The 72,089-nt window shown below is 41.1% G+C and overlaps 4 protein-coding genes across 6 annotated transcripts in view; 2 read left to right on the plus strand and 2 right to left on the minus strand.

Annotated features, from left to right (window-relative positions):
- Nucleotides 1–8,880: 8,880 nt before the first annotated feature.
- LOC145408601 (uncharacterized) lies at nucleotides 8,881–20,410 on the minus strand. Of its 2 annotated transcripts, none has more exons than XM_080279287.1 (4): nucleotides 20,356–20,410; nucleotides 14,281–14,335; nucleotides 12,570–12,680; nucleotides 8,881–10,263 (listed from the first exon to the last, which is right to left on the minus strand). In XM_080279287.1, the coding sequence occupies exons 2-4, from the start codon at nucleotides 14,327–14,329 to the stop codon at nucleotides 10,073–10,075; spliced, it is 351 nt and encodes a 116-aa protein (XP_080135413.1). In that variant the 5' UTR covers nucleotides 14,330–14,335; nucleotides 20,356–20,410; the 3' UTR covers nucleotides 8,881–10,072. The 2 variants fall into 2 exon arrangements, with proteins under 2 accessions (XP_080135413.1, XP_080135414.1); XM_080279288.1 differs by lacking the exon at nucleotides 20,356–20,410 and adding an exon at nucleotides 15,083–15,138.
- Nucleotides 20,411–24,231: 3,821 nt separating this feature from the next.
- Nucleotides 24,232–40,261, minus strand: LOC145408661 (uncharacterized). The gene is made up of 4 exons (XM_080279342.1): nucleotides 40,219–40,261; nucleotides 27,187–27,241; nucleotides 25,408–25,515; nucleotides 24,232–24,894 (listed from the first exon to the last, which is right to left on the minus strand). Exons 2-4 carry the CDS (start codon nucleotides 27,233–27,235, stop codon nucleotides 24,704–24,706), a joined length of 348 nt encoding a protein of 115 aa, XP_080135468.1. The 5' UTR covers nucleotides 27,236–27,241; nucleotides 40,219–40,261; the 3' UTR covers nucleotides 24,232–24,703.
- Nucleotides 40,262–46,414: 6,153 nt separating this feature from the next.
- On the plus strand, nucleotides 46,415–59,787 carry LOC145408849 (uncharacterized). Its single transcript, XM_080279490.1, has 4 exons — nucleotides 46,415–46,529; nucleotides 52,659–52,713; nucleotides 55,298–55,405; nucleotides 57,309–59,787. Exons 2-4 carry the CDS (start codon nucleotides 52,665–52,667, stop codon nucleotides 57,497–57,499), a joined length of 348 nt encoding a protein of 115 aa, XP_080135616.1. The 5' UTR covers nucleotides 46,415–46,529; nucleotides 52,659–52,664; the 3' UTR covers nucleotides 57,500–59,787.
- A 4,244-nt stretch (nucleotides 59,788–64,031) lies between these two features.
- LOC145408664 (uncharacterized) overlaps nucleotides 64,032–72,089 on the plus strand; it is a 9,700-nt gene continuing 1,642 nt past the window's right edge. Inside the window, exons 1-4 of one of the 2 annotated variants that reach the window (XM_080279344.1) lie at nucleotides 64,032–64,444; nucleotides 69,357–69,411; nucleotides 71,314–71,445; nucleotides 72,082–72,089. The exon at nucleotides 72,082–72,089 is cut by the window's right edge and continues 1,642 nt beyond it. In XM_080279344.1, coding sequence (XP_080135470.1) covers nucleotides 69,363–69,411; nucleotides 71,314–71,445; nucleotides 72,082–72,089 — 189 coding nt within the window. In that variant the 5' untranslated portion in view covers nucleotides 64,032–64,444; nucleotides 69,357–69,362. Of the gene's footprint in view, nucleotides 64,445–67,754; nucleotides 67,783–69,356; nucleotides 69,412–71,313; nucleotides 71,446–72,081 lie in introns of those variants that run through there. The other variant, XM_080279345.1, reaches the window with a different exon arrangement.

Here is a 72,089-nt window from a genome sequence, read left to right on the forward strand (position 1 = left end):
AAAATAAAGTAATCTGAAAATCTCAAGAAGAATAAAAAAAAGAGGCATCGGACTGAAAAGGTTAAACTATTAATTAATATGTGGCATACAGGTCCCAAATTTCTGGCAGTCAATTATGGAACGCCTGGTATTATTCCGTATGATCAGCCTGCATCCCACGTTCCAGAGTGCTGTTAGCAAAGACGTGGAGGCCAAAGACGCTCTATATTGCTGACGTGCTTCAGAAATTATATCCCCAAGTTGGCTTAAACGCATAACCATTGGATTCGTATTTCTAGGTCCCGTATTCCAGGCGACATAGGAGGCTTCGTAGCACTTCTTCCATAGCGATTAGCACTCCTATAGCACTTCTTATTAGCACTTCTTCCATAGCGATTTATTTAACATCTTCCACCTTGCCATCCCATTTTTATGATATAAGAGGATTTAATATCGACATAAATTGTATCTTTGACCTGTATGAGGGTAATGAGTTGTAATGTACAGAAAAATTGCTCAGAAACAGATGTTTACGAAATTTCCAAAGCCACTGAAATTACGATCTATAATGGCTTTGACCATTTCCTAACGCCTCTTTCTCAGCGATTTATTTTTCACATCATGCCGTAATAATCCTCTTGTATGTTACTGAAGCAAACTAGGCAGATATTAAGCAGCCAATACACATCATATCAGGGAAAGAAAAATGTAAGATGGAAAATAAATCGCTGAGGAAGAGGTACAACAATCTCCTGTGTCAACGAGAATGCTGCCACAACTACGTATTTTTTGGTCAATTTTTTGCTAATACTTGACTATCTCAAATATTTTATGGGAGGCTTTTCTAAGGCGCTTCCCATACTGAACTCGTAAATAAATGAATGAGTAAATAAATAAATAACGTTTGGACATGGTAATAATAAAGCAATGAAGTACGTCATGTGATTCTACCATTTACTTTATTATCCAGATTTTTATTACCCCATGAGGAGAGTAGGGGTCCTGCGCTAGGCTACCCGGTTCACACATTTGAGGCGACAGAGACCAGCTGCTTTCCCATCTCCTTTTGAGTCCAATAAAACTTTCTGCTCTCTTGCTGATACTCTGATTTCAGTTTTAACCCTAACTTGGTCCAGATTTTTTGCCCTTCTGTAGCTTATTTCACATAGTTCAAAGGTAGAGTAAGTCAATGCTACAGCTCTGCATCTTTCCCACAGCAGTTCTCTGTGACTAGCACCATATCCCAGCATTAATCTGTTGTTACAGGTCGGTATTCAAGGTATAGAGGTGGTAATAATAGGCCAAGTTAGAGACAGCATAGACGATTTGATTTAGCTTAAGAGAAATATCTTGTAAGGAAGAGGGCTAAAGTAAGGAATATGCTGCCTCGCCAGTTCGCAGTCTCCATTAAGATCAATAAAAAAAAGGATGGTCATAAGGGGGACGGGGGTACTCAGGAATTATGTTAACAATAAACACTAATCACTCCTGGGATGAATTTTTTATGGGTCACATCTGATTAGGGCTCCTTGACCCACTAAAACGTAAGTTGTTAATGTTCTCAGTGCAGTTGTTAATTACCGAATTCATGGGGCCTGAACTAAAGGTGTTAATGCACCATAGTGAGGTTTATTAGTATGGGGAACGCCTATAATAATGATACAAAGAAACAGTTTTATAGTTTTAGAAATCAACACTACATCCCAAGTCGCGATAAAATTGATAGACGTAACAGTTACAGTAATATTCACCTCCTTGTGCAAACACACACACACACACACACACACACACACACACACACACACACACACACACACACACACACACACACACACACACACACACACACACACACACACACACACACACACACACACCACCAACACCAAATCTCTGTCTATTCATTTATTCATTTGCTAGTCAACCGACCCGTGTCTATTGATCTTACAGGTGCATGAATACAACAATACACATAAATTCATACACACGAATACATACAACTACGCTTTCTACACACACACACGCACACATTTACCTACAACACTTGCCTGGAAGGTACACGTGCGAGAAAAAGTGTGTGGCAATGAAAAAAAAAAAAAAAAAAAAACGGAGAAAAAAGGCCAAGTGTGAAAAATAAAATATGAGGGAGTGAAATAGTGTTAAGGGTACGGACATGAGTGTGAGAGAAGCCGGGAAAGTGAGTAGGAAGGTGCGAGTAAGAGTGAGTGTGTGTGTGAGTAAGACAGAGTGTGTGTGGGTGAATGAGGGAGTGTGGGTGAATGAGGGAGTGTGAGTGAATGAGTGCAAGAGGATGAGTGAGGATGAGATGTGAGATTGAGTGATTAAGAGTGAAACTAAGTGTGGGCTACTGAAATCGAATGAGTGTGTGGGTGAGTGAAAGTAAGAACGAAAGTGTGAACGCCTTAGTGAGTGAGAGTGAGTGCGACAGTAAGTGTGAATTAATAAAAGTGTAAATGAAACTGTGTGTGTGTGTGTGTGTGTGTGTGTGTGTGTGTGTGTGTGTGTGAGAGAGAGAGAGAGAGAGAGACCACGCAGATCTTAGGGTCCTTCCAAGGTGGTCCAGCCTTAACACTAATACGGAACACCTGTAATTATTAGACGTGATCAGCCCGCGTCTAGCATTATAGACAGAAAAAGCTCAGACGTGTTCTATCATCATCACATGCCATTATTATCGTCAAATAGTCATCCTCATCATCGCTCTCTCAGTTTTAATTCCTCGAGTATATTAATGCTATCTGCAAATTTTCTTTCTTTTCTTTCTTTCTTTCTTTCTTTCTCTCTCTCTCTCTCTCTCTCTTTTTTTTTTATAACGTTAGGAAGGACCTCTATCAGTAATGGTATTGGAATTCCTTGGCTCATTTGCAGGTGAATCTAGCAGTGACCTACAGGCTCAAGTGGTCCCCCTCCTCCTGCAGCTCACCATCGTCCTTTTGGGGGACAGGGAGGGGGCTGAGGGATGTTTGAATAACCGGGCAGTGTAGCAGCTTGGCTATATCCTCGTCACCACATGAAGGCGTTCCTCTCCAGCACTACCTCTATTAGCAAAAGGGGTTAATGTAGCCTATATTTACTCATGCAGTTCGAGAAGCCCTTCCCAAGATACATATACTCGTCTGAATGTAGAAAGAATAACATATAATAGACGACATATGATTAAAACGCTTAATTTGTTACCGATGCAGTTTCTTTTCTTCCCCTGCACATACAGTATAAATCCTTGTATCCATTATATTTATTGAAACCTATGGACAACGAATCTGATAACTGTCCCCTCCCCCCGAAAAAAATTGTTGCCCATCAGTAACTGTGCATACGTCTGTTCTCAGCTCAGCGGTGGTGATGAAGGCCGTTTTGTTAATGGTGATGGTGGTGGTGGCCTGTCTGGATGCTGGTAAGTTGCGTGTTAATGTATGTTCCTCCTACTATGAGAAATGGTTAAGTTTGTTCTCCTCACTGATCCTCTGGGAGTCGGTAAGTGTTAATAACGATAAGCCTTCTTCTTTCCCTGTTACATTACATGATTAAAAAGAGATGAAAGTCACAGAACGTTGTCTTCTTTGATCTTATGGCAGAATAGTTCAACGTTAAACCGCAAGGTGAAAATTAATGCAAAGTTCCTATTTTTGGTAATACTTTCTGAAGCAAGTAAGATAAAGCGAGTTAGGCCTTTTGTATTGTTGCTGACAGCACTCTGATGTGGGATGCAGGCTGACCGTACCTAATAACCACAGGCATTCCAAAAAAAAGACATTAATATACTAAAGGTTTACATTCCACTTTGCGATTTGAAGTTTAAGTATATGACCCTTGAACTTACCGTGGTTTTCTGTCTTAATGATGTATGTTCAGTCAATGAGCATGAATCTTAGAGTAATTCCATGGCTATTGCGTGATCACTGTCAAATTATCTTATTATATTTTAAACGGAAGCGATTAAATGGGGGAGGAAATCACTGAACCTCCCCTCCTTAGACCTTATACCCATAGTGAGTATTTGCCTTAATGACTCGTGCAGCTGATACGCATTAATCTATTTTAACTAAACTAAAGTAACTCAGTTTCGGCTATGAGGTAAAAACAGAAAGTATAATAACTACGAATTATAGTAGTTTTTCCAGTAACTTCATAGACCAGAATAAAACAGCAAAAATAAATGATATCACATTAAGTTCTTGTTTTGTCGCTGTTGAGTTCTAAATATCAAAAACTTTTCCTTTAAACTTATACTTTAGATTAAGGGAAATTGATATACTAGCTTTAAAGACACCAATGGAGCTTTAATATATAATTTTTCTGCAAGTAACTCCGGGCTTGATATTAAATGAACGTAAAATTAAAATGAGATAAAACGAGAAATTTGTTAGCATTACTCTTTCTGCATATACAGGGGAGGCCTTAGTATGCTTAGAGTGCAGCGATGTTCTGAAGCCGTGCGAAGCAGATGATGCCAAGGAGATGGAATGTACAGGCTCTTGTTCGAGTTCATCCATTGAAGGTAACTGTGTATATCTTAAGTTTCCTCCCTTCTTTCTGCGAATACTTGATTTTAAAAATATCTTTCATCAGGGAATCGATGGTTTCACGTTGGACGTTGTTGTTCGATTTTTTTTTTTTTTTTTTTTTTTTTTTGAAGAACAAATCTGAACGGATAGGTTATTTCACATGTACAGAGTTTCTTTTGCTGTGCTAAGTTGATAAAAAAACAAAAAAGAAGGCATACATATTTATGGAAAGTTACTGGCGCTTAAAACTCTTCTTCAACTGGCTAAAAATAAAAATGAGGGAAAGCTTCAGATACCCTTAATCCGATGGCGTCTGATACTGATTTCTTCATCTTACCTTCAGATGAAATTAGGTAATCTGGGAAGGATGGCTTGTCGGTAAGAGGTTAATGGAGGCCACATCTATCGCTTTCAGTTCGAAAAAATACACACACGACAGTAAATTTCTGACCAGGGATGAGCCACCCACAACATTACTTTCATTTGCCACATTCAATGACTGGTTGAAATAGATCTCTTCATATCTCCAACATCGACCTCCTTTCAGCTAAAACAGTATTAAATGTTTTCTTCACTCTTCCTTTGTTCTTTTGTTTAGAATTATTTGGCAGTACTGCTTTTCTCTAACTTGACCCAGAACTTCGCCCTTTGGCGGTTTATTCCTCTTAGCTCTGTGACAAAGAGATAAAGGTACCGCTCTACATGCTTTCAATAGCTCTTCTTAGTGACTGCTAATGTAATCTAGTGTCAGTCTTCTAACAACTCAAGTAATTAAAATGGAGAGATGGGAGTTTTAGGCCAAATTAAAGTAAAACGAATATAGTTCAGGCTCCAGGAGAAAAACCAATTTGGTGTTTTCAAGGCATTGCTGTTTATAAATGGCAAAAGTAAATATATTAATAGTGAGGCTATGGAGGAATGTACTGGAGTTGCCCTTAAATTCTCTTGACACTAGTGGTAATCTTGGCTGTGCATTGTTCCTTGATTTCACTGTGCTGATCGCCTCTCTTTATATTACACCTTGTCTTGTTTCCTGGTGTGGGATTCTCGGACATATTTATGATTTATACCCTGCCGTAACTTAAGATGTAATTTTGCAGGAAGAACTAGACAGGGAAAGATATATATATATATATATATATATATATATATATATATATATATATATATATATATATATATTTTGGTTTATCCTTCTCTGATCCTTCCTGAGAAAACAAGATATACTCGTAGTTAGGAAAGGGAATTGATCGTAAATTTTTTTTTTGAATTTCACTCCTGAACATACCCAACCAACCCTACTGTAATAATGAAAGTCGGAACAGATGATGATGATGATTATTATTGGTATTACAATGATGAAAAATTGGAACAGATGATGATGATGATGATGATGATGATGATGATAATGATAATGATGAACTTGACCAATAATGATTTTTGATTTGCCAAAACTTTGCACTCTTGCAGCACTGAAGGACGGCTTCTTGTTCAGGATGTGCAGCCCGGTAGCAATGCCAAACGGTTGCACGACGGGAGAGCAGCAGGGAGTGAAGATTGAGACTTGCTTCTGCAGGAGTGACAGCTGCAATGGAGGACTCACCATCTCGCCTCCCTCTGTCCTCCTGATCCTTCTTCTCTCGGCAGTGTTTGGTCTCTTTGCATAAGCTACTCCAGTGTCAAAGATGGAGCCAAAAACAAGATGGAAGGATCAAAACAACATGGAAGGATCACCCACTCGTCTCACTCTGTCCTCCTTCTAGCTCTACTTGTCTTGTCAGTGTATGGTTTCCTCGCATAAGCCAATAAGTGTTATAGAAGCCCAAAATAACATGGAAGGATCACCCTCTCACCTCCCTCTGCTCCTCTCTTGACCCTATTTCTCTCGGCAGTGTTCGGCTTTCTCGCATAAGCCACTGCGGGGTTATAGAGGAAGCCAGGCAGGAGGTGGAAAAATGATCTGGAGGAGTTTGGGATCGTAGTATAAGTGGCGTTGTAGAGTCCGTAGCACCGTTTTCATAGCGATTTAGTTTGCATACTACACCTTAACATTCCCTTGTATGTCACTCTTATCTTTCTAATATCGATATAGTTTACATCAATAAAAGGAGACTAAGGTGTGATTAATTCTAAATGACATTGTAGGTTTGGTAGCATCTTTTTCATGGCGATTTATTTTGCATACTGTACCACAATAATCTCTTGTACGTTGCTCATATACTTGTAATATCGATATAATTTGCATCAATAACATACACGAGGTTACTGAGGGGTAATGTGCAGAATAAATAGCCAAGGAACAGGTATTACGAAGTCCCCAGCGCCACTTTGAAGACCACCATAATGTTATGCTACCTAACATCAAATCTGATATCCTGCTTCAGCAAATCTGTGTCCAGTGTCAGTACTGTACGTTGTCCTATACTGTAACTCAGGAATAAATGCAAATATTTCGCTAATTTCCCATAATATTCAGGAATAATATTACGGGTAATAAATGATCGCAAAATGTCGACAGGGAATATTAGCTTTGAGTAAACTTAGAATTCTGCCACTTACTGCACAGTATACACGGAATTCTAGCTTGGAATAAACTTGGATTTCTATTGCTTAAGAATATACGCATATAGTCAAGCCTTAAATGAATCGCACATCCATCACACAGCACGGTGTAAACATCACTGGTGTCAGATGACCAATTTATTTCCCTTACGATCAAATAAGTTAATGTGTTTCTTGCACCCTAAAACTTTATTGACATCTACTGCTATCAAAACAGTGGATTTAATCACTTCCAACACAATCCATTTCCGAGTAGTGCTTGTTTGATTATTTTTATTTTTTAAGAGCTGTAGGCTTCTTGATGAAAAACTGCATTTGATAAAAACATTGCTCTCTTCAACAACCTGAATCGTTCACATTACCTAAACTTGAACCTTAGATATTTGAACTTGATTTTGAAGAGTTCATGGAGCTAGAAATAGTGGAGAATACCTGCAATAAAAGCCTTTGGAACTTACCTCATCTGCTTCTTTCATCCTAGTAAATATTCTCCATAATACAGTAACTATTAATACTTCGGTAGGTAGGGTAACTAGATTAAGAAAATGAATGACAGAAATATCAAAGAAGAATTGGCTTTCTCAAGGAAAGGAAATGAAAACAATAAATTAGTACACCAAAAATAAAAACACTGGTGGAGAATGTGTTAGTAAGTGGAGTGAGATACTGAGGACCAAGCGTGACGTCACTGCACGGACTGGGTTTATTTTGATTCTCTGACCAAGGCTATCAAAATACACCTCGGCCTTGCTGGCTGACTAGGTGTATATGGACCTAGGTACTGGCAGGGTCTCGAAGCTGTTGTACTGTCATATGTATTGTTAGTTCAACATTTTGCCATGTTTCTGTACATATCATCCTAATATTTCCTGGACGGTGTATAAATGACACACTTACTGTATTTCTTTTCATGATGTAAGCGCAAGACACTTATGCAACATCCATTTTCTTTTCTAAGCTCTCTGATTATCTTCTCCCAAGCAAAAAGCAATGGCAGTAAGTGGTGCTATTATCTGGACAGATTCGTGAGTGTGTGTGTGTGTGTGTGTGTCCGGTCACAAAATGTTTGTGGTCAACGGGCAGCGGTGTTGTGTGTTGACTGTGCGTAGACAGGAAAATTTATGTTATGCTCTGACAGTCAGATATTTTCCATTGCGTCATGCATATATTAATTACTTTAATGCATTGTAATGATAGTTATGAGAAAAGACTATTCACTGTTCTTGACGTCCATTTTCAAACAGCTGCCACGACACTGTGAGTGGTGAGTTTCATTTCGTCTGCATAGGGGCTGAGTTATTGGATCCGGAAACCACTTTTTGCAAAACCCTAATCAGTGATGAGAAAACCTAACCCATTATGATGAATGATTTGGAAATTACGTTGCCCTTGTAGGAGAGATGCGCTCCATTTAGTGCCCCTCTAGTTGTTTGTTTGTTTGTTTTTCTGTTTGCAATATTACTCAAAAACTAAAAGAGATTTGGACCAAATTTGGTGGGTATGTAGCCCATGTCCCAGGGAACAATCGATTAACTTTGGGGGTCGATCCGGATCTTTTTACAGATTCTGGATCAAGAAAACATTTTTTTGTGAACCCTTAATCAGTGGTGAGAAACCTAACCCATTATGAAGAGTGGTTTGGAAATTACGTTGCCCTTGTCGGACAGATGCGCTCCACTGAGTACCTCTAGTTTATTTCCGGGCTTTTGGGGCAACTTTACTTTGCTAACGATCAGCCTTTTACTTGTAATGTAGTGAAAGATCTCTCGAGATGTTCCAAGACAAGAGGCAAAGAAATTAAGGGAAGACCGTATATCTTTCAGAGTTTTTATTAGTTGTCTCTGAATATCAACTATTTCCTCCTGACAATTCCTACTTGTTCAGTATTACTTATGCTAAATCTACAACTCAGAGTTAATTAAGTGAGAAACCCTTGTGTAGCCTGAAGAAGTTTGTACAAGCTTTATATATATCTCTAGCACTAGTCATTAAAACTTCTATAACCTGTTACATTTTTACTCAGAGAATACTTGTAATACGAGAGTCACATAAACTCGACAAGGAATCAAAAGCTCCTCACTAGGCTCCGAAACACATAGAATAAATTATATTTTTGTTTCTGCATTAGTCTCTTTAGATACATTTTTAATCCTGTGCTCAAGCTCGCTAATTTATACTTTACCACACAGGCTCAGGTCTTCCAAAATTCCTTTTCAAGCGGGCGTTTCACAGGTTAATCAGGATAGGTTAATTTAAAAGTCGGCCTGATAGGAAGTGGGGTTTTTCAACATTTGAATTAGTGGCAATCCTAGGTAGTTAAAATCAATGGGAGTCTGGGGGGCAAAGCACCCTAGTTAGGCTGTTAGGTTAAGTTGACGATAGTAAACGAGATGCCATGAGCGTCCAGGCAGGTTCCTTAAATACCCTAGAATAGGTAAAATTTCTTTGTTTTATTTACTTATTGTAGTCGAAAATCAACGAACAGTTACCTGTGTTGCATACTGTACTAAAATTACTTTTCTCTTGAGAATGTGAAAATATAAGAAGACAGGTGGAATTGCCGGGTCCGTGTGGTAAAGTCTTACTTTCTCTGTTATCTCCTTCAGAGACTTTGGGAACTGAAAGGAGATAGCAACTCACTCTCTCGACTTCCGTACAGAACATAATGATCCACATCAAAACAAATTTAAGACATCCACATAAGGTCTCACTGATCATTTTATATTTTACCATGACTGTTCCTGTCCTATGCATGCCTCTCACCCTCTCAGATGCTAAGACCTCTGTGATTCAAACTCTTTCACACTATCCTTTCACCCATATCGCTGCCTCAGCTTCCCATCCTCATCACTCATTCTTTCCATATAGTCATATCAATTACCACACCCTGGTCAACCCTTTCCATCATACATATTTACTTCCACACCTTTGTTACCACACTAACAAGAATAGGTCTACTGGTGCTGAGTGTGTTGGTGTGGTGGGGAGGCAGGTGGCGCCAGTGCTTAGTTGAGGAGGCCGCGAGCTACAGCCAGCAGGATGGTCAGGACGAACACGGAGGGTGGCAAGATGCTGGGGCCGCTGTTGCACAGGTCGGTGTTACAGACACAGTAATAGCCTTTTTTCCCCGCAATTGTGCCTGACTTGCATGTGTCTTTCGACTTCAGTGGGATGCAGAATCTGAGGGACTTTTCATCTGCAAATGGCATGGAAAGATAAATGACACGAATTAAAGTAGTGGAAACTAACAACTACAAAGAAAAAAGATACTGACGTGAAATTATCATCATACTTGTATTTAGTAATGATCTCAGAAAGACAGATTTATGGACTATCAAGGTATGAAACAGTAGGGCTGTGTACTGTATCATAATGTATAATTACTGGAATACTTTATTATATTGATGTACATAATATGAACTGATATTATTTTTAAAATGTGCAAATGATACATGTACTCTAATGGCTATTTTCATGGTGCAGGTAATTTTTATGCATTGCCTTTTATTTTTCTCTTCCTCAATTGTCAGATTATCTCATTCCCAAGAAAAACGAAGCGCCAACAGGTGTTGTTAATACTTGGACAGATTTGTGTGTGTGTGTGTGTGTGTGTGTGTGTGTGTGTGTGTGTGTGTGTGTGTGTGTGTGTTCAGAAGGTACTGTACTTATCATCACACAACTGCTATTGGACTTCTAATTAATGTTTCAAATTCAATGGAACCTTTGGTTATTTTGTGCTTATAATGGGTGAACAGATTATAGGTAACTACAAAGAGGTGGACACAAAAGTACATATAAGAAGGACAGCTTTTCCGGATATTTACAATGCATGAACAGTAAGAAAAGGGCGACCGTGTTATTGTGGTTGTTTAACACTGTCCCGCCTGACCAAGCAGACCCGTCGACTGCAGATAAGCAACTGCTCCGAGGTAGTTGTTCCATAGGCTCCCTGTACCACTGATGTTGTGCCTGTGTCGTGGTATGGCATGTGTGTGCAGTGCTTGATTATATGTATCATGTTGTGTGGGCTTATTACACAAGGGGGCTGGTGTCTGTGATGCCCCAGTCCATATCTAAACTGATAACTTGAGAGTGCTGGGTGATGCCCTGATCTAAGCCTAGCTAGATGAACTCGGTCAGCTTTGCATACGGACAACTCTGATGGGCGGACATTAGGTGGGAGGCATTAAGTACATCATAGTGTTCTGAGCGAGGTGTTGCATTGTCCTATGCGTGGAGTGAGTATGCAGGTGCTTCTTCATTTTGACCTGAAGAATGTCTGAAGATGGTATGTTGTTGAGGATTGTATGGTATATTTGTGATGTGATGGTTTTATGTGCCTTGTTTTACTGTGTGGCTCTGTCACAGAATGACAGGGGTATTGTGTGTTGGCACAGGCTGTTCGGTAGAATTTATGTGCTTCTCATAAAACATTCTCTAAAAGGGCGGATCTTAGTTTCCGTGTGAGCCGTGGTAGTAGTACTGAAGCAGCCAGTGAGGATACATAGAGTGTTGTTCTGTACGTTCAGCAAGGTGTAGTAGTGGGTGTTAAATAGGATGGAAACCCATGCTGGGAAAGCATAGGATATCACTTACGGTATCTGATATATCCTCTATAACGTGTCAAGTGGGGTTGGTGGAGGATTAGTGCCCCTCCCCGTAAAACAATTAACTCTAAGCCCTTGGCCACCCCGTGTGGGATACATGGCGTCTGGCAATGGATGGATGGATGGAAAATAGAGGAAGCGTTTCTTTCTGTTGTCCAAGTCTGTCCTCGTAAGTGCCCTAGTGCGTTTAGCCTGGGGGACGCAGTGACATTTTATGTCCAGTATGTGTCCAGTGTCATATATTCTATAAGGAAGAAGCTGAAAGTGAACAGAAGAGTTGTCCAAAATTAGTACAAAAGATAAAGTTGGGGAGTTGATGAGGAGGGTCGACTTGAACTGGAAGAGAGAAGTGGTGATGAGTTGGGACAGATTGTCTTAAGAGTCGTATTTGTGTGCTCCTCCCTGGATGACCACTGGCAACTGAAATCTGACAATAGACATATATACTGAGATACATACTTGCGCCTAGTACTGTAATAAATGTAAACAAAGATGTGATGTATATTGCACTCATTTCACTGTTCAGTCAAAGGAAGTATTATTGTCAATGAGCTGGGATGCACTATGGTTACTATGTGCAGACACGGACATTTGGATCACACTCTGACACAACAAGATACACGGACATTTGGATCACACTCTGACACAACAAGATATTGACCATCACACACTTCATTTATTTATTACGATAATAAGCCAGGATTCTGGGACCTGGAATGGTGAGTGAACGGAAGTATGGCTCATTCAACTGGACAGTCTCTGGTATTTCATTCTATAAATTTGTCTCTGGCTTTCTGGACCCTACCTCACCCCACCTTGAGGTAGAAAAGGAGATCTGGATGATGATCATGATGACGATTATTGTTATTAATCATAATCTTCAGAGAATACTCACGGTCGTTGGTGTCCACTTTCACACAGCTACCAGAACAGTTCGAGTCTTGGGTGTCCTCCAGTTCGCATATTGGCTCCAGTGCTGGGCAAGTCTTGCACTTCAGGGCCTCTCCTGGTACACAAAAAAAGATTGGGCAACGACTGGAATTATATCAAGGGCTGTTTGAACTTTCTTTTTATGCTAATTTATTTATTTAGAGTGGTATCTCACTTATAGAAATGCTGAAGAATGCCAGGTAAACTCTGCAACTCTTTTATCGTGTGTTAAATATTCTGCGTGTCCCTGTTTATTTTTGAGAATAAAGCTAGTAACTGACTCTGGCAATATTTAAACTATGCAGTAATTACACCAAGCATGAAAATCGGCACAAGAGAAAACTTATGCTGAAAGGAAAAACTACACAAGTAAATATAAATGCAGATAATGGAGAAATCTATTAAGTATTCAGCATTCCGTATTATCAAGCCTACAATAAGCTGGTAACTGGCTCAGGTGGAATATGAATAATTCAGTTTACTTTATTTGTGCTTTCTTTCTCATCTATTACACTAAAAGATCGTAATTGTAAAGGTAGTGACTGTATCCTCAGCTGCTGCTCCCTCACTTCCACCTCCCTCCCTATCGTAAACCAATGACTTTCTCTTCCCTTTCTCCCTAATGATCTACATATCTCACTGTATCTTGCATTCTCATGTATTCTACACCCCTTTCTTCCCTTCCCTCTCCTCACTCTTTCTCATTCCAGCTGCTCGTATTTATACATCTTATTCTTGCATTAATAATACATATACCTCAAATTTTGCTTCTCGTCCTCCCTCAAGCTGTCTCACTCCTCCCTCTGTACTCTGTTCGTTTCACTCCTTTATAATTCCTTTCTCACACTCCCTACTTCGTCTCTCACTGCTTCACGCCTCTTATTCGCTCTTCACTCCCTTCTTCCCTCCCATCACTTCCCTCCTCCATACCCCATTTGTAGTACTGTTATGGCATTAAAAGATTCTCCATCATATCTTTCTTATCTGTTTATATATGTTTACAGTACCATAATGGTCTCTTGCATAAATATACTTATTAGTCAAGTGTATCTGTATGTACACACACACACACACACACACACACACACACACACACACACACACACACACACACATCACATGAAAACTTAAGGTGCAACATAAAAAATCTCTAAGGATGTGTTAATGCCTCTTTTAGTCGTACGAAAAGCGGCTCCATGTCACACCTCCTCCTGCTTCATTTCTTCATACTTCCTTGTCCCTTCCTGCTCACTGATCCTAGTTCTCTCTAAGGGATCTAACTAAGTGATGTTATGAGATCAAATTTTTGGTGCTAAGGGACCTACTAACTGAGGCTAAACGAACTATCAGTCGATACTAAGTGACCTACAACGCAATGAGACTTTCTAATCAGTGTGAACACATCAGAAGGACCCGTGAGCATAAGTATAGAAGGACTTTCTTACATGGCTGGTAAGTACGGAGACATTACCCTACGTGGTGTGTAAATGCTGAGAGTCTTCCTGATATGGTGAATATGTACTCAGACTTACCTATATGGCGGATAAGTACTGAGAGAATCACCTACATATCTGATTAACACTGAGAGACTTGCCTACATGGAGTGAAACTACGAACAGACTGGCCTATTTGGTGGATGGGTACTGAAAGACTTTCCTACATGGTGGGTAACTTACCAGCATGCAGAGACACCATGAGAATCAACACTGCCACAGCAACTTTCATCTTGACCTGTTGATGAGAGTTGATGTTACGGTGAGTGGTACCCATTTTGTAATATACCCCTATCCCCTCTATCATCATCCCACCCTTCTCAATATTGCACTCCCTCTCAACACCCCATTCCCTCTCAACACCCCACTCCCTCTCAACACCCCACTGCCTTTCAACACCCCACTCTTCCCAGCTGGCTTTTCTTACTTACCCAGCGAGTTTTATTTTGTTACCAGTACTAAGGCACGTCCCAGCGAAACTGCCCAGTAACCAAGCACACACAACGTTATTTATTTATTCTTTATATATATATTTTACTGGAATTTATATATTTTTACTGAGACTATGTATTTACGGGAACAATACCCAGTTCTGTATTTCCCTAGTGACAAGTATGGAAGTTGGTAGGGCTTCAGTGGTTTAGTGTGTTGTATTGCAGTGGGGCCAAGTATGAAGTGCTGGTTAAGTGCTTAAGTGATTTTGTGTTGTTAATGTGTGTGTGTTTCTGTGTTTGCCTTTGTGTCGGCATATTCTGTAGCTTGTTTTGGGGAGAAAATGACCATGCTATGGCTCTACACTCTTGCCATCGCACTACTTTGTGACTTGCATCATAAACTTGTGTTAATCTCTTGTTACAGCTCAGTATTCAAGATGGAAAGTTAGTAATTTTAGGCTAAGTTAGAGTAAAAGTAGCATAGTACCCCTTGTCCAAAGCCGAACTCTATCATTTTCATTCATAATAATTAGTGTTTGAATAGTCCCAACCTTCTTTGCTCCTCACCCATCCCCTGTCACCACCACCATAGTCGGTTTGTTTTCATCTGACAGAGATCCTTAACGCCTTTTAGCTTAGTTATTGGCCAGATGTGGGGGGGGGGGGTAGATTTGACTAGTATCAAAGGAGACTTATTTCTACCTCATAACTAAGGTTAATCGAATTTCATGCAACAGTAAATAAGTATTCAAACTGTAGGAGCGGACCAGTTCCAACAGATGAAACCAAACTGACTGTACTACCTCCACACGCTCATGTTCATAGATGCTGTATCCTAGAGGCCAAGCTTCCTCTGCTCATGCTTACTTGGCACACAAAACAGGCTTGTGGTATGGGCCAAGTCTATTGATAAGCAGTGCTCTGGATCCCCCATCCTCCCCTCACTACTCCCAGAAAATCATAGCTTGAGGACTCTGTATTTCAGTAATCAGGCCATTTTCGAGTCGGTAGCTTTACGCATTCAGTAGCTGTGTGGTAATGGTAACCATTTTCAAGGACATCGATCTTCAACCCCTCCCACACACACACGCACACACTCCATTGCCCATCACATATTATTATTATTCCATATCTCAGTAACTGTCACAATTGTGTGTGTTATTTAGCATATATTTTAGGACCATAATAAAAGCTAAGTCAGATGATTTACATTCTAGGTCTCACATTTCCCCCGGCATCCCCTCCTCCCATTTCGTGACAGTGTGAAGAACTGTATCTCAGTAACAGGTCCATTTCAGGTTGCATAACTTTACACATAGAGAAAATCAGGGCAATGGCAAAGCCCTAGTCTGCTGATTTGAGGACTCTACTTTAGATCCTCATTCCCAATCCCCCCAGCACCCCATTAAAATTCTTTCCCTATAGTCCGACATGACATATTTTCTGGCACTTTATGATAAGGCACCTTTGCATATAATCACCTCTCAACCATTTATGATTCTTCACCAACTGACAGTTAGGCATTACATCAAACTGCTCATCGAAGAAGATAAAATGGCTGAAAGTTATCCCTCTTTTCCAGTACCTCATTATCCGGTGCCAATATGAATCAGTTCTCTACGTCAAACCAAATGCGTTAGAACAATACCAGCTCTCTCCCCCCTTTCCACCCCTAGGGCACCACAGTTTGCACAGCCATGAACAAAAATTCACGTACACTTCACTTCCGACAGTGGCAATGGAAATATTTGTAATAACATTAAACAAACAACAAAACAATATAAGGACGTACAGTATATTCTCTGTCATTTGCGGAGAAATGAAAAATGTGGCAGCAAGACACAGTGCCCCCAGAGAAGTGTCGGAAAACTTTCGCCTATTGCTGAACATACCGTATCTCAGTACCCAGGCCAGTTGTGGTTGTGCTACATGCATACTGTACATACTTGGCCTTTAGTGAGGGTTTAGCCTAGTGATATTCATGATTCTACGTCCCTCAGTCCCCCTCTCCAGTTCTATTACCTCTGGTTTATCACATTTTTTGTGGACACTGTAGCAGTGATATGCAGTTGGCATATGGCAAAGGGAAGCTGTTGATTTTCAAGGATCAACCCCTCCCCCTTCGTCCCTCCCTGCACTTCACCACAGCTTGTCGATGCCAGTTCAGTAGAACGTCATGGTTCCCAGGTTTTGCTATCATCCTGCATTCATCTTCCTCTACCCACATGCACGCACACACGTACGCACACGTGCGCACTCACGAATGTACGCACGCATGTACACTCCCGCACACACAGTCTCTGGCCACTTTTGCTGCCTGAGAAACTGGAGCACCTTAGCTCATAAAATTTTACGTATACAACATGCCTACGATAACAGTACAGCCTATTTATATATAAGACTCAGTGTGGTGAGCTTTCATAATGGAAAGCCGCTGGGTAATACAACGGAGTTCAGCAAATGGGGAACGAATTAAGACTACTTGGATCACTGCTTAAACCTGCTTGTGCAAAACGTACAGAGAGAAAAGTAAGCAAAAAAAGTAAAATTGGAAGCCTTAAATGCTGCCTCACATAAATTTTAGTAATGATTTAATTAAGTAGCAGCTACATCTTCATGAAAACTCCGGAAATTTTAAAAGAGGCATGATACCAGTAGTCTACCAACATCAGAAAGTCTGAGGTCAGCAAAGTATTCTGAAAGTATTATAATAGGAGAATGGATTAGGCGGTGAGAAAAATGGTTGACTCTCTAGGAAGACAGATGCAACAAGGGTGCCAAAGAAAGCTGGTAAGTCATATTCATACGTTCAGAGAAGACACTTGGCACCGGTCACTGGTGGTGTGGGATGGCTGGGAGATGATGCTAGTGCCAGATATAAAGTCTTGTGTTGAGTATAGTGGCTTGTAAAGGCGGGCATTGTAGAGAGAGGAACAAAGCATCACTGATAACTGCAGTGCTTCGTGTGACACACCAGAACATGACAACAGATTCTATTACGAGAGAACAAGGACATCGAGGCAGAGGACTACAAAAAAAGTGAAGTTAAAATTTAGTACAGATATCCTTGAACAGACGCTTTGAATGAAAGTGAAAAGAAAAAAAATTAATATCGCATATAACTATAAAAATGTAACTGAAGAATGGTGTTTCAGTATAGCAATGGTCACCAAACCAACCAACTGAATGTCAAGTTCACAAGGACATGTCAAATGTCGAGGTCACACGTAAGGTAAACTTAAACGGTTTCAATCCGATTTAGATCAAACTTTGTGGGACGGTTCAGGATAGAGTAAGGATGAAGAGATTCGATTTTGAGAACAACTTGTCAAAGGTAAAGGTCACAGGGTAAGGCGAAATGTTTGATTGTATAACTCAAGCAGTCTTTATTCGATCTGAACCAAACTTGATTTTGCATCAGCCAGCACAAAGAGCTTTTATTTTGAGGACAATAGATACAAGATCAGAGTCGCAGAATAAGGTCAACTCACTTAGTTTTGATGCGATTTGGACCGAAATTGGTGGAACTGTTAGGGGTCAGGGAAGAGTAAAGTAATTCGATTTTGAGAGCAATCTGTCGAAGGTCAAGGTTACAGGCCAAAGTCAAATGCTCGGCCCCTAGACCAACAGGTGGGCGAGGATATTGCACTCTCTGAACGCTCCTTTTCCCTCCCTTTCTAGTTTCCACATTTAACTATTTGTGATACGTGGCACTTTGTCATATTTTTTTTTTATATATCAAAATAAGCAATTCTCCCACCATGTCTGCTGTTAATTCTATTCATGGCGACTCGACGAATCTGAGGCACAAGATCGTCCTGGCCTCACACCGTACTGGTCATCAGAAATAGTTTTGCTTATTTTATAGATAGGATAACAATTTACGTTTAATATTGCCCAAGCATCTTCACAACAATGCTGTTTAATATGAATGGTTTATAATATGAAGTTCTACTTTTTTTTTTTTTTATGGTTAATAGGCATAGTAGTTTCCATTTTTCCTTGTTATGGTAACTTTCCATGTTTTACTGAACTATAGCGAAACGTAATTGCTCGGTAAGGCCTTTACCATCCAGCCATACAGAGCATCTTGTCCAATTGATTTTCTATTCTCAAGAATTAACATCATATGTGGTTGTTTGACTGTTTCTTGGATTTTTATGACTCGGTCCATTGCAATGCCGAGATCCACTGCTCTGTTGACAAATTATAGTTGCTTTGTTTCCGCCTGAGGGAACTGAGCAAGTCCTTCATCTGACATCATACAAAGTCATGGTTGCATGAAATTCGATGAGACTTAGGAGGCTGGAATAATTCTCCTTTTTACTAGACGGATCAACCTTCAAGCTGGACAACATGGCCATCAGCTTAGTTTGAAGGGGTTAGGAATCTTTGACAGATTAGAGTAAACAGGTTGTAGTTATTCTCGTTTATCTATATACATGCATTAAGGCTGACCCTGCCTTACTTTTCATAACGATACCACCTTCAAACTTGTCTTCTTTTCTTGTATTTTTTGGTATATTGATTTGTTGTCATTTTATATCTCTGGTAAGCTTCGTCACTCACATGTCTTCTTTATCTATTGCAAAATTTCCCTCTCGCGTCCTTAGCTACCCTGCTTCTCCCATTGAGTCACTCCTTCCTTTTTCTGCATAAATTTCACTATAACTTGTTTATTTTCGTCTGAGGCAACTGGTCCGCTGTCAAAGATTAAATACTAAGTCGCGGTTACGTGAAATTCCGTGAGGCCTATTTATGAAGTAGGGGTGAGAATCATTGGTTAGTAATCAAATTCATCCTCCATTTTTCTCAAAACCTGACCATGTACTGAGCAGAAGCGGGATAATGGTCTCTGTCAGATGAAAAATAAAAAATTATTATGATGGTATGGGTGCTGGAGGGAGATGTCTTCTTGTGGTGGCTTCATTTCCACTTTAACATACTTCAACTCTCTTTTCCCCGAGAGAAGGATGGAGGACTGTAGGGCGTGGGCAGACAAAACCTGTTGTCCACTGGATTTACGTTTCAAATGAGCATACGGCCACAGCAACAGCGACAACAACAAAAACAATAACAACAACAACAGCAACAACTATCAGTATGAAAATACTGATTCCTTGTTTATAAATACTTCAAATGACATCACGCTTCTTTTGTTGCTATGCCCTGTGGCCTGAAACTTTCCTTTTACTGTAGACTACGTCGTAAGCGCGTGCGCGTGCGTGCTTGCTTGCTTGCGTGCGTACGTGCGTGCGTGCGTGTGTGTGTGTGTGTGTGTGTGTGTGTGTGTGTGTAAAGACTTGTTACTGGCATGCAGATATAGAGCTCATTGTCTGAGATAAACAGCAGAACTTGATCCTCACACAAAATGCCACACTGTGCATGCGTGCATGTTTATGTCTAGAGAAGGTTTTAAAAGTTTCCTAGAGTACAGACACACTATATGATTAGATTTTGGCTTCGATCTGGCGATTCTATTTAGACGGTAAAGGATGATTAAATAACGCTTCATAGAGAAGGCCTCAAGCCATGAATATGTACGGTAACTAAAGTAAAAAAAAAAGTACAACATGCACATACGTAGATAAACACGCTAGAAATGATATGATACACGAGTAACAAGAATGATATAAGAAATTTCAGCAGCCATGGAAATTCACAAGTATATGAATATAAAAAGAACACTTTGAATTTTTGTTATTTAATATTTTACTGTCAATCCACTTATCACTTCACTGTCATATTGACCAGTAAATTTTTGCTTCAGTACCTTAATGACAAACCACTTTGCACTGTAATTTTGTGATGGTAATTCACGTACTTGATGAGAGGGCTTCAAGGGTGGCTAACTGTGAGGAGAGGCACCTGGCAACTGATGCGCTGCTTGGCAAGTACGCACCACTCCGAACCTCCTCTTACTCACCATCCCCTCCCCTGGTACCCTCCTGGGCCTCCTCCCACTACACGCACTTCCCTCCCCACCTCTCATACCTACCATTCCCACCCCTGACAACCACCTTCCTAGCCCTACTAGGCAACATCCCAACCCCGAGCACCCTTCTGCCTTCACACGCAGTCCCCTCCCCGCTCATACGCACCATCCCCACGTATATACTCATTACAAACACCAGCTTCACCCGTGACTTCCCCCTCCCCATCCCTCACATCCCACATCGCTCCTGAGCACTCTTGTCTCACCATCTGGGTTTTGTCAGCCATTTTCTCTTGAGTCGGATCCCATTTTCTACCGTTACATAATACATATCCCTCACCTCCTCCTTTTCTTCGCCTTTCTCTTTCACCTCTTCATGTTCGTTGGCCATAGACTGATTCTTTACGCTCTCTACTCACTCTTGTTTATTTGTCTCTTAGGATCTCCGTCTGTACCTCACCCACACCCATCCGAACTGCCTCAGTCAAGGTTAACTTTTGTCTCTCTTTTCCCTCCTCCCTCTGACCTTTCCTCCCTTCCTGTCATCATGATGTTATAGACGACCAGCACCATAGGAATGAACTGATTATATATTTTTTCTTTCTTTGGACCTTGAGTGAAAGCACAGTGCGTGTGGGTTAGGGTGGTGTTCCATGGCCGGAAATTAGTATACTTGCTTACGTGATTGTAGGCAGGTGTGTGTGTGTGTGTGTGTGTGTGTGTGTGTGTGTGTTTCTGACTGATATCACAAATAAAGAGTGCATAAACGTTCTGGTCCGCACCTGACCGCAAGCAATGTACTTGATGTAACTTAAACAGGCAGTCAGTTATCAAAAATTACAATTTTGTTTTTAATGCGGGAGCACATTTAAGAGCGGCCCCGTTCGTCTGTCTCTCACAAACGATTTTTGGAAACGAGGTGCTGGACTCACGCCATTTCTAGCGACTTTTGCGAAGCCACATCACACTACACAACGCCACACGTCTTACTACCCTCTCACACCACACCACACAAAATTACTCTCCCACGCTACACCGCACGTCTTTCCATTCTCTCACACCACGCCATACACAATTATTCTCCCTCACTACACCACACTACACCACACCACACCACACTACACCATGCCACATCACTTTTCTTACCACCCTCTCACACAACGCCACACAAAATAACTCTCCCACATCGCACCGCAACACATCCCGCCACACTATACGTCTTTCCACCCTCTCATAACAAGCCATACAACCTCTCCCACACCCACACCACACCACACCATACCACACCACACCCACCACACCACACCACATGTCTCTCTATCCTCTCATACCACGCCACACAAAATTACTCTCCCACACCACACCACCACACCACACGCCTTATCACTCTCACATTATGCCACACATAATTACTCTCCCACACCACACCACACCACACCGAAAGCATTAACCGAAGATTTTGGGTCAGCCAAGAATGAAGAATTCGATTTTTAGAGAAATCGGTCAAAGGTCAAGGTCACTTGGACCAACTGGTGTTGCACTCCCTGGGTGCACTTTCTTGTACTTATAATGAAAGCCCCATGATATTTCGAGGTACATAAATAAAAGGAAGAGCGTGTATTTATTACAGAATTATTATTAGTTGTCTACTAATATTAACTACTTCCTCCAAACAGTTCCTGTTTGTACAGTATATATGCCTCCTGCTACATCTTGCACCCTAATTTAATTAAGTAGAAAAAAGATGTTGCTTGAAGGCATTTGTATAGTTTACATACTTTTAGTGTTAGTCGGTAAAACTTCTACAACCTATTATATTTTTAATTAGAGAATGTCTGTAATAACTTTGTCTCATAAATACACTCGGGAAGGGGTTAAAGGCAGTCCTACTGAACTCCGGAACACAGAACAAACGATATATTCTTTTAAAAGTAGTTTTGTTATAAATAGATTCATTTTAATCTTTTACAATTATTCAGTGTGAACCCTTTCGGAAAACAGACATCTAGAAACAGGAGCAAGCAACCTCTGTTACTGTCATTGCGTAGGTTGCCGTATATATTGATTTCCCTAAACTACTTCTGTTCAATACACACCTCTCGGTCTTAGATGCTCCTGCACATCATATTTCCAACTCCTCTCCTCTGCTTTTAGCTCTCACTCTCTATGCTTCCCGTCCTCATCACCCATTCTCTCCATAAGGCTGAATCATTTTTACACATGCTGGTCAGTCCTTTGCATCTTACTACATCTGTCTGTATAAGGTAGCCCTAGCAAAGTATTCAATAAGGATGGTGGGAGTTAGCGTCGAGGTGGTGATATGTGGAAGTGAATGGTATGTAGGAAGACTGCCGGGCCTCCGGAAACGGGTATGCCCAGAGTCGGACACATAAAGAAGAAAGAAAAAAAATCACATTCATCGTATTGTCTTCCTGTTAAACCATCTCACCCCGCAACCACAGGCACTTCATATCCAAACACTCCCACTCTTAAGGATCATCACCAGACCCACTGTACCTTCATTCAATAAGGGTGGTGGGTGTTAGCGCCTATATGGTGACAAGTGGAGGGGAATGGAACGTAGGAGAACTGCTGGGCCTCCAGGAAAAGGTATGCCCAGAGTCGGGAAAAAAAAAAAAAAAAAAAAAAACACTGATCTCTCCTCCCACATGGATCTCAGTACCTATGAAATAGTTGTTTGTTCCTCCAACTGCCTCTCTCTCTCTCTCTCTCTCTCTCTCTCTCTCTCTCTCTCTCTCTCTCGTGACGTTTTAACAGTTTATATATTATTAATAAACACACTACTAATAATCAAGATAAACTGTGGTAGTAACATTAATATGAAAAAAAAAAAGTATATGATATATTTTAGTCAATATGTCACAGCTGTCGTGGTGTTGACCTTGGTAAATGTAGCCTAAACGTTTCTTATACATTTTCATATTTACCTGTCAAGAAAGAAATATTTTGACTGGCAGAATTTCTTTACTTGAATAATATACTCTGGTGCAAGGATCATTGAAGTACGTAGGAGCGCCCTTACTAATGGAAGGATTAATTAGCCTTCACCATCCTGGCCCTTTCAAAGATTCTGGCCGCAAAGCTTCTGTGTTCTGTTTTGTCTTTGCAGGTAATATGACATTTTTTTTTTATACAGCGGCTTGTTGCGGTGGGGATGGGTAATGCTAGGCTCTGATTGGCACTGATGATGACACTCTTACACAACTCTAAGATGAATAGTCCAGGAAGAAAAGCTGGCAGGGTTTGTTCATATTGAAGCCGGAACCGAACAAATTCAGACGCAGACTGTCCGATTGTGTAGGTCAGGATAAAACTTGTATCACACCTAGTTTCACGGACCATGGTCTGCACAAACTGTTTCTTATTGCCACTGAGAAACGGAATGGCCAGAAAGTGAACCAGTCAAATAAACTTTTCTTTGTCCATTTTTCAATCCCGTCCTACATGCGTTCTGGCCTCTGTGGTTGCACCCCCAGCAGAGTTTATGTATAGGATCGTATTCTTTGAAGCTTAAGTGTCTTTCTGGCCCTTTTTTTTTTTTGCATTTTATATTGGCTCGTATTATTACCTTAACCTTCTGAATCCTGGTGAAGTCCAATTTGGTGGCATTCTTGTTGTTACCACACGATTTTGTTCAAGTTTGGAAAAGCTTCTCGCACTCAAAAGGTTTGCTAAGGATAAATCTAATCCATTGTGCTTGAAAAGCCCATCCCATGTTGATTAAAATTTCAGGATATGGCAAGAATTAAATGAAAAAAGACATCCCCGGGCTCGTTGGGTAAATATTCTCTTGCTTTCTGCATTAAAATAGATGGCATTAATAACACGACAAAGGGTGTTCAGTGTCATATGCGGAAATAACATGGCATGGGATACAGTACGAAGCCTCCTAAGCTATCGAGAATACGGGAGTTCAATTGATGGTGTGGTAGAGAGAGGGTGTGGTTCAGTCTGCCTTATAACCATTCCGCCTCACCCACTCCATTCACATTCGGCACTAAATCTATGAAAAAAAGTGAAAACAGAGAACAATCTCCTCACAGTATACCCAGGAAAATGACCAGAAAATACCAGTAGAGAAGAAGCGTTAGACAAGGAGACACAAATTTCACAACAGCCATTCACGGCACGGTAATAGGAGTGTTACTGAATTTTCGACTGGGATGGCAAAACAGAATAGGGGTGCTGGTGTGTTATACAGGTGGTGCCGGAGTGTTTAGTTGAGGAGGCCGCGAGCTGCCGCCAGAAGGATGGTCAGGCCGAACACTGAAGGTGGGGAGATGCTGGGCCCACTGTTGCAGAGGTCAGTGTTGCAGGCACAGGAATATGCTGACTTCCCCAACGTTGTGGCTGACTCACACCTTTCTTTCATCTTGATTGGGCTGCAGGATCTGACGGCCAAGTCTTCTGCAAATGGGAATGAAAGTAAATTACAACAATACACAGTATTCCATCGCGCCTTTTGTAAACTCATTAGGTTAACCCTCTCATGGTGGGGAAAACTCTGGTCTTCTCTTCCAGTAAATGCCAGATAACTGTATTCAGATGAGAGTGAGTCTAAGAGTCTAATAATGTTAATACGGTCACCAATAACACTCTCATGGTCAGAAGAACATTATAATGTTTTTACTCTAACTTGGCCGAAAACTGCCATCTCTCCATCTTCAGTGCTGAACTTAGCAATACCTTTACACTAGAATGTCATGCTAATGTCATAGAAGTGCTCTGAAATGAATGTAGAGCCGTGGCATTGTCATTTACCGCCACCAAGCTACATGAAATTACTCAGAAAAGGAAGAAAATCTGGGCCAGGTTAAGACAAAAGGACTAGAGTATGCTATTGCAGATAACATCAGACGATTTTATTCAGCTGAGAGAGTTAATGAGCCTTGATGATAGTTATGAGAGAGGAATACTCACGCCCATCGACCGTCACTTTCATACAGCTGCCAGTACACTCCGCGTCTTCTGTGTCCTGAATTCGGCAGGGCAGGATACTCGGGCAAGCCTTACACATCAGGGCCTCTCCTGTTACACAAAGGAAGTTGGAGCAATGACTGGAATTATATACCGATGCAGACGAAGGAAGTAACAGGTACAGGCCATGAGCAGAAATTCTCTGACAGTTCTCTGCCAGCATTGTGTTCTACCCTCCATATTTCTCATTCTTTCCTAAGCGACTGAGAGTATCCCTTCTCCTCACCCTCTTACGTTTTGTGCTTCATATTGCTATCACATAAATATGGCTCATGTGACACCTTTTACTGCCACAACCTGCAGAGAAAGGTCGGCAAACTTTTGTTCATGACTGTACATATAAATGAGAATGGTTCCGTCCGATAATAAATACTGAGTATTGCGGGATGCCAAGACTTCAATGTACCGTATGTATGGTTCAGGTGGAATAGGAATAATGTTATTTAATTCAGTTCTTCATTCTAATCTACAGTAACAAAGAGATTCTAAAACTAGTGACTATACCTGCTTCCCTGCTGTTATCATCCTCTAACCCGTCTTCTTACCATATATAAATAACTTCCTCTTTCCTCCCACGTGCTCTCTCCTTTCTCTCTCTCTCTCTCTCTCTCTCTCTCGCTCGCTCGCTCTTCTGCCTGTCTCAACCCATCTTGCATTTTTACCTGTTTCCTGTATATTTCTTTCTATTCCATTCCTACTTCTTTATGTCTGTCTGTAATTTTTCTTTCCTCCACCCCCAACATTCCCCCCATCCTCCCTTTACACTGTATACTGTAGTTGTGATTTCTTCCTCACTACTTCATCTCTCTCTATATTCCACCTCACACTCACTCTTCTCTCCCTCCCTCACATTCCTTCCTTCCTGCTCTCTACTCTACTCCTTAAACCATATTGTTGTGGCATTAGGAAACTCTTTTGCATTTCTTTCTTATTCATTTCTTTTTCTGTTTGTGGTGCACTTACACCCTCATATTTATCATTTATGCTTACTATGCTCATGACTGGGGTCAGAATATTAAGGCACCGAAAAACTACAAAACTGACTACAAAAAAGCATAATAAAACGAAAAAACGCATTAACTGACCAAAAAGCACAAAAAAAGCAGGAATTTTCAGGAATTTACGATTAAAAGTATAATATCAAGGTTCACATTAAAGGAATGCCAGATGACCAAAGTTTATCTCTCTCTTTCTCAACGTACATTTTCTACACTTCCCTGATCGAATATATCTATATATCTATTAGCATCAACTAGGTAAAATGACCAAAAGGGGCATAAAATATATCTAAAACATTGATAACAAACTCGGACTCTACTCATGAAAAAAGGGTAAAATAACGTAAGCGAGTATTAGGGAGCAACTTCCAAATTAACTCGCCAAGGAAGAGTGTTTAGGAATGTTGTAATCTTACGAGAAAAAGGGTTCGTCTCTCATCTTTTCTTGCCTACACTTCCTCGTTCTTTCCTGCTTGTTGAACCATTCTATTTACAGACTCCTTGGGACTTAGTGATTTTAAGGGGACTTCTAACTGATGCTGAGAGACCCACTAGCTGGTGTCAAGAGAGTCTACCTTCAAGACCTGTAAGTACTGACAGGTCTACTAACATGGCAAGGAAGTACTGAGAGATTTACCTACATGACACGTAAGTACCGAAACACTTTCCTACTTGGCTGGTAAGTACTGAGAGACTTACCTACAGTACATGGGCGATAACTTACCGGCATGCAGACACACCATGAGAATGAACACCGCAACAGCAACTTTCATTTTGACCTGTAGGTGAGAGTAACTGATATAATGAGCGATACTTTTTTTTTTTTTAAATTAAAACTGTACCTTCTCTTAACACCCCACCCCACTCCATCCTAACACTCTACCCCACTATCTCCCCACCCCCTCTCAACACAATATTCCCTCTCAAATCCCACTTCCTCTCAACACCCACACCATCTCAATACCCCACCCTTTTTCAAGACCCGCCCCCTCTCAACATCCTATCCCCTCTCAACACACACACCCTCTCAACACCCACCCCCTCTCAACACACCCTCTCAACACCCACACACTTTCAACACCCACCCCCTCTCAACACACCCTCACAACACCCACACCCATTCAACACCCACACCCTCTCATCACCCACCCTCTCTCAACACTCACCCCCTCTCAACACTCCACCAACATCTCAACATGACAAGGTCAGCATAAACAGTTTTCATCAGATGTAGACTAAACTATGAGGCAGGGTTCGTAGGAAAACAAGGCTGAAGAGATTCAATTTGAGAACAGTCGATCAAAGGACAAGGTCACAAGGAAGGGTCAAAGGTCAAGGTCACTGGGGAAAGGAAACTCAAAAAGCTTCGATCTGATTTCAGCAAGAATTGTTGGAAAGGAGTATGGGTTAGGCAGGAAGGGAGTAATGCCATTTTGGGAGTAATCTGTCGGAGGTCAAGCTCACAGGGCAAAGTCAAATATTCGGCACTAAGGCCAGTTGGTGGGCGCGGGTGTTGCACTCTCTAAATGTTGTTGTTGTTGATGATGATGATGATGTTGCTGAGGGAGTGGTATGCAAAGAGACATAATGGAACCAAGAGTAAGTTTGAGAAATGGAAAGACAGTAGGGTGCCAAGTGTAAGGATGTGTGTGTGTGTGTGTGCGAGAGAGAGAGAGAGAGAGAGAGAGAGAGAGAGAGAGAGAGAGAGAGAGAGAGAGAGAGAGACTTAACTAAAGTGGGGAAAAGACGTGGAGCGAGGTGTTAAGAGAGAAAGAAGTGGAACGGCGAGGGAGAAGAGTGCGATGGGCAGGGGGCATGGAGAGTAGTATGGAGAGGTTTCAAGTGGGAATGATTGTGGTGAGGGTGGGGATGAATTCAGAGCAGTTGAGAGCCAGACAGCGTGAGTGAGAGTGAGTATTTCGTTAGAGTGAATGTGGCAATAGTAACGGTGAATATAGTGGTGTTAAGAGTGGATATGATCAGTGTGAGTGAGTGTGTTGTTGATAACTGCTACGAGTATTTTCGTGGTGCTGAGAGTGAGTACGGGCTAGTTTGAGTGAATGTTGTGTTAAGCGCAGCTTAAGTACTGGTGAATGTGATGGTGAGAGTGAATATGGTCAGTGAGAGTGAATGCAATGTTAGAACGGTGAAATATAACTTTAGGTCGAGTGAACATAGTGGTGAGAGTGAATTACAGATTGTCTGGGCGAATGTATTAAGAGTGTAATATAGCTTTAGGATGAGTGAATATAGTTTTGAGAGCAAATACGGTTAGTGTGAGTGAATGTAGTGTTAGTAGGAGTGAAACTATACTTCGAGCGAATGTGATGGTGATGGTGGGAGTGAATGTCATCCGTGTCAGTGAAGGGGTTGTGGCGTTGGTGTGATAAAACAACATACATTTTTCCGTCTGAGAGGACTAGGTCAGTGAGTGCATGGGGGAGGCACACCCAACACTGGCCTGGAATATCATGCCTGTGGTGCGTGTTAGGTGCACATGAACGAGCAACTGGATTACCGTAATGGGAATAAGGGATGTGTGTGCGTGTATATAATGCGTGTAGGTTAGAGCATGTGTATATGTTTGTTGAAGGAGATCTACAGTAGTGTACATATGCATCGTGTGTGTGTGTGTACCCTCGTTTATCTATGTCTGTGCTTGCTGCTGCATGATACCCGTATGCTGAGTATGTATGCGAGCTTGTGTGTGTATGTGTGTGTGTGTGTGATAACATTTATTATCACCATGCAAATAACTACAAATTTTCACTACTTAACACCACATCTGCATGCCTCCAGATCCCTGCCTTTCTCGTAAAACTTTTAATATCTGCTCAGGAGTCGTGGTTAAGGGAGGTGGTTGTCGTGTGCTTAGAAAAGTTATTCGTTGTCCAACATGACGTAAGTTCGATCCCAGGCTTATGCAGGAAATATTTTGGTTATCTGAATTTTGTTAAAACAGATTTTACTTATCTTCTACAAGACACACCGACCTGTCATAAAACACCCTTGCTAAGACCATTACACCATTCTTGACTGAGGCAGCCCTAGCATTTATTAAACATGAAAGGTGGGAATTAGAGCCAAAGTGGTGACATGTGAAGGAGTTCGGCAAGCAGGAGGACTGCTGGGTCTTAGAAAACGGACTATTAGATCTGTGCCCAGGATTGGACAAATAAAAAAAAAAAAACCTGATCCATACTCAACTTGCCACACCTAAATAATCCCTTTTATTCCACGAAATAGTATTATGTACAGTACTGTGCATAAGTTTCACCACTGCTCCAATCATCAGTCTCCTATACACATTTTTTGGTATGTTTTGTTTACATATACTTTGACATTTAAAGCCCACTTTTGTTCCTTTTGGTTTCATATAGTGGCACAACACATACATTCTGCCATTCTCGAGGTACAGTAGCGGAAAAGAATATCACTGCACGTTTAAGTTCTCAAGCTCGCATTGCTGTGTTTCAAAAGTCATTATTCACAGCCTCATTATATATCGTAATGATGTATTGCAATAACTGTGTCGGCAACTGCATCTCACTTTCACCCGCCTATTCCGGTTGGCTTTTTGCGCCTACACAGCATTCCCCTTCCCCACCTGTGTTTTTTCCCTCCTTGTAACACACCGGCCTTCCATTACTATCCCTCCCCCCGAACCTCCACTGCCGACCAACACCACTTTACACCCTCGCCTGCTACATCTCTCCACTTTCCTACTCTTACCTGTCAACCAGAGACGACACCATCACCTGTAAGTTAGCTGGATCTAACATAGGTACTTACATCCTACGTCGGAAACCGTACACTCGATTAGAAGGTATCGGCGCACACTTCGGCCGATACAATTTAACACCAAAGACGATAGCTATTGCAAAACGCTGTACGATCACTCCACGCCGGTGAACCTGTTATCATACGGATGCCGCATATCGCTTGCTTGCGACATTTCCGAGTCTGTTATCATCACGTGTGCATTCGCATAACAACAGATTATTCCAACTGGGATCACACAAGCTATATTGGTCGTTTATGATATTGCCGGATCCCTCCTGAGCGATACGTATTCATTATAATCACATTCAAACAAATGTTAATAAGCTTCAAAGTCAACAGTAATTATAAGAAGTGTCATGAAGGAAAAGTTTTGACCAGTAGATTTTATATTATTATTGTTTTAATATCTATCAGAAGAATCGTTTAATAATTTTCCTTGTTGTGTAAAGTTCCGTTAGGTAACTGAGTCCCGCAAGATTGGCCTGCTGCCGGAGGGCCTGGAAAGGGAGTGGAGGAGGGAAACCTTAACTGTATTTTCATTTCTTTATTTTTCTATCATTGGGGAGTTAGTTTTCCTGATAGTATGTATCCTAAAACACCCTACTAGAACCGTTAAGGACTATTGCTACTGTTAAAGGGTCTATCTCTGCCTGTCTGTCTGTCTCTCTCATGAATTGTGGCAGGCCAACGTGAACACGACGTTGCCAGAATCCTCTATTACTGAATCAATGTAATTAACAGGTAGGCAGGTGGGCAAACGAGTAAGCTATGGGAGTCCTGGGTATTTCCTCACAAATTTTCCTGTCTTATGAATTCATCCTATCCTTATCTTATCATCTTGGAAATCCACATTGTTTTTTGATGATGATTTTTACCGGTACATCACACCAGTAACATCAGGAGGGTTGAGATTAGCGAAGGATTGTGAAAGTAATAGTGTGCGAAGAGGAGGTTGTGAGAGTAGGACGTAAGATTAGGTTGATTGTAAGCTGTGAGAATAGGTTGTGAGAGAAGGATGTAAGATTTGGCTGACTGTAAGTTGTGAGAAGACGTGGTAAGAGTAGGTTGTAAGAGTAGGATGTAAGAGTTGATTGGCTGTAAGTTGTGAGAGTAGGTAATGAGAGTAGGCTGTGAGAGAAGGCTTGAGTAGGCTGTAAAGGTGGGTAGTGAGAGTGGAAGACTAGATAGTGAGAGTAAGTTGTGAGCTGTGAGAACTGGTTGTGAGAGAAGGTAGTGAGAGTAGACTTGAAGCAGGTTGTGAAAGGACATTGTGAGAGTAGCTTGTATGCAGAGATTGTGAGAGTGGGTTGCGAAAGTAGACTGTAAGTTGTGACTATGAGTCGTGAGAGTGCGTAGTAAGAGTAAGTTGTGAGAGCAGATTGTGAGAGCAGGTTAAAAGACTACGTAATGAGTAGCTTGTGAGAGGGGGTTGAAGGCTTGTGGGAGTAGACTGTGAGGGTAAGTAGTGCTAGTACGTTGTGAGAGTAGGTAGAGAGAGAGAGTATATAAAGTAAGTTGTGTGTACAGAATAGTGAGTGCTTAGTGGTTTTAGGTAGTGAGAGTATGTGGGCAGAGGCACTGCGAGTAGGCAGAGTCGTAGTGGGAGTGGAAAGAGTAGGTAGTGGGCATGAACAAAGTAGGCAGTAGGAGAGGGTAGAGTAGCAAGGAGAGTAGGTAGGTAGAGAGGGCAAGGAATTAAAGCCGGGTAGAGCAGGCAGTGAGAGTAGCTAGGTAGAGTAGGTAGTGGGAGTAGCTGGGTAGTGTGGGTAGTGAGAGTAGCTGGGTAGGGTAGGTAGTGAGAGTAGGTAGTAAGAATAGGAACGTCAGTAAGCTGCCAGTATTTTTTTTTTTTTTTCATGATGGCTCTCTTGGCACGCGCCGCTCTGTGGGTTGCTAGGGGGGTGAGAGTAGCGCCGGATTTAGTCTTATCGCGAGCACGGCGGAAGGTAGAAAAGATGTGCGTAAGTCGGCCCCGCACTTGCGTAAGTATCACCCGGCAAACGGCCAACCTCCATAAGAACATCAGTCGAACTAGTCTGGTGGTGGAGAGGGACGCCTTCACGTGGTGGCACAGATGTAGCTGGATGATGGAGCTACCCAGAACAATGTCCCTCAAATTCCTACCTATCCCTCCCTTCCCCCCACAGCACAATGGAGGATGGTGGTCTGCAGGAAAAGGGCAATTTCAGCCTGCAGTCTACTGGGTTCACATGCAGATGATCTTGGGGTTGCAGCTCTATTACTACCACTCGAAATAGTTTTAAGATTTCCCACTCTGAACTAACTGGAAAGAAGTTAGTCCAGAGATAAAGCCATGCCCTTAAAGTATTGTTACATACATTCATTTGTGTTATATCCGCCATGTTCAAATCTAGTAGCAGCGATCGTGTTGTATCTTTGCCAATTCAGGTATAAGTAGGTAAATTTTGGTCATTTACCATAATTTCAGGGTCATTCTGGCTAATTTTTTTTTTCCGTCATGGTCAATTCGGTGTCACGTAGATCTAATTACGTCCATTCAAGATACAGTATACCGGTATACATATTTTTTTCAGACCCCTCACATTCGGTCAGTCAAGTGAGCTAAGGTGACTTCAGGTAATTCAGTTCAGGTCATTTAGGTCAAGGTAAGTTTATTTAGTCTCAGGTTCATTTAGAGCTTCTACCTCCACACTAGGTGCTGGAGACGGAAGCCTTCTAGCGGGGACACTGATATAACCGGGTGGCTCTGTTGTCCAGGTATACTGTACAAACATCCCTCACCTCCCTCTCTCCCCCCCGAAAGGAAATGTTGCACTGCAGGAGGAGGGAAGCTTCAGTCTTCAGTCCACAGAGTTCAAGTTTCAGATAAACCTGGGGATATACTAACTACTGCTACCTCTACAGTACTTTAGCACAGTCAGATCAGTCAGGTCCAGTTATATTCAGTCACTCATCTAAAATCCACTCTAGTGATTTGTGTTTGGGTTTATCCGTTCAGGTTTATCCAGACGATTTTATTCAGCTTAGAATTTTTGGACTGGGGGAAGTAGAAATGGCCATTATTCACTCCCGCACTACCTGATCATTCCTCCAGAGTTAAATATAGTCGTCCCTCAGCAGCAAGAATATAGTGTATAATATGCTATCGGACTGAAGAAGCTAATTTAAACCCTGCCCAATGGAGTGACGCAGTGTGGCGTTGGAATGTAAACCGTACTGTAGGTAAGTGGCAATGTAGGATTCGTGACTCGTTTTTCTCATCTCTGTCTGTCTGTCTGTCTGTCTGTCTGTCTGTCTGTCTCTGTCTCTGTCTCTGTCTCTCTCTCTCTCTCTCTCTCTCTCTCTCTCTCTCAGGTATTACACCTTTATATCATATTCTCATGTAAGTTATGTGTATGCAATATTTTTCATTAGCTATATTGTTTCCCTCAGTAACGTTCAAGACAAGAAGAGTGAAATATGCAGAACAAATAGCCAAAGAAAATGTGTTGCCAGCTCTATGCCACACTTTAGCATTCACTCTCAAGTTATGTGGTATTTGCCTTGTTTTAATATCGACAGACCATTCTTTACATACAAAGGGATGTTAAGGTGCAATGTTTGAAATAAATCGCTTAAGAGGAAGCGTCACGAAATTTCCACACACGAATCTATGTCTAACTTTGACTTCTCTGTGACGAGGCACTTAGGCACTGACCAGCACAGCCAATTCCACCATATTCAGAGTCAAGAGGTAATGTACAGTAGATGGAGCGTGAAGGACACAAACTTCACACTTCACCCGCAGCAGAGGAGAAGGGTGAGTGATGAGGGTGAGGAGATGGTGAGAGACAGGGAGGGGGTGTGTGGCGAGAGATGAGGAGGGTGTGTGTGGCGAGAGATGAGGAGGGGGTGTGTGGCGAGAGATGAGGAGGGTGTGTGTGGCGGGAGATGAGGAGAGTGTGTGTGGCGAGAGATGAGGAGGGGTGTGGGGCGAGAGATGAGGAGAGTGTGTGTGGCGAGAGATGAGGAGGGGGTGTGGGGCGAGGGATGAGGAGGGGGTGTGTGGCGAGAGATGAAGAGAGTGTGTGTTGCGAGAGATGAGGAGGGGGTGTGTGGCAAGAGATGAGGAGAGTGTGTGTGGCGAGAGATGAGGAGGGGGTGTGGGGCGAGAGATGAGGAGGAGATGTGAAGCGAGAGATAGGGGAAGTGGAGGAGGTTGTGAGAGATAGGAGATGGGTGTGTGATGAGAGAGGGGTGTGGTGAAGGATGGAGAAGGGGTGTGTGGTGAGAGATATGTGAAAACATGTGATGAGAGATAGGGGAACGGGTGTGGTGAGAGACGGGGTGTGGTGAGAGATAGGGGCGATGGGTGTGGCGAGATAGGGGAGAGGTGTGATAAGAAGGGGTGTGGTGAACGATGTGGCAGGGAGGTGTAGTGAAAGATGAGGCAGGGCCCGCATCGCATCCCACTATCACATACCTGTACCACGACGTAAGACCGCTCAGCATCTCACGGACCTGAGCAACGGGGATTACTCCGCCTAAACAAACATATTCTTGAACCTAAACCACCTCACAGCGATGACGTACTGTACTTTTTAAAAATTCTGTTCTTGTTATATTAGGAAAATTTTACACAGCTTAAGGGAGACTTGCCCAGGGAATGGTGGGTGCGGGTAGCCTTCCTTCTTTACTATCCTTGTCTTTGAGTCACAGGTAAGTTACGGCCACGAGGCAAAGAAAAAAAATGTTCAACAATCCTCTGCCAGCACTGAGTCCTGCCTTTTTATTTTTCATTCTTCCCCAAATGACAGTCTCCTACCTTCTCATACACTTTGATTTTATGCTTCATATTGCTATAACATAAAAACAGTCCACGTAACACTTTCCACTGCCACAGCCAGCAGAGAAGTGTCGGCGAACTATTGCTTATGGCTGTACCTTTGACCTAAAACAATTGCCCTGTTCTTATTTTCCCTTTGTACTTCTTTCATTTCTTTTTCTTCCCGATTTCGCTCAGCATTTCCCATTTGCTCAACCCTTAAGCCTTTCACCAACCCCTCTGCCGATCACTTCAGTGTGTGTGTCCGTGTGAAGAGAGATGAGGTGGAACTGAAATATATAACACAATTCCAGTCACAAACTTAATGTATTGCACACACACACACACACACACACACACACACACACACACACACACACACACACACACACACACACACACACACACACACACACACATGAAGATACAGTGGGTGAAATAGATAACAGTATAAGAGAAAAGTACTTTGGTTTAAGTTACTTGTTAGTGTTTGGGTTGAGTGCTTTTTGTTGCTTTCTTCCTGTACCCTCGGCGTACTTGGTGTGTGTGTGTGTGTGTGTGTGTGTGTGTGTGTGTGTGTGTGTGTGTGTGTGTGTGTGTGTGTATTTTCTCGTGTGTGTGTGTTGTTAAAAAAATTACTAAGCTAAAGATTATTACTCATACAAATAAGTAAGAATATGGTGCAGTGATTCTCTAAAAAATGTCAAACTTCGAGTATGAATGCTTCCTGTTTTTGGTTCTGTCGATCTCTGTGATGTTACTGTAGTTCACGTCATCACTGGTGTCAAGTTTGTCCCATTTTTACAAGCAGCCTTTCGCAACCGGGAATTTTCTCTCCCTGCCTGCCTGCCTGCCTCCCTCCCTCACTTAGTTACACACTCACTCACTCACACACACACACACACACACACACACACACACACACACACACACACACACACACACACACACACACACACACACACACACACACACACACACACACTCCCCCCCCCTCTCTCTCTCAAGCATACTTAGTCACACATGCAGTCACACTTTCTCTCACAAGTTCATCTACGCTTACACTCAGAAATACACTCACTCACGCTCACTTACAGACACACACTCTCACACTGCGCAGCTGCGAAATGGCACTGGGAAGGGGCAGGGTAGAGGCAGAGGAGGAAAAAATGTGTCACGAAGTTGTTTACAATTATTACGACACCCTGTCTCGTATAGCCATTACAGTCCTTTGCCAGCATTGTGTCTTGCCTATTTTTCATTCCTCCCCAAGCAACAGACATTCCTTCCTCTCCATACTGTTTTATTGTGTGCCTCAGCTTGTTGTCACGCACAAATAGTTCATGTAACACCTTCCATTGACACAGACGGTAGATATGTGTCGGTGAATATTAATCATAGCTGCACATCATGGGCCATAAAAAAAATATATATATATAAATTCGGATATCATTAACAACCCAAGGAAGCTTAGATTAATGCCTGTCAACATGAGGGTCATGAAGGCTGACACTCCGTTTTTGCTACTTTTCCATTTTCCCCAAGACTATGGCACGCAACCATCTAATTTACAGTTCATGTCTCTAAGTTTCAGATGGATGAGCAAGCCAGTGTAAAGAACACCTCGTCTAAAGGATTAATGGTTGGCCCTAGGTCGATAAGAAGATTGTGGAACAGTATAGGGGCCAGGGGAATGGGGGAGGGAAGGGATGAAGAGGAGGGACAAAATTGAGTAGTGGGTAACTCAGTCGGTTTGGCGTTGGCCTAAATGTACAGAGGAATGCACATTTAGCCCAGTGCGTCCTTTCCCCCCCCCCCCCCCGCTGTTTGTGGGGATGTTTCCAGTTCTTCAAGTTGTGGGCCGAATTTGCTATTACACCATCGACTCTCGATCTGCCTTAAGCGACAGTCGAAGGGTTTCACAAATGGAGAGACCACCATCACCACCACCATCACCAACAACAACAGCAATAATAATAATAATAATAATAATAATGATAATAATAATAATAACTACATATTCACCTAATCGCTTCCTTCAGCAATGTAAGCCCCGTACATTTCACGGTTTCTCCAAATTTTCCAACCACGTATGCACAAAACTGTTAGTGTCATTTTAATCGTATTGATTTTCATAGAAACCCTGAACACTACATGCATACGATAGAATTTCTGTTAAACTTCAAAATGCAGCGAAGGTTGCGTTGAAATTAATAATCCACTTTCGAAAGAGGAAGTTGGTAATTTCTTCCAACAGGGTGTTGTAAGATATTTCACGAGTCTTCAAACCATACATATTTGAAATAGTTATGTGGTATGAACGAGAAGGATTTGAAGAAAGTTTATCAATATTTTCGTAATATTGTTCATTACCTCAAAGTAACTCAGTGCTTAGCCTACCATTAGTTCAAAGTGGATTATGCTTGATATTAAGGAATAAACTTATTTGAATCCTCCAGATATTCGATGCAGTGTCCAGCCATTTATCTATTATAAATGCAAATACTTTCCTACGTAGAATTTGTTCATGTGAATAGTACGTTGTTCGATAGAGCAAAGGCAAGACATCAGTTCCCTGACTTGTTATGGGTATTCAAGGTTTTTCTCTACGGTTTGTGTGTTCGTTTGCTCTTTGCCACATGACCTACAACGTGACCGTCGTACAGAAATAACCCCTGGCTTCAATTCACCTCCAACCAAAGGGGCGATAAATTATAGTTCACAGATGTACATCCGGCTACGGGAATAGGTATACACGCTTTAGCTGTAAGGTTTGTAAATGGTATAGGAAAGATGGAACTGCGCATCCAGACGCACGGTGAAACTCAGCTCCCTCCCCGGCCCCCCCACGCTCATTACCTCTCCCCCTGTGACCTTCGCCCTCTCACAGCCTCCCGCACTGGCACATTTCCTGAGGTTTCAATAACTTTTCTTCACACTGTTTTTCCTGTTATTTCTTTCTTAAACTTTAGCTCTCAGTCTAATGTACATTTCTACTTCATATTCATCACATGGCACATTGAGTACGGTAACACTATACCGGTATAGTATTTTGTAGTACTGCTGTAAGTGTTAAGCTATTCCTTTTAGGTTCCAGAAGAACTTATTCGGCTTTGGCAAGGAGTCTTGTAAGTGACTTGCTTCTAAATGAAGTCTTACAGGCCTGGTTATGGGTGAAAGTGACATCACTCCATAAATTCCATCCTGACATCATCATCAGTGTTCCTAATGTGTAGAAGCTCACAAACTTGCAGACTGGCCAAGTGCCCTGAAATGATAATTATATGCTGATAGCAACATCATAGTTGTCAATTACATCATGTCTCTGGTATCGCTGATAAGGTATACAATGGTCTTACTGGCTAGAGTAAAATTTTCGTTACACACACACACACACACACACACACACACACACACACACACACACACACACACACACAAAAGGAATCTGACACCACGTTAACTATGATGAACGCTGATACTGTGTGTTATATATACTGGCAATTCATCATATGTCTATTCAGGCTGAGGACTCGAAACGTTTTATGAGTAACGATATACTGTGGTTATCTTCCGGCCATTGTTGTACCAAGCCATAGTTCATAATGTAGTAGGAGTCACTCAGTACCACTGAGATTATTCAGTTAAGCGAAAGTGTATGCTGACATTGATTAGGGATGTTTAATAAGAAGTGTATAAGGTTGGTAATGGAAGAAGACTACATGGTGAGGGACGAGTTAGGCTGGTCTGGAAGCGTGTGGTCCGTTATATGACTCTTTACTCGTGCTCACTAAGGTCAGAAGTTTGTTGAGTTCCGAAGACCACATTCCCGAGTTACTAAAGTCTCCGTATTTACCGTAGAAAAAAAATAATCCTCAGCTGTAACTTCCTGAAACATAGCTCCTGTACACCAAATGTCATTGCTCACCGTCTCCGTATTTATCGCAAAAAAGAAAAAAAAGAAAAGAAAAAAAAAGAAAAAAAAAAAAAGCGCAACTGTATCTGTTCACTGTCTCCGTATTCGTAAAAAAAAGTTTCGTAACTGTAGCTTCGTGAATCACAGTTCCTCTTTCTGCTGTTGGTTCTATACTCATCTCGTGCTCCATCTCCATTTTCTTCATCAGTCTCTTTCACCCCCTTCATACTACTTGTCATGCTCTGATTCATTACTCTCCTTTATTCATTGCAAACACACACACACACACACACACACACACACAAGCGCACCCACCCACCCACCCACCCATACGCACACACACACTTCCGCAACCATATCAAAGTTCCTGGCCACCCCATGCCAGTGCTCACCGTCGCCGTATTTATCGTGAAGAAAAATAAACTTCCGCGATTGTACCTTCGCGAATCACAACCTAGGTCCTGTTCACCCTAGGTCAGCGCTCACCATCTTATTCATAGTAAAGCAAAACTGTTACTCAACCTTACATACGTGAATCCCAGTTCCTCCTCACCACAAAATTTCTGCCCTTGGGTGGAACGAAGTCGAAGTCAGGGTTTCACAGCGAACGGAGACTGGCTGTTCAGGGTTAACGTGGTGGAGTCGACAGCAAAAGTTCTGTCGGCTCTCCTGCTGTTCTTTTCCTCTCACATTGAAACTCAGTGTGGTGAATTCGCAGATGCCGTCAGTGATGATTTCTTTTGGCTTCAAAAAAATGCCATAGGAGTCGTTTCTGCAGGTCCACCAAACTGTTAGTCCATGGTGATGGCGATGCAGTAGAGGTGAATTTTGATACCTACTGAACAAAGATGACATCCATTTTCTTATGTATTATTAACTGAAGCGGTAAAATCACTTTCTGCAGCTATATCATTAAGACAATACACTTGCTGTTATAATACGAGTACTGCAATGATCATCCACTTTATGCTATTTCATTTATTGCAACGACAGATCACTTTCCTAGACTTTATCGTAAGGGCAACACTGCGATAATACTGAAGTGATCATCCACTTCCTTCTGTACCATTGCAAAGACAAATCACTTTTCTGGCTTGATATTTTAACGAAAACCCACTTTCTCCAATATCATGACGATAAATCACTTTCTGGTGTAACTTATCACTGTATTGGCAATCCTTTTAACGTTGTATTATTTTAATGCTAAACCACATCTTTACTGACTTGATAGACTACTTTCTGGTGCAATAGTGTAATGTTAACTCACGTACCTGATGAGAGACGTGCACGTATGTTAGACTTGCAGGGAGAGGCCAGAGGGACTGTTGCTCAACGTACAGCGTAACCAACCAACACACACACACACACACAAACACACACACACAGAATCCTCCCCACCCCTCATCCCTAACACCCCCCTCCCCTTCCTTCACCCCCACACCCTCGTCCAGCCCTCTCCTCCCCATCACCGCCGTTCTCCTCCCTATACTCCCTCTCATACCCTGCTGTATTTTTTCTGTTACTTTTTTCGTGCGTCGGACCCCGTTTTCTGTTGTTATTTACTGAGGTTCTCTTTCTCCATCTCCCCCATTCTTTCATCATTCTCTTTGTACCTCTTCATTTTGCCTGTCATAAGCTGATTTATTACGCATCCTACCTCACTTTTATGAAACTCACGTATTCTCTCTCTCTCTCTCTCTCTCTCACACACACACACACACACACACACACACACACACACACACACACACACACACACACACACACACACACACACACACACTTTTTACATACTGGACAGTGCATCATTCAGTGTTGCCACACCTTACACAGTCTCCCTCGCTTCCTTCCTCTCAGCCACTTGCCGTTTTCTTTCTACTCCTCTTTCATCCTGTCACACTCATCCTCCCTCCTCCTTACTTTCTACCCCTTCCTCTTTCATTCTAGTCCCCTCTCCCTTACTTCCTTTTCTTTCTACCCCTTCCTCTTTCATTCCTTCTTTCTCTCCCTCACTTCCCCTTTCTTTCTACCCTTTTCTCTTTCATCTTATCTCTTCCTCTTTCATCCTATCCCTCCCTCCTTTCCTAGTTTTTTCTTTCCATCCCTTCCTCTTTCTTCCTCTCCTTTCCTACCTCCCTTCTTCTTTCTATATCCCTTCTTCGTCAGTCTTTCATCCTTCCATTTTCTCCCTCACCCTCCCTCTAGCAAGGACGCGTCTCACCATCCGTTACGTCATCCCTTTTCTTACTCATTCACCCTCACGCCCTCTCACCCTACCATTTCCTCTTCAAACTTCTTACTCACATGTGGTCCCTTCGTCACAATCCGTACTCCGTCACTCTCATTCCTTAGGCTTCTTACTCTTTTTCAGTCCTCCTTACTCGCCCTATTTCTTCTGCAAATACATTCTCTGTGAATTTCTTTTTACTTAGGCGCTGGAGAGGGACGCCTTCTCGTGGTGGCATCAGTATGACCGGACGGTGGAGCTACCTGGTTATACAAACGTCCCTCAATTCCCTCGCAAATCTCAGAAAGGAGGCTTAGGATTGTGGACCGCGAAAAAAGGGCAACTTCGACCTGCAGTCCATCGGGTTCACTTTCAGATGAGATTGTTGTTGCAGCTACAGTAACAATAGCAATAACAACTACGTCAACAATAACATCAACAGCTGCCGCTGCTACTACTACTACTGCTACTACTACTACTACTACCGTCACTCATTCTTCTCCCTTCGGCCTTCACATTACTCTTTACTTTTTTTTTTTTTTTTCTCATTCAGCAGTACAATTGAGGACCTGGATCTAAATTCGACTGCTTCGTGTCGTATTGAAGGGGAAGGCAGTAACATGGGAAAAAAACGAATGTTTATTCTAACTCGCTTAAAGGCCGCCTTCGACGGCCTTTCTGCTCGATATCAAAAAGGCTTTGTTACGGTAGCTTCAATGCCCACAAAGAAGGTGATCCGCCTAAAGGCCGCCAAAGCCGCTCGATGTCGAAAGGCCAGAAATGAGCCATAACTCGGGAACCGGTGGCCCGATTCGACTGGATATTGTTTTATTCCTCAAGTTAGAGCGTTGTAGCGGTACCTTGCTCTGAGAAAAATTGCGTTACAGTGCGCTACTTTTGCTGTGTTACGGTAACAAACCAACAAACATCCAGAAAAAGTATCATTATAATATAGATAGACAGACAGATAGGAAGATGATCCGCATGCAGTCGATAGGCACTAAATGATCCTAAGTCTTCCTATTCTTTATTTTTAAAAGGTGGTTCAGCACGATCATGGAAAACTTAATATACCTAAGAATCTACCAGACGTGGGGTCACTTAATGGGTATGTATAACTGATTTATCCTTATATTCTTTATTTACCATTTAGCAAAAGCCCAAACATTCTCGGGAACGTTATCGTTGAAGGCCAAGAAGGATGGGGACATGCGAGCGAAGGTATACATTGATGTGTACATGGGTAAAACTTATCATACTGAGTACAGATGCAGACACAACGAGGAAACACGATACTACATGAAAATGAGGCGAAGAATGCAGCGGAAAAACATACAAAACAAATTCCTACGCAAGATGTTAGAAATAATATAAGCACATAAGTGCACACACATGCATATAGATACACGGAGACATATGTTACAAATGCATGCACATACAGGTATGCATATACGTATATTTATGATTACACATACGCTTATTTTTAATCTTAGTTCTTTATTTACCTTTCAGTACAAGCCCCAACACTCTGGAGAACGCTGTCGCTGAAGGCCAAACAGGGAAGGGCGCGTGTGAGCAAAGGGTTACATTGGCACATATATGGCATAAAAGGTACAGAAGTGATTAGCATTACAAGCACAGTAATGAACAAAGAGATACAATGACACATACATGGTACAAAGTTGTTGCAGTAATTATTATTACAAGTTTAGGAATGAGCAAAGGGATACATTGACAAACACGTACATACGCACGTATGCAGAGACACATATACACACATACATATACGTACCGGTATATATCTACAGTATACATTCACGAACATGTAGCCACAGACACACTGTATGTACAGGATAGGTACCGGTACGCATATATAAATATATAGGTATGTGGACAGACGTGCACACATATACATATGCTACATACACACATATACGTTATGCATATATACATCAACAGGGATATATAGGCTATATATATATATATATATATATATATATATATATATATATATATATATATATATATATATATATATATATATACTTTCTAAATGGATACACATACACTGGTAGCTATATAAACAAAAACGATATTCACTGTAAAGTTGCACCTAATGTGTACGTGTGTGGACACACACACACACACACACACACACACACACACATGAGTTTGTTAGATATTTTAGTCCTACCAGTACATTTTCTGTGAAACAACACGGTTATAGCCCACAGGGACTAAAATAGTGCACTTTAGTTCGTTAGTATTTATTTATCTTTTATTTTTAGTTTTTTAAATGTAGTATTCTTTCCTCCCTGTGTTTGTAACTGAACCGAATAGTTTCATTTTTGCCCCATGTGAGTGTCAATGTATTTCTTTGATCTCTTGTACCCCTAGCCCTCTGCGACAAAGTTCCCCACAGTGTTAGGACTTGTATGGAATGGTAAATAAGGAATCTATATTAACAAACCACATTAATGTTGTTTGTAAACTCAGGTTCTGGCCGCTATATTTTAATGGACTTCAGTAAAGCACTATCAAGGTTTCAGTACAAAGGATAATCGTCATGAAATCAAACTTTTGACTGTGTACACTCTCTATACACATTTTTTTTTTTTTTTTTTTTGTCAGAGTAATGCCAAACGTACCTATGTATCTTCAAACTAACTTACATAATATCACGTTATTTCTCCAAAGGTGTGGTAACTGTGTGGCGGGGTGATGTCAAAGCTGCGACTGACCTATGTGGCTACGATTAGCATAAATTAGTACTGTAATAATGCTATGTGGGGGGGGCATAGTAATAATGCGTGTCTTTGGCGCGATTTACAATGCGAAATGCGACACTGGAAAGAGGTTACGATGGCATGCACCCTAGTATGACAAAATTATACTTTCTGATTCAGCCTACATCGCAAAGAGACCTTGCTACATCTAATATTGATGTGTGTGCATGATAATAAGCAGAAGTCGTGAAAGAGAGTCTATCCATCTATATCTATCAATCTATCTATCTATCTATCAGTCTATCTGTCTATCTATCTATATATAAACAATGAGTTATCCCGTGCCATAACAAGGGAGAAGAGGATACCAACACGAGTGGGCACACTAAGATGGCTGCTGTGGTGGCTCATTGCGCTGAGGAGGGGATGGGGAAATAGAGAGAGAGAGAGAGAGAGAGAGAGAGAGAGAGAGAGAGAGAGAGAGAGAGAGAGAGAGAGAGAGAGAGAGAGAGATACTCTGGTTAATAAGAATGCAGGTAGGTGATCGAATGCAGTAAAAAAAAAAAAAAAAAAAAGTGCATGTGCAGAAAAATAGTAGAAAGCAGATTGGCTCAGGGAAGAAAGTTGGTTCTTGCTTTGAAGGTTGTGATATGATACGGGGTCTGAGAATAGAAGCAGTTAGAGAATCGCGATGCAAAGGTGAGTCGATGTGAGAATAATTGACAACATGACAGCTTTGATACGTTCGGCACCACACTGGATACGGAAAACGAGAGCATTTTATATTGTTACTTTATCTATTTATTTATTTCAACGCAAAATATAGTGTTTAGGGATGTGATCATAGTTTCGTTCCTGGTTTGGCTCTAGTCTGCTAAACTTCTTGGAGCACCTCTGTATATCTAGTAAACCTATTCTGGAGGTAATTGGAGTTATTATTATTATTATTATTATTATTATTATTATTAGTGGTAGGTGGAAGCCCTCACTATGCACTCACTCGATGCAGAGCTGCTCTTGAGTGACTGGCCTTTAGCCTCTTCCTTCCTTCTATTATTCCATCTTCTGTTTTTCTTTCCTTCATTCTTTCCTCTTCCTTCTGTGTACGGGTGACTCTACACTGAGTGACAACCCAAATGGTTTCCTATACACCAGGAAACCATTTACTATGCTGGGTGGTAACCATATAACCAAATTATGGCTCCTGGAGATTTATTGGGTAATTGAGGTGCGGCAAAGGGATTGAGCCTGTGCAGGTATATATCCAAGGGGTGGATGGGGCTTATTGCTCACATAATGCCACTCAGGGATGTGTGAGGCTGGTCACTCTCATCTTAAATGTCAGGACCAACTTGTCTAGCCCCGGGCTCCTACGCTTCTCACGGGGCAACACTGGATTAAATGATGAATGAATGAATTATTTATTGTTATTATTATTATTATTATTATTATTATTATTATTAGTATTATTATCATCATCATCATCATCATATTACATAACTAGGTGATCCAAAATTGTTGACAGTGGTGATCAAATACGCCTTTCTAATTCTTTTACACATTCGAAAGTTTAATCTATTTATAGGTTGCTAGAAAAGGCCTCGCTAGGCATCTTCAGTAAAACCCAAACCCTTTGCCCTTGAGCAGTGGGTTGCGTGGAGGCGTAGCACACAACAAACCAAGGAAGGGAATGTACACGACACAGGCTCAGCTTATGTCGCGGCCGCCCACCTGATAACAAACAACCCACCGCTGGCACTGATGACCTCTCTTAGCTGTAGCGGTAGGAGATATCTTGCTTTAGATTGTTTTTATTTATTGCACCTTCTGAGGATCTTTTCGGATATCCCCTACAACTTAAATGTCAAAAAGCCAACAGGGAATGGTTAATTATCTATCTGTCTTTCTATCTATCTCTACTATAAGTTTTTGAAGGTACTTTGTCGCCTTCAAAGAGTTCCGCTTTGGTGGATCGCCCTGCTTCCTCTCCCTCCCCCTCCCTTCCCACCTGCTTGCTACGCCACTGTGGTGATGTAAGGTGTTGTGACCTTGAATGAGGCACGTGGAAGGTGTGAGGGAGGGAGAGAGAATGAAAGGAAGAACACAAAAGTTAGATAAGAGAAGGTCAGAGAGCTTAATGAATCGATTGAGAACAAAGGAAATGAAAAAGTAAAAGAAAAAGATAAAGGATAATGTATAAGAGAACACAGGTAAATAACAGAAAACGGGGTGCGGCACTGCACGTAAGTGATCAAAATAGAGACGGGGGACGGAGGTGTGACGGGATGAGGAGGGATGGGGAGCGAGGCAAGGGGAAGGGGGAATGTGAGGGATGTAGGAGAAGGGTTACAGGAATGGGGGTAGGGGGTAAGATGCATGGGGAGGGAAGGGGGGATGTAAGAGCGGGGGAGAGGGGTGTGGAAGATGAGAGAGGGGGGTGTTCGGAGTGTAGATGGGAGGGATGAGAGGTTGGGAAGGGGTTGCATGTAGTGGGAAGGGTGTGTACGGGGGGGACTTGCTATTAGGTTGCCAGGCAGTTGCTCGCGCCTCTCCGTGCCAGCCGAACACACGCTACCTTCTCTCAGCAAACACAACAATCAAACAAACAGCCTCTTTTCATTCTCATCAGGTATGTGAATTATCTGTACAACGATCAAGCAAATTACGTTTTTACAATGCGGTAACAGAGAATGTGTATTAATATTACAATAGAGTAGTTTATTATATTACGATATCGCTATGTCGTTCATAATTACGATAATATACAAATTGGTTTATCGTCAAAATGCTACACCAGAAAGTGGGCTGTCATTTTAACATTATCACTGCAATATTAAAGAAGAAAGTGGATGACCAGTACGGTAATATAATAGGAAGTAGATTATCATTAAAATATTGTCGCAGAATGTGGCTTTGGCGTTCCTCGAGCCACGATTTTATAACACACTCTTTCATAACATTTGTCTGAATAGCTAATTAAATTTCAGAATAACTAGAAATTTGTATATTAATTTTATATCTTAATTGTTGATGCATTTTCTTCTGAATATTTAGTGCTGCTCTGAGGTTATAATTAAAGCGAGGAGGAAAGTAGAAGGGGGAAACCAGCATGAGATGGAAGGACAGAGTAGGAAGATATATGAGAGAGTGATGTGTAAGTTGTGGGGAGGGCAGCCAAATGGCAGAGGAGTAGGTGACGCGGAGGCGATTTGTTTGTGGCATCTTCTTACAGTATGTGTATGGCAATGGACAGATAGATAAAATTTAATAAAGTAATGTATCTAATGACAAAGTTGTTACTGAAGGGGACGCGGCTGTCTCAGGGCTCCCTCCCTCACCTCCCCAGCTCACTCGCCCTCCATCTCCCCCATCCTCGATACGGAAGCTGAAGGTATAATGGTTAACATATTCAACCCGCAATTTATATACCAGAGTATGATGCCAAGGCCGGTTAGACTCCTGGATAAAGTATGTTTCTCCTAATTCCCTGTTCTTCCAGCAGTTACATTTGGGACCTGTACATGCAATTCAGTTGTTGTATGTTGTACTGTTGGAGAAGATTGTGAATTGCTAAAAATTGCTTGTCTGCCTTCATGTCCCTCGTGTATCAGATACGCCGTAATCTTGAGCTCACTCTTTCCTCCCACCTCTCCCAGACACTCCCATCTTTCCCCTCCCATCTCCCCACTCGCTATTCCTTCCACCTTCACCCACACACTCACCTCTCCTTCCTTCCCACTCACTCTTCCCTCCATTCACTCCTACACACACACACCCTCCCTCCTCCCCCACTCACTTATTTCTTCCTCCCCTCCAACACACTCCCCCTCTCTCCTCCCTCCAACACTCTTTCCCCCTTCCTCTCCCACACACTCCCCTTCCCTCCTCCCCCACCCTTCATACCATCCCATCCTCCATTTCTGTTTCCCTCTCCCCTTCCATCCCTAATTTCTCCATCCCTTCCGTCCTTCACCAATCTCCCTCCCATTCCTTCTCCTCCATTCTCCTTCCCTACCCTCCTTCACCACTCGTCCTCCCATCCGTCCATCACCACTCTCCTGCCCTTCCTTTCTTCACCTCGTTTCCTCCCTTCCCTCATCCATATCTCTACCTCCTCCTCCTCCACCTCCATTCCTCCAACATCCACCTGAGGATTGCAGCGCTGGTATCATAATCTACCTGAACAAAGAAACGTCCTTCAGCTCAATGACAAATCAATTACAATATGAGTAATGCTTTTCATCCAGGAGGTGTTTCATTGTCAGCCACAGCTCCAACCAAACCTCACTATCTCCCTTCCATGTTACGTCGAGTAGTGATGGAATTATTGGAGGCTGAATATATGGCTAACTTGCTAGTTCGAAATATCTCCCCTAAAATGACGAAAACCGTGTGTACAGACAGACACACAAGTACAGTACCTTCCCATAGTTTGACTAATACAGAGAAAAATCTGAAACGCGTACTAATAGAGATAGATTTTTTTTTTTTTACTGTATTTCGCCAGTTGTTAATTTTCGTCAGAGGGAATTGGGAAGATGTTTGTTTCTTTGTGCATTTGACAGTAAAGTTTTTTCAATCATAGAACAAAAAAAGTCACAATGCTAAAGTGATGAATACGACTGGAATGCTTTAGTTCGTCCAGCTTGAAATTTTCTTTTATTGCATCCAAATTTTTTTGAAGTTTAGCTCTAATTGGGATGCAGTCGGTAAGGAAATAAGAACATTTGCTTTCAACATTTTTACTAGGAAAAGGAAAATATCCCCCATAGGATTACAATGGAAGATAAGGATATTACTATACAAATAATACAATAAATCTGTGACTTGGAGTTTATTTGATCCGTTATTAGTTTGTAAAACGATATAATTAGGAAAAAAATAATCTATGTAATATACCAAAAGTATGATGACATTAGGGCCCTCTGTCACATACATACTGAATCTGATACCTGTAATTTTGTGCGAAACTAATGTCTAGGAAGTGACGGTAAAATGACAGGGCAAATACTAATAAATACAGGCACACCTGCATACATATTTACATACATTTATGGCAATTCATTTCTGTCTACTCATTTATCTAGCTGCGGAAATACAGGTGAGTACAGGTACATTTACATACTGATTCATATGTATAGAAATGAATTTTTGTTTATTCATTGATTTATTTATGCAAAATACAGGTAGAGATAGGCATATAATAAATACAGTATGTCTATCTATCTATCTATCTATCTATCTATCTATATACTAAAAGTGCAATTTCTTCCAGGATATGATTACAAACTACAAGAGTTCCCTCTCCTTAATAAAAAATGAATTTATGGTAGCTAGAGTAATGAATGAACACCCTGGTTGGTTGTCTGTGTGTTTGGGAGATGGCCTGACAACGGGAGTGATTGAAGTCCTTGTGACATCTATGCCAGATAGGTCACGGAACGCCACTGAAAGGGAGAACGGCTGCACTGCTTATTAACTGGAGAGTGTTCGTGACAGGTATTATGCTCATGAGACTAAACACAGTAATCAAGAGAATATATTGTCTGAAGAGTAAATGTTTATTTGTATAATCATAAATGTTCATGATACGTTTATCAAATTTTTGCATCCAATTCTAACAACTGATGTTACGATTTACTTAGTTGTGATAATTTATGTTAAGTCACGCGTGTGATAGTTCCACCCATCCATTACAACACGCTTAGAAGGAAGGAGCCAAGGTTACGTGCAATAGAGCATAGAAGATTATCAGAGCCATATTTTCCCAAATAAACGCTTTGTATTCTCTCATTCTGAGAGAAAACACTTCTTGAAGGAAACCAATGGGCTGAACATACTGTCATAATGAAACCCATGTCCACTAAGAAAAATATATGTACGGTACAGACCCTATCAGCATTATGGTGACTGTTATGATTATTTAATTGCGACGTACATTTTATTAGGGTTTGTGAAATAAAGTCTGAAAGTTATTTCACTACGACGAATATTTTTTTTTCTCATAAAATCTGAATGTTATTTTTACTACGACGAATACATTATTAGGGTTTGTGATATAAAGTCTGAATGGTAAATTTAATCAAATCTATAACAGCAAACAACACAAAGTTTTTCAGTCTTTATAGAGAAACAAAAGCATCCTACCTCCATGTCCTGTGCTGGGGCGATGACTCAACGACGACGGAATTTCCACCCTCCATCTGGACTCATCTGGATTGTACCTTACCTGTTGATAGATAACTGCTTTATTTACTGAAGCTTTAAAAAACTTATTTGTTACTTGCAAATAAGGATAAATTAATACATATGGTTATTTTCATCTTAGTTTGGCGATTTAGATCTTCATTCTTTTCCATCTTCTTTCACTAGCTCATTCACTGAAGAAAATAATGCTACGTCTCTACATTCTTTCCATTACAGTTTAGCATGACTGGCATGATAGTCAAGTGTTAATTATTGTTACAACTTAACATTCAAGATGGAGAAAGGGCAGTTTTAGGCCAAGTCAAAGTGGGATGAGTATAGGAGAAATGAGAATTAAATTTGTTCTTGGAATAAAAATTAAGTGAAAAGAAAAAAACTGGAGTGAAGGAAAAGATACGTAGCAAATGCCTGGGAAAAAGAATAATAACTGATATCTGTAATGAAGGCGTAGGAAAGTAACTAACACTTCCAATGAAAGAAGATTAAATTAATTAATATCTGTAATTAAAAAGCAACTAATGTCTGGGATGAAAGAAAAATCACAGCAAAAAGAGCACCAAAGAAAAAAAAAAAAACGAAAACTATTGGTATGAAGGACAAAAAGAAACCTAGGCGATTCCTGGAAAGACAATGTAAATACTTGTGTCTTAAAAGAGAAGAAAGTATAACCAGTTCGTCTGACAAGGAAAAAATTCATGCCAGTACATAAATCATCGTATGTACTGTAAAATTATACGGGACCAGTTAAAAAACGTGACTATCAGTTGTTACTCTGGGCTATGCCGATATGTTTTTTTCTGCAAAGAGTAGTTTGGCTAGAATCTTGGAAAGTTAGCAACGATGTTCAGCTTAAGAATACGAAACTAATTAGCTAGAAAACACACACACACACACACACACACACACACACACACACACACACACACACACACACACACACACACACACACACACACACACTGATACTACAGAAGACAAAGGAATGTTGTTGGAAGGTCAGGACTCACTCTATCCGGCCACACAAAGATAGAACAAAGGGATCCTATAACACAAGATATACTTACCAAGCAATATATCTGAGGGTTAATATGCCCATTAACAAAAAAAATCAGTCACTGACGCCTTAAAGTGAATAAAATGGTCTGAGTTGTTTGATTTGCTCCAATAAAAAGAAAAAAAAAACTGCAGATGCTTATACAAACGAAAACAAACAGAAGCTGACACACACAATCATTGAAACAATAGACTTTTTTTTTTTTCCCCACACCTGATACAGAGAAACAAATTTTTACCTCTAGGTCCTAGGAAGTAGTAATTAAATACGTTACATCATTTAAAGAAAAAAGAATAAGGTTTGCGAGTTTCATAGCCGGGCAGTTTCGCCGGAGCTGGCCTGCCGTATTGGCACAGTGAAGTCAGGGAACCATCCCAATTCGTCAACTCCCATTTTGTCTGCTCCCATCTCGTCCATTCGAGAAGTGGATCTGATCGCCATTATATCTACACCAATATCATCCGCTTTCCGGTTAGGTTAGGTTAGGTTATCTTAGGTTAGGATAGGTTATAGATGAAATAAGTTACTAGTTCAGCAAAAAATGGTGGACATAAAAGTTGTCAGAGTTAAAACAGCCTAAGCTCATTAGGGTATAATTATCCTAGACATAGCTGGAGTAGAAACAAGTACAACAGTTCTAAGCTGATGCGGGACCATCAGGGTCGAAAAATGGGGCGCTGATGAAGCCTACGGAGATGAAAAAAAAGGGCTTTAGGGAGTAACTGACTGATCAGGCCACTCCATGAGATCCCACACGTGAAAATGGCAGCAGGCGAAACGAAAACCGAGGTGGTGACTAAGCGGGAATTTACAATAGACGAGAATGGAGTAGACGAACCAGGCATAATACAAAATCATCTGGACAAGTCAGGGGGTCGGCTGGGAAGAGGGAAGTAATGAGAAAGGGTGAGGTGTTAAGCAGAAGTGGGGTGTTGAGAGGGAGGGGGTGATAAATAGAAGTGATGTGTTGACAGGGGGTGGGATGTTGAGAGTGGATGGGGTGTTGAGAGGGAGTGGAGTGTTGTAGGGGGTTGGGTGCTAAGAGGGGGTGGGGTGCTGAGAGGGGTGGTGTGATGAGTGAGGGTAGGGTGTTGAGAGAGGTGGGGTGTTGAGAGCGGGTGAGGTGCCGAGAGGGGTGGGGTGATTAGAGAGATGAGGTGTTTGTTGACAGGGGGTGGGGTGTTGAGAGAGAGTGGAGTGTTGAGAGGGAGTGAGGTGCTGAGAGGGGTGGGGTGATGAGAGAAATGGGGTGCTGAGATGGGGTGGGATGTTGAGAGAGAGTGGAGTGGGGGTGAGGTGTTGAGAGGGAGTGGGGTTTTGAGAGAGGGTGTTGAGAGAGGAGAGGCGTTGAGGGGGGTGGGGTGTTGCAAGGGGGTGGGATGATAAGAGGGTGTGGAGTTTTGAGAGGGGGTGGTGTGTTGAAAAGGGTGGGGTGATGATAGAGGGGTGTATTGTATGAGGGGTACCACTCACCGTAACATCAACTCTCACCAACAGGTCAAGATGAAAGTTGCTGTGGCAGTGTTGATTCTCATGGTGTCTCTGCATGCCGGTAAGTTGCCCGCCATGTAGGTAAGTCTCTCAGCACTTACCGATCGTTTAGTTAGGGTTTCTTAACACCAGTAACTAGGACCCTTTGCAGGAATTACGAATGTGTGTCTATAATGAGGTGTGACAAAAAAAGTCATGGTAATGGCCAAAGCGGTTTGTAATGAGTGTCAAATATTTGTATCATTGCATTTCGTACAACAGTTACTTTTCTAGCTGACATATGTACTGTAGTATTACTGGAAAATTCGAATCAAGCTACTGCATCGTGGTGAGGGCAAAGTTAATGCTCTGTGATCCATCCGCCATCTACTTTTAGTAGCTGCGGAAAGAGCGTATCCTTACAGATTGTCAAAGAAGTATCGTGTCATTTCCCCCATTCTGACTGGTCACTTTGCATCGCATCCAGTGGTCTTATGCAGGGTCAAAGCAGAGAATTCCTCTTATGCTTACGGAAATGACCCAGAAACTAAAAGGCAGAGCTCCTAATGGAGGACACCAAGTGTCACCGAAATCCTGAAGTGACAGTAAGTCAATATAGCATAAGAATGTCTTTCTGTTTGAATCTCTTGGCATGGAAGGAATTGTGCACATAAAATTTCTCCCCATATATATTACTCTTAATGCAGCTTTCTACCTGAAAGTTTTGAAGCATCTGTCTGAGGCAGCGAGATGCAAATGGCACGAGAAGTGAAATGGCATGTGGTTGCTTCAGTACTGAAACTCACCCAGTCATGCAGCGCTCATTATTCAGTATTGTACGGATTAAAAAAAAATCCTTTAGTACAACATCCACCTTAACTTGACTTAGCACAAGCCAGTTTCTGATTTCTTACCAATGAAGCTTGTGATGAAATTACATCTTCAGACACGACTGAAGACATCTATTCTGATACGACGAGCATCCAGATGGGCATACAAATTAATGAGATGCAGCGATGCTTTCTTCAGTAACAGAAATGTTGAAACAAGTGTGCGAATGCAGCAAGGAAGTACTTTGAATGAGATAGCTGAAGAATGAGTCTAACATTCAATAAAACTGAGTTTGTCAGCCATTGCCAGAACTTTCTTATCACACCTTTTAGGTATACTAATTTTCAGACTATATATTCACCTAAATCAGCACCTAATTCTTTTTATCTATATACTTCTTATTATATCCACCTTCCTCTCTGTCTGTCTCTGCCTGTCTGTCTGTCTGTCTGTCTCTGCACTATATATTGTACTTTGGATATATTACATGCATCTTACGAATAACGTGGAATGTTTGTACATTACATTTAGCATATTTATTCCGTCTAGAAAAGAATCAGGATATATATAGTTTTGATAAATAATAAAGAAGATTATGTTAATTAACCTTGTGCCGAAATAAATATATGAGATGATAGAGAGGCTGGCAATACCACAATACGGCATATGGAATAGAAACGAGGAAGGAAGGCATCTGAGGGAGGAGAGAAGAGCGAGTGAGAGTTGTGAAGCAGAGTGAGACTGAAGTAGAAAATGTGAGGCGGGAATCATGAGTGAAAAGTTTTGAGCAGGGGAGGAAGGGAATATTATGAGTGGGGAAAGAAAGGTAAGAAAGTGGTTTAGAACAGCTAGAAATGCCGCATGGACTGAAAGGCATAGAGGAGAGAAGAGGGAAGGAAGGAGTTTAAGGGAAGGAGGAGAGAGGTACTGACTGGTATACGGTAGAGAGGGAGGTAAGAGAGTGACGGCAGCAGGGAAAGTACAGCCTCTAGTTTTAGAATAATGATTTGCTAGCGTAAAAGCTTGGGAAAAAAAAAAAAAGGTGAATTAGATTAACCCTCCTCCAGCAGAACCTCATAAACTGTGTCACGTGCTGATATTGCATCGGTGCTGAGATTATGTGGTGCTGTTTCGTCTCCTTATTATTCTGATACCTACCCTACCCTACCCTAACCTAACTTAACCTAATCTAACGTAATATTTTGTGACATTTCTTCCTAATTCCTACATCAATATGCTTCCCTGTGCCCTAGCATGGTGATTAGTAGAACAGCAGCTCATGAGAGGAGTTCCATCCAGTGAGTTTGGTGCTGTGTCGCTCATTAATGTAGTACGTAGGCAGAAATGTCACAAAATATTAGGTTAAGTTCGGTTAAGTTAGGCTACATATCCAAATAATAAGGGGCCAAAACAGCACCATGTACTCTCAGCACGGCTGTAATCTCAGCCCGTGACACCGGTGCGATAGAGACTTGATAATTTAATCAGAATATTGAATGACGACAGGCGCCATATAGATTTACTTTTACCTGTATACTTATTGTTTTACCTCACTTACTGTTTCCTCCTGTGCACATTATTAGAGTTACTAAGAAGTTCATGCTTAATTTGATTGGTAATAAAAGTGTAATACAAGCTCCATATTAAAAGTTAGTGAAGAACGTGCAGAATATTTAAGCAATGGCAAAGAAGTAGCTGAGTTTTACTTTGAATTCCAAAGCTCTGCTTAGCAAGATGTCTCTTTAACAACAAAATTAGCTGCACGGTATTAACCAAAGAATTGCAAACTTCTTGGCATAATTCCATTCTTTATCCTGTCTTCCTTTGTGTACCAGGAGAGGCCTTGATGTGTAAGGCTTGCCCAAGAGTTCTGCCGTGCAAAATGGAGGACACTCAGGAGACAAAGTGTTCTGGCTCCTGTCTGAAGGCGACTCAGGATGGACGTGAGTATTTTCCTCTCATCGTCAGTCTTCATTACGACTCATTAACCTGACTGATGCATGTAGAGCACGACCGGAAATATCTGGTTGTGTCAAACTGAAACGCAAATATTAATGAAAGCCAAAGCATTCTCTCACGAATGAGGGTCACCCGCCATTACTAAAAACAGTCAGTAATCCTCTGGGAATTGTAGGCATATTATAACAGCTTCACCAAAATTGAAAAAAAAAGTCTTCAGATTTCGCCATTTACTCTTAGCATTTAGAAACCTGAAGTCAGGGGCATTATATTGGTGAAGGTCACTGAGTATAACGGGCCTTTGAAGAATTTCTAATAGTTACTCTCTAAATAGCATTTCCATTAAATGAGGTTATGATAGAAACTGGTGAGTAATGGTTAGCTAAAAGAAAGAGTATTTTTCCTGCAAAACTCTTTGGCCATTGAAGGCATATCATCTCAGCTTTACCCAAATAATTGACAAACAGGCCACATATCACGGGATACTTCCCACAAAGTTTGGATAAAATTTGCCCATTTGATTTTGAGATATTTTGGTAACAGCCAGACACACAGACACACAGACACAAACACACAGATGCAGGCGATTGCATTATTGCCTCGCTAGATGGGCAATAACTAGAATAATTTATGTACTGCACAACCGAGTATGTCTGACTGTGATATAATGCAACACAAATTGCCGTTTGCGACCACAAAGAACGCACCGAACTCCAGCTCGTCGAGCATAAGCAACACAGTTCCTGTGATTGGACAATCAGATGGATGCTGTATATATCTCTGAAAATATCTATTACCGTTGCGCAAGTACTATTGTCTCCAAAAGTTCCGTTTCTCCTCATGTCGTTCACTAACTCGTAAAATGATGGTAGGCTGGGGAAAGTTGAATATTTTATAGTAACCAAAATCGTCTTCGTTTGTTAACCAGTTGGTTTTAACCTACAGTTAGATTTCATCATCCTAACTAACATAATGTTTTGAGTTAAAAAAGGGCTTGAGGAGGAGCAAAACCATTGGAGGCAATAGTATATACTTAATCTATATTTATTAACAGACGACAGTTCCGACACCGCATTCAAGAAGCACACAAATACGACACTAAACCTCTCTGTCCCGGTTTGTCACTAGTCTTCTCCCATTCCGTAGCCTGGCCTCATCAGCACCCCAACTTTTGCCCTTTCACCTCGTTTTTGGACAACCTCTCCTCAGTTTATCATGACTTTTAGTTTCACACGATGTTGTTTTTATCTATGACTTTTCTAATCAGCACCTTTATCTCTAATTCTTCATTGATAAAACCTGCCTATGATAATTTTCTGTCAAAAATCACTAGCAAAAAGCTCCAAAGGTCTGTGTTCTATTAAAATCATTAACTAGAAGGGAAGCCAGGACGTTATCCATTAAAGTCACTGTCTAATAAGTGAAACCTTACGTACACACACACACACACACACACACACACACACACACACACACACACACACACACACACACACACAAATCTACAAACACCACCTGCTGCTATTTCCTTTTGCGTGGGGAAGGGATAATCTGAGAGCTGAGGAAGAGCACATGGATGGAGTTGCATGAAGGCATCTTATATTTACCCCATTAAAGTAACGTGCACAGTATATATATAATTTACATATTATATAAAAAATAAGTGTCAGTTCATAATAATGTCCAGTAACACAGAAAATACGTATTCCAGTGATAGTTCGAATATTTTGCTCTGTTGTTCTAGACACGCTATGTTTGAGTTTCTGAGGTCGTGTCTAAATTCAAGTACTTTTGTTACCTACTGTGAATAAGGCTGTGTCTCTTCTGCACAATTATTCGTTTGCATTATTTTAATTCGTGTCATTTATCTTCCTTCATCATTTGCAGAAGAACTGTCCTACAGATCTTGCAGCCCAGTAAAGATCGATGACGGGTGCAGTTCAGCCACAACCTTGGGAAAGAAAACAGAAACATGTGCCTGCAACACTGACTTGTGCAACAGTGGGCCCAGCATCTCGCCACCCTCCGTGTTCGGCCTGACCATCCTGCTGGCGGCTGCCCGTGGCCTCATGAACTAAGCACTCTGGCACCACATGCCTCTCCACCACAACAACACATCTACACCCACACACTCTTTAAGTTAGGAGGATGACTGACATATCTTTTCTACCAGTACAGTATATTTCAGCATATGACAGAAGTATAATTTGGTATGTTCATTCATGTCATCTGTGTCAACATAACCGGATACAAACATCATCTAAGGGGATATGAAAGTGTTAAATAAAATAATGAAGGAAGAGATGCTAGACAGCCGCCAAAGCTCTTCAGAATGCGGTCCTAAGTAATGAATACTATTAAAACTTTCGTTGCGGCAAGGTTAATTATAGTTATTTGAGACCATTATCAACAGATGTGTGTAACTATACTTTTTCTACTCTAACTTGGTCTAAAATTGTCACCTCTCCATCATGAATGCTGGGTTGTAGCAATAGATTATAGTTATAGCAAGTGTTATGGCAATGGTTATAGCAATAGATTACCAGAGGAATATGATGCCAGTTTATAAGAGATGCATTGGGAAGTATGTACAGCTGTAGTATTGTCTTCCTATGCCATAAGCTACGTGGAAGAGGCTGCAAAAAAATCAAAATTTGGGCCAAGTTAAGGTGAAAGAACTGTAGCCATCATTATACTTTTCCGCAGCAACAAGCCACTGCATTAAAAAGTACTATTTTGGATACAGGTATAATTTCTCTAAAGATGAGCACCTATTCCATTTGGCCAAGAACTCTGATAGGGCCTAGATGAGGCTGGTCACTTTCTTAGGTACGGTTTGCAGTTAACCTTCAGGGTATTTTGTTGAAGTGGGAGAAATCGTGCTAGCCAGAACATCCCCCCCCCCCTCTCTCTTACTGTTCTTTCACCTCATATACCAAAGCCTACAAGTATACCGTGACATTTATGATGATATCGGTCCGACTAACTAACAGAGATTGACACTAAGCGTAGTTTCTGAATTAGGCTAAGAAGGTAAATATTTAGATGTTGACTGTAACTGCTCTCGCACATTTAACAGAACGTGAGAGAGAGAGAGAGAGAGAGAGAGAGAGAGAGAGAGAGAGAGAGAGAGAGAGAGAGAGAGAGAGAGAGAGAGAGAGAGAGAGAGAGAGAGAGAGAGAGAGAGAGAGAGAGAGATTTAATCAACTGAGAAGGAACACTGGGCAAAATGAGGCAAATGTCATGTAGTTTGTTTTAAGACTCTGGAGATGGACACAGCATGGAACTCATAAAAAAAAAGTAAAAAAAAAAAAAAAATAAAGTATCAGAGACATTAAAATTGTGTAGAAGGAAAGTATCTGTTTAAGCGATGACAGAAATGAATAAGACTAGTGGTGTTGATTGTGTTGTATGGCTGGAGGATAACTCTAAATGCCAAGGACCAGCAATGGATGGTGTTGGAAATGCAGTGCCCATGGTCTATATGTGGGGTGAGATGCTTTGCAAGGTGAGAATTACAACGGTGGAAGATAGGTGTGGAAACTGATTTTATATGATGAAAAGGGTTGACCAGGATGTATTGCAAGTGTTACTGGCATGTGGAGATAATGATTTATGAGGAGCGGAAGCAGAGAAAGTGAGAGAAGTGAGGTGAGAGGGAGAGGGAGAAGTCAGTAATGGAGATTTTTAGGACTGTGAATGAGCTTGAGTCACAGAGATCAGAGCATCTGATAGAGTGTGAGGCGTGTAAGGAACCATAAAAATCATGGTAAGCAGCAAAATGGTAAGTGGCGCCTGGTTAGGATGCTTCTCATTGTTTTTGCGTAGACCAGTGTATACTACATGAAGGAGACTGGGCAAATGAAGTTGCTGTCTCCTGCATTCATGCAATGGAGATTGTAAAAACTGGCATGTTTTTTTCATTCATTCATTGCCAGACGCCATGTATCCCAGACGGGGTGGCCAAGGGCTTAGAGTTAATTGTTTTACAGGGAGGGGCACTAATCCTCCGCATGTATTAAAGGTAAAAAAAGTAAAAAGAAAATCTGAGTGGAAGCACAATAGAAAACAAATTATAACTTTTTTCTGTGTGTTTCAGTGTTTAGCCGGGCTGCCTTTGACTCCTTGTAGTGTGCATACAAGTGATGGTTATAAAGAGTCTCTGAATGAATGTACAATAACTTCTAGAGATTTCATAACTAATTCTGAAAGTATGAAACTTGTATGAACGTTTTTAAGTCTTACAAGAGTTTCTCACTTAATAATTTTTAGATTCTAGAGTTAGCACGAGTTACAATGTATAAACAAGAACCTTTTGGAAGAACTTGATATAATTAGACAACTAATAAAAGTTCTAACAAATGTACGATCTTTCTTTTATTTCTTTAACTCATCACTGACATGATTCGGTGTGACATGGTATGACAGCACCTACAAAACACGACAGCAGACATGACCTACGCGAGTTGATGTCACGGCAGCATTAAGACGTAACATGAGATAATTATGACAGCTATGACATACCCAGGATGACATTAACATGTGCAATATGACAGCACTGACATTTATTAGAGATGGCATGAAATGGCAGCACTCTCATGACGTACGAGATGACATGGCATGACAACTGGCATGACATAAAATGAAGCGACAACAAGAATTACATGACCGCACTGCATGGCGTGATATCACTAGCATGACAGCGTTGACATGACAGCACTGACGTAAGATAAAAGTACTGACAACAACATGGAACATGGTATAGTTCTATGTTGTACAGATGGTGCGGATGGCACTATCGTCTGCTTGTTTTCATCTGACGAAGACCCGCAACTCCCATTCGGTTCATGAGACGGCCAAATGTAGTCTGAGTGGAGGATAAAATCTTGACTAGTAACCAAAAAGACTCATTCCTGCCTCAAAACGAAAGCTTTTTGCATTTCACGCAACCATGACTTAGTACTCAAGTTATGAGAGTTATGAGAGTTCCCACAGACGAAAACAAACTTTCTACTCTTATATATCCAAGGATCACAATACGCTACGACCAGGGTTAAGGCAGCTCTGGACTCGCCTTAGCGGGTGAGGCAGCGTTGGCTCCTACTGGGGCATAGTGCATCAGTCGTTTGGAGATACAGCCTCAGATCGCCCTGGTAAAGACTATGTGAAGCTTTAAGGCCATTTGTGCATCCAGGAACAGAGTGGTGTGGACAGAGGAAAGTGATGCACTGGCCACACGTCAACCTGAGACAGTATCCGTGTGAAATGGAGGGTTATCAACACTTTTTGGCATTCATGCATGGCAGTTTCTTGGATATTTCATCTGATATTTGAGATCCCAATTCAATCATATTACTACTAACAAAAAGCTGTGAATTCACCAACTTTGTCAAGTGCACCAGATTTCAAGCCTCATCCATACACTGATGCCGTCCTAGGTTCATATGTGGCCAACTGCACCCCTTGCATATATAATGCACACTTGCTAGGGTCATTGCACTTGTGCTTGCGAGTGTGAGGAAAATGTTTTTTTTTTTCGACGTTGTGTGTGTGTGTGTGTGTGTGTGTGTGTGTGTGTGTGTGTGTGTGTGTGTGTGTGTGTGTGTGTGTGTGTGTGTGTGTGTGTGTGTGTGTGTGCAAAACTGAGTCAAAATGGTTTTGGCTCGATGTTAACCATATTTGGTGGAGGTGTTTACGGTAAACCAAGATGTTAACTTAGTTTTTTAGAATAATAGCTCAAAGGTCAAGGTCATAAGGTCAGTTCAAAGGTCTGAGCTAGCGGGTTCAAGTTAAACAGTTTTGATTCAAGTTATACCAAACTTGGTGGGAGTGTTGAGGGTAAGACGAGAACAAAGTGTCTCGATTTTGAGGAAAATTAGTTAAAGGTCAAAGTCGCAGGCAAGGTCTAATTTGACCTATTGGTATCCATGTGTTAGCGAAATAACTGGAATAGGTCAGATTTGTTTAGGGTCACTAAAGGGGTTTATTTACTTTTTTAGAACAATAGGTCAAAGGTCACAGTCACATGACAAAGCCATTTAAATAGTTTCTTCCTCTAACATTAATTATTTTGAAAGGCTGAGGATAAGCCATGCATCAGGGGCTGAAAAAAGTCAGTAAATGTTCAAGGTCACAGGGAAAGATTAAATTGTCAGTGTCACGTGGAAGGTCAATTTAAATCATCTTTGTCCTCTTTAGATCACACTTAGTGGATGGGCAACGACGAATTGAATCTATTAACTGTCAAGGTTACGTGGCGAAGTTAAAGTTCGATCTTAGCGCGTCTGCATTTCGACCAAACTTTGTAGAAAGGTCTGATGTAAAGGAAGGATGAAGGGACTCAACTTCCGAAGCAGTCTGTCAGAGATCAAGGTAGCAGAGGAAGATCAAATGTTTAACTATATAACAAAAAAGGTTTTGATTCGATTTGGATTAAACTTTATGGACTGACGGTCAGCCAAGGATGAAGAGACTTGATTCGTTATAATTGGCAGTCAAATGTGAAAGGCACAGGCAAGGTCATCTCAGTCAGTTCTGAAATGATTTAAACCACTTAGTGGAAACGTTGAGGGTCGGGAAAGAAGGATGTAATTTAGTTTGAAACCAGTCTGCCAGAGACAGGATCACAAAGCTAGGTCAAATATTCGTCCCTAAGACCATACGTAAGGCATGAATGTAGCACTATGAGTTGCTTCTTGTTCACTCCGACAAGGAGAGCATGTTTTCACCCTGTTTATTTGTTAGTTTGTCTATTTGCAGGATTACTCACAACTAAAAGAGAGATTTGGAACAAATTTGGTTGGTAGATAGCCCATGTCCCAGGGAACAATCGATTAACCTTTGTAACCGATCCGGATCGTATTACAGATTCTGGATCCGGAAAGCACTTTTTGCGAAACCCTAATCAGTGATGAGAAAATATAACCCATTATGAAGAATGATTTGGAACTTACGTTGCCCTTGTAGGACAGATGCTCTCCACTGAATGCCTCTTAGTTTATATCTACTTTTGTAAACGACCGAGTTCTAACTATACTTCTAACTATTATGAGAGTTACCAAAGTCTGCATATTCAGCGAATAACATTCCTTGTTGGCATTAAAACAAATTGCAGTTGATGACAAACATCGGAATTCCCACATCATGGGTGATGTACAGACATGAGCAATAGTTCACCGACGCATATCTGCCGTTTGTATTAATGGAAGTTGTTACATGAGCTAGTTCTATGTGATAGCAATATGTACCACTTAAAAAAAAAGGTAAGAGAACGAAGAATACACCATCGTTTGAAAGGAATAAGAACTATAAAAGCCAGGTTACAATGCTGGCAGAGGACTGTCGGCGTACTTTTGCTCATGGCTGTACAGTCCACCTCTGACTTCTGTTAAATAGCTAAAATGCCTACGTGATGAAACCTATCAAATTGGATGCGCAAGAATAGGTATGACGTAAAGGATAGACAGAGATGTCCTTGAGGGAAGGAGGCAGCAGCTTAGCTACGAGGAAGTGCTCGGGGGATCACGGCCCCCGGCCACCAACTGGTCCACTATTTGAATTTGCACATTATTTATTATGTAGATACTGTGCAGCATTGTGCCCCCAGAGAATAGAGCTTGGCCTCATCGTGGCTTACTCTTTTATGGAGATCCGGCTACGCCACTGGAAGAAGGGTTAGAGAGAAAATGGATGAGCATGAAAGAGTGAATGATAGAGGAGATAGTAAAAGAGTGTGAGGGAAGAAAGTAGCGATGCTAGAAGGAAAAAAGAGGGAGGGAAGAAGGGCGGGCGGGAGGGAGGAGGGGACGTAAAGGAAGGATGAAGAGGAGATGTAGAAAAAAGGCTTGAAAGAGGGATGGAGGGGATGAAACACTTAAGCTTTACTGACGCAGGTTGGATGAAAGTGAGGATGGGAATGAGGGAAAACGTGAGAGATGCTTAAGAGCAAAATGAATCAGGTTATAAACAAAGAATATGAAAGGTGAAACAGAATGACGATGAAACTGAGGAGGTGGAACACAAGAAGACTAGAAAACGAGGGGGGTCAAGCGCACTAGAAAAGGGAATGTAAGGAATGAAAACAGGGGGGATGCATGGAAAGGGGTATGTCACAAGTGGGAGGATTGGTATGAGGGGAAGGAAATGGACTGTGTTTGGTAGGGAGGGGGTGTTAGGGGTAGTGGAGGGATGTTAAGATTAGCAAAAGTGAATATGAAAGGGTGTGGAGGGAGCTGCAGGAGATGGGAAGGGGAGTGGTAGGGGTGGGGAGGTGAATGCCAGGGGTGGGGAAATAAGTGCCAGGGGTGGAGAGGGGAGTGCCAAGGGTGGGGATGGAAGTGCCAGGGGTGGGGATGGTAGTGCTAAAGGTGGGAAGGGTAATGGTAGGGGTGGGGAGGGTAGTGCTAGGTGTGGAGAGGGGAGAGGTAGGGAGTGGGAAGTGAGGTACGAGGCGATGGGAGGGGGTTGTATGATGTGGGGGAAGGAGAGAGTGTGAGAGAAACTAACTCGGGCAACATTTACCCGTGCCTGTCCTCAGAGCTTGTTCACGTCAGCCTCTCTATGCAGGTACATGAAAAAAAAAAAAAAAAAAAAAGAGGAAAGAAAGTTAGATTTTTCTTGTGACATTACAGTAAAAAGTGGATTTGAAATACGATAATACAGCAGGAAGTGCAATATCGCTGTAACAATAAGGCAAAAAATTGGATGGACATTGCAGTACTATAGCAGAAAGTGGATGAACATTCTAGAAACACACCAAAAAAAGTTGACCATTGGAATACTACAGCAGAAAGTGGATTATCTTCGCATTAGTAAAGCAGAGAGTGGATTACCATTCCAGAATTAGAAAAAAAAGTGGATAATCATAATATTATTACAGAAAATAGTGGAATATCACTACAATAATGCATTAATAATTTGAAAAACTGATGGGTATGACTTGGTGGACGTTCACAGTGGCCGATTCATTTTCCTGTTCTTTCGGAATCTGATCGTCTCCAAGACTGTTCATGTACCTTATATAAGTATTGTTACTCGTATTTCAATGCCTGGTTTGTGTAGTATATATTTTAGCTCACATTTTTATTCCTTCGCTACGTGCTAACACACTCACGCTCCTATGCTTGCTGTCAGCCATACAATCTATCTGAATCTGGATACTAATTACCCTGATATGACAAGAGCTGAGGATACCAACACTAACACTGAGACTCCTATACTCACTCTCTGATGGTTACTATCGTCCGGCATCTACTGGCATTTATTTGAGTCATCCCAGCCTTGAGGGGGTTACTTGCCTTCACTGTGATGTCGAGTGTTGACTCTCTTATTCTAACTTGGCGCAAAATCAGATCGCTGACTTTCGAAAGGAAATCTGCCACTCAGAAGGCTTAACGGACATTTTGTGAATTTTAGTTAATTACTGTCGTTTTAAGTCCTTGAAAATGAAAATAGTGGGTGTATAATTTCTTTGACCAGCTGATTAAAATCGCATGCACGCATGCACGCTCGTAAGCACTCACTCACTCACTCATTGACGCACGCACACACACACACACACACACACACACACACACACACACACACACACACACACACACAAAATCCCTAACCATTTTACTCCGAGGGCGCCTGTTTATATTAGTGTTGCCTGAAAGTGGTTTTATTTAGGAGGCACAGGAGGATTCGTGGCACCTTTTCGTTTGCGATTTACTTATTTTATCTATTTATTTATTTTATTCATTTATTTTATTTATTTTATTTATCTATTTTGCATATTACACCTGCCATTGCCTTATATGCTCTTTATGATATTTTAATACTGAAAGGGTTTGTATCGACAACATATAAAGAGGATACTGGGGTGTACAATGTATTATAAATCGCTAAGGAAGAGGAGTTAGGAAAAAAATAAAATACTGAACAATAAAGTAACCCCAAATCCAACCCCACAAGTTCACTGTCTTTCCTAAACTGAGTAATACTGACAGGAAATACCCAGACTAAGGTATTAGGAAGCAATCGGACTGAAGGGGCTAATGCTGCCCGTGTCGGCGGTATGGTGGCTAATATGCGAATAATAATGGCGGTGGCAACTATGCTGGGGTGGGATTCTCAAAGCTATGTTTTTTGGAGGATGGCCAACGACAGCAGAGTCTTTTCCTGTTTTCGTTCTTTCAAGGAAAAAAGAAAATCTGGTTACGAGAGGAAAGCCGACATACCTGTTACTACCTCCGCCAAAGAGGTTATGTTTTACCCCGGGTTGCTTTGTTTGTTTGTTTGTTTGTTAGCAGGACTATCCAAAAAGTTATCAACGGATTTTGATGAAATTTTGTGGAAGGGTTAGGCATTAGCCAAGGATTAAATTTTGGGCCGGATCCTGATCCTGATCCGGAGTATCCCACATAATATCTCTAAAAGTTCTCAATGAATTCCAATGAAATTTTGTGGAAAGGTCGGCCATGGACCAAGAAAGAATTGACTAAAATTTGGGGCGGATCCGGATCCTTTTTGATGGCAATGGCATTGGCAGAGTTATGCGCTCTGTGAAGGCTTTCTAGATTGTTCTGGACAGACGCACAAAGCATGAAGAGAGTAGAAACTTTCGGCGTCTCTGGTTCTTCCTGCAGGGTAGTTGATCATAAATATGCTTGAGAATCCCAGCCCTGCCATTTTATTTACTCATTTTGAATGGAGGCTATCTTCTTCTTCAAATCTACTTAATTTGGTATTATACGGAGTTTAAACAGCTGTACTATCAAAATTTTCTTTGTGCATATATTATTTTTAACTGTTGGTTACATCAGCATGTTTTTCTTTTCTTAACCTAGAAAATCTCCTAACGAATAATATAATATCACTTCTGTCCTCCTACGGTGATGTATTAATTTTGTCCTCTCGTAATAATGACTGTAGTCATGCCCTGTCTTGTCACAGAAAGAGCAGCAATTACTAATGGTGTTTTTGCTCCCTGCTCTACATTGTGCTCTTTACGTTACGCTGTTGTCTTGGCAAGGCTGTATATTTCTGGCACTAGTCAAACGTCCCAACCAACCCATCCCAAAGACCAGTGACAAGTGCCAATGTCTCCACTGAGAGTATGAGTATAACTTAGCAACTTTATTGGACAACCTTGCTGCATTCTTTTAGGGATTCTATCGCCACTCTCAAAACCTATTCTCCTCTCACAGTGGTACAATATTTTCGAATTCTTTTGCTGACCTCACCTTTTCTGTCACTAGTGGATTACCGGTCAGCTTCATCGTCTATCGAGTGTGGAGATTTATACGAGGAGATAACAGTGACAGATCTGATACTTTTTTGAAAGGAAGGATCTAAGGTTTCTAAAGCTTGCTTATGTGCACACTTTCCTAATTTTTTCTCAAGTTTAAGTAGAATTAGCCAACTAATTTGTTTGTTGACTGTCGAATGCCAATCCCGTTAGCTGCTTCATTGATACCACACTGCGTCAGACTCTTACCACAGGCCTTGCGTGTGTGCAATGATACACAGTTACCGAGATGGGGCTTGCACAAAGTGTGATGCATGGAGACGGGCGGGAGGGTGCTAAGACACTGAACAGGCCTAGACCTTGTATATCAGTATTCTGGAGCTTTACCGCGGCCTAGTGAACGTTCAAGCTGCACAACTAATGGCAGCCTAATTCCTGAGGTAGACGGCCAGAAGCTGCGTTTCGTGGGAGTCTGTGGTAGGGAGTAGGAAGGCAGCTGGACCTTTTAAAAGCATTTTATACTTATTCATTCATTCACAATGCATTCACTCCATTCATCCACACACCATATTTTCTGATCCCTAGGGGATGTGCGTATCACCTGAGCACAGTGAACTAATAAGATTAAAATTAGCGAGAAATGCCTGCTTACGGATGAATTCCTACCTCTGATCCATAAGTTCCCAAATACTCGTATATCCGTCTGTTACACTCACACTTACAGTAGACACTCACATAGACACCCTTCCACACGCTACACGCTGCAGTACTCACATCCTGGCCTTTCATAGAGCTGATATAGCCTATCTTTGCACAATATCCGAGTATTGTGAGTTTCAGTCAGTACACAGGAACTAAATGACACGAGCCTGTTTTATCCTGTCCCCGTGTGGTACAGGCGGCTAGTTTGCGATTTCAGTATGTGATCGGCACTTTGCACATTCTTTCATATTTATTTCAGTGACAGTAACAGTAAACATTATTGAGAAATGGTGGACCATTGTCGGGGACTCTTCGGTGTTCTGTACTGCATAAAGAACCCTTTATTTACTGAAAATTAAGTTACCAACAATGAAATATGACATAATTCTGATGTTTTTCACACAAGCTTTACTAGATAGTTGATCCTAGGTAAGTGAACTCAGCTTTTGGAGCAGTTCATAAATATGAATGCATTCCTAACCATACTAAAGGCTGAATATGTTGTTTTTGATCAGACGCTTCGGACCGAATAGCACTTTCAGTGTTTCAGTGCCTGTGCAACCTAAAACCATTCTGCAATTTACAGTGAAAGCAAAATTCCCTGGAAGAGTAATTACCCTCATGGTCCTCATACAGCAGATCTGAAGAACATATATTAATGCACAGTAACGACATTTCTCACAGTTGTCGTACTACAGTGAAAGTGTTTGGCCAAGTGAAAGCTAATATAATTCTAGTGTACACTCATTGGTGTTACAAAATTTTGATCCTCAGAAGTGGTTGACTCAATTTCCAGCGTGCAAAGTAGTTTGCACTATTAGAAAACATTTGCAGATATCTGACAATCATTAAAAATGTAAGTTAAATACCCATATGCAGAACTGTATACCATCATATCATGCATGAATTAGGCAGAATACTGTTTTCCCTCAAATTTTATTTCAGGTTTGTATGATTCAAGTTTCCTCTCAGCTTTCTGCAACTGCCTGGATTTTTTTTTTTTTTTTTTTTTTTTTTTTAAAGCAGACTTCGTAGGGTGGACATTACTAGGACCAGGTTTAGGCTCACTAGATCCTACATGTTTCCTCATCCTGTATATTTTTTTTTCTTACTTCCATCCACCGGAAAAATTCCGTCGGTATTTCTTTTAAATAGAGTTGCTTTCCTATGATAACTAAAATAACAGCTACAGACTGGTGACGACGAAGCAGAAGTTTTGACGTCTCTACTTCTCAGCTTTTCCCACTTACTTTTATTTATTTTCAAGGAAGAGAAAGAAACTAACTTTAAATCTTCTGAGTGGTTGTTACAGTCTCTAACAATGTACCATTTTCAATGTGTTAACCCCTTTTGTTTTGCTGTTATGGGGCTGTCGGCCTCGTCTGCTGCGCTTGTTTAGAACCAGCACAGGGTTGTCATGGTTGCATGACGTGACACTTCGACCCTCTCTACCTGTCTCACAGACCCTAGCCTCACCGATGTGCAGAAATATCACGTGGTGATGTGAACCATCCTGATCGAAATACAGTAGCTGCCCTGAAACATGACGTACAGTACCACTCTCAGAAGGCAAGTACGAAGCCATTGGATTTGCGCTAAAAACGCCCTGGGCAGAAATAAGGTCTCGCAGTTCAGAGAATCTGACAACTTCGAGATAGATGGCAAGCGCCAGTCTATGCTACCTATCTACATGCAAGCCCTAAACACTGCCTCAGGAATGGAGCTGCCAGACCTAGTACGAAATTGCCGGTACATCCAGTATGTGATGGTGAGATGCTGAGAGAGGGTGGAGTGATGGCCAGAGGGTTGTGTGACGATAAGGAGTGGGGTGTTGATAGGGGGTGGTGTGATAAGGTGTGGGGTGTTGATAGGGGGTGATGTGATGATAAGGGATGGGTTGCTGAGAGGGGATGGGATATTGAGAGGGGATAGGTTGCTCAGATGGGTTGGGGTTTTATTGTAAAAAAGGTACCACTCACTACAACAGTAATTCTCATCAACAGGTCAGAATGAAAATTGCCGTGGCAGTATTGATTCTCGTGGTGTGTCTGCATGCTGGTAAGTTATCCTTCACCTAGGCAAGTCTCTCAGTGCTTACACACCTTGTAAGTATATTTCTCCGTACTTACCCGCCATGTAGACTATTCTTTCAGCACTTACCCGACATGTAGGTAATTCTCTCAGTACTTACCAGGCATGTACAGTATATTATGCTCTCAGTACTTTCCCGACTCGTAAGAAAGTTTCTTAGTACTGTACTCATCCGCCACGTAGGTGTCTTTGTAAGTATAACCAGGTTCTTTAATTATTTTCTCTTGACACCAGTTAGTGCGATTACCTTAGCCTCAGTTAGCAGGGCTCTTGGCTACCAGTTACGGTACCGTTACATATTGGAGGTATGATAAAAAGTACAAAGCAGTACAAAAGAAAGCAAACAGCAACAGATTTATTAGTCCCATCACGACTGTTTGCTATAAGACAGGTTATAGTTAACGTAACTGTTCTGTAATTTAAGGGAGGGACAGAAAACCACAACGACCTCCCGCACCTCAACTGAACAAACCCTCCTGCTGAAGCCGGTAGGAAATAGTGAGAAGGATGACCATGCAACATAGGACAGCTGGTATGGAAACTTCACAGGAAAGGAAGCCATATTCTACACAATCTAAATCTAAAAAGAAAAGTAACAGAAACTCAACAACACATTACGAGTACATACAATTTTCTTTTCTGCGGTAATGTCCTGTAGGCTTGAAACTACAGTATATATATATATATATATATATATATATATATATATATATATATATATATATATATATATATATATATATATATATATATATATATATATATATATATATATATATATATATATATCCATCGACCATCCAATCCTACATTGCCCCATGAAGAGCGGAGGAGACAGGGGCTAGGCAAGTTGGTCCTGACATTTAAGATGAGAGAGACCAGCCTCACTCATCCCTGAGTGGCATTACGTGAACAATAAACCTCAACCATCCCTTGGATATAAACCTTCACTGGCTCAATCCGATTGGAGCTCCGCAATAACTCACTAAACCACCAGGCGCCAAAATTTGTTTATATGGTTACCACCCGACGTAGTAAATGGTTTCCCATATATATATATATATATATATATATATATATATATATATATATATATATATATATATATATATATATATATATATATAAAGAAAAAGGGGCTGACCACTTTTGTTGAGGAGTTACGGTCCCTAAAACATTTTGTTGAACAAAAGTTGTCTTGATTAACTCTCTTATACTTTAACAGTAATCATATAATAAATGTCAGCTTGTAAATCCAACTCTCAACGCTTCAACAACTTTGTTCTCGAAAGAAGACCTACTTCTTGTTCCAGCAACAAGCAACGCTTCTAGCTCTTCTTCTTCTTTTTTTTTTTACTTCTTATGATGATGATTAATTATTATTATTATTATTATTATTATTATTATTATTATTATTATTATCATTATTATCATCATCATCATCATCATCTGTACTGTACCTGAATCGAATTCCCGATAAACTGAAAACCTGATAATACCGAATACTGATCATGAATTATACATTTTCGTCGGTGACTACATATCCTTAAATCTACCTGTTTGCTCATTTTCTGTCTGCATCAATTTTCTTAATCTTGTGCTTATTTGTATAATTATTATGTAGTTAGTAATCAATTTAGTTGTTACTAAAACCTATTACACGTCTTATATCAATATTTAATGGTGGACTTGCAGAATATTAGAGTAATGGCAAAAAATAAAAAAAGCAAGATTTGGATTTTACATCTCTGTTTAATTAGTGAGGTGCAACACAAATGCTTAAATCGTCTACGTGGTGTAATCAGTAAATTCTACATTTATTGTTATTTCAGGTATTATCCTTTTTTCTTTTTTTTTTTTTAACACTAGGAGAAGCTCTGATATGCAAGATTTGCCCCGAAGATGATCCCCATGACTGGGAACCTGGTCCCCCATGCAGACTGGAGGACACAATAGAGACGCAGTGTTTTGGCTCCTGTTTGATGGTGATAACAGTCGGACGTGAGTACTCTTCCCTCCTCATCATTACTGTCATCAAGATTCATGAACCTTAGTCATATAAGCAGGGCACGAAATAAAATATATGGTTATGGCAGTATTAGCTGCATTTACCCTTCTTCATTCAGCAGACGCAATGTAACACAGCTCGTTGACCATTAAATCTTTCTGTAACTGAGCTCCTTGACATTATATATATATATATATATATATATATATATATATATATATATATATATATATATATATATATATATATATATATATATATATATATATATATATATATATATATATATATATATATATATATCCAGGAAATTGGATTAATCTTGATGGAAGTGCTAAGGCTCAGGCAAGATTGAAATAATAATATTCTGAGAACAATCAGGCGAAAATAAAGATGAAGGGTTAAGCTAAATATTCGGTCTTTGGACCAGTCAGCTGCCGAGGGCGTTGCACTGTGAGAGGTATTTGTTCTATTGATTTAATAATTTAACGTTCCTAAGTTGTAGCTTTGCGAGGTCATGCACAGAATACACTGATTATCTCATGCATATAAAGTTTGTGTCTCCCTTCCCCTGTCGTTCGCTTGCATTGCTTTAAATCGTCTCATTTATCTTGTTTCATCATTTGCAGATAATGAG

The sequence above is a fragment of the Coenobita brevimanus genome, chromosome 78, assembly GCF_032717465.1.
Source record: "Coenobita brevimanus isolate Jiangsu-jjx chromosome 78, ASM3271746v2, whole genome shotgun sequence".
NCBI lineage: Eukaryota > Metazoa > Arthropoda > Malacostraca > Decapoda > Coenobitidae > Coenobita > Coenobita brevimanus.

Bases quoted from the DNA above. Each gene is read 5' to 3' on its own strand.
- LOC145408661 (XM_080279342.1), bottom strand. From the start codon at position 27,235: ATGAAAGTTGCTGTTGCGGTGTTCATTCTCATGGTGTGTCTGCATGCC. The intron at 25,516-27,186 runs GTAAGTTATCGC...TTTGTGTAACAG, and splicing joins CATGGTGTGTCTGCATGCCG to GAGAGGCCCTGATGTGTAAG. The intron at 24,895-25,407 runs GTGAGTATTCCT...TCCCATTTGCAG, and splicing joins GAAAGTGACGGTCGATGGGC to AAGACTTGGCCGTCAGATCC.
- LOC145408601 (XM_080279287.1), bottom strand. From the start codon at position 14,329: ATGAAAGTTGCTGTGGCAGTGTTGATTCTCATGGTGTCTCTGCATGCT. The intron at 12,681-14,280 runs GTAAGTTACCCA...TTTGTGTACCAG, and splicing joins CATGGTGTCTCTGCATGCTG to GAGAGGCCCTGAAGTGCAAG. The intron at 10,264-12,569 runs GTGAGTATTCTC...TGCCATTTGCAG, and splicing joins GAAAGTGGACACCAACGACC to ATGAAAAGTCCCTCAGATTC.
- LOC145408849 (XM_080279490.1), top strand. From the start codon at position 52,665: ATGAAAGTTGCTGTGGCAGTGTTGATTCTCATGGTGTCTCTGCATGCC. The intron at 52,714-55,297 runs GTAAGTTGCCCG...TTTGTGTACCAG, and splicing joins CATGGTGTCTCTGCATGCCG to GAGAGGCCTTGATGTGTAAG. The intron at 55,406-57,308 runs GTGAGTATTTTC...CATCATTTGCAG, and splicing joins GAAGGCGACTCAGGATGGAC to AAGAACTGTCCTACAGATCT.